Source organism: Erigeron canadensis, chromosome 6, assembly GCF_010389155.1.
Source record: "Erigeron canadensis isolate Cc75 chromosome 6, C_canadensis_v1, whole genome shotgun sequence".
Lineage (NCBI taxonomy): Eukaryota > Viridiplantae > Streptophyta > Magnoliopsida > Asterales > Asteraceae > Erigeron > Erigeron canadensis.
The window spans coordinates 31325432-31395961 of record NC_057766.1 but is presented as its reverse complement, the minus strand read 5'-3'; the positions used below and the strand labels follow the sequence as shown (position 1 = coordinate 31395961).

General features: G+C 33.7%; 9 protein-coding genes and 1 pseudogene across 14 annotated transcripts; 5 read left to right on the top strand and 5 right to left on the bottom strand.

Annotated features, from left to right (window-relative positions):
• Positions 1-13679: 13679 nt before the first annotated feature.
• Positions 13680-16158, bottom strand: LOC122605573 (SUMO-conjugating enzyme SCE1-like). Of its 5 annotated transcripts, XR_006324643.1 has the most exons (5): positions 15996-16158; positions 15799-15882; positions 14578-14691; positions 14359-14442; positions 13680-13912 (listed from the first exon to the last, which is right to left on the bottom strand). XR_006324643.1 is itself a non-coding variant. In XM_043778530.1 (4 exons), the coding sequence occupies exons 1-3, from the start codon at positions 15009-15011 to the stop codon at positions 14371-14373; spliced, it is 426 nt and encodes a 141-aa protein (XP_043634465.1). In that variant the 5' UTR covers positions 15012-15722; the 3' UTR covers positions 13931-14069; positions 14359-14370. The 5 variants fall into 5 exon arrangements, 4 of the variants coding, with proteins under 4 accessions (XP_043634465.1, XP_043634467.1, XP_043634464.1 ...); XM_043778530.1 differs by lacking the exons at positions 13680-13912; positions 15799-15882; positions 15996-16158 and adding exons at positions 13931-14069; positions 14772-15722; XM_043778532.1 differs by lacking the exon at positions 13680-13912 and having other exon boundaries at positions 14129-14442; positions 15996-16147.
• Positions 16159-24418: 8260 nt separating this feature from the next.
• Positions 24419-26863, top strand: LOC122604694 (beta-1,4-xylosyltransferase IRX14-like). Its single transcript, XM_043777563.1, has 3 exons — positions 24419-25116; positions 25468-26040; positions 26408-26863. The coding sequence occupies exons 1-3, from the start codon at positions 24419-24421 to the stop codon at positions 26613-26615; spliced, it is 1479 nt and encodes a 492-aa protein (XP_043633498.1). The 3' UTR covers positions 26616-26863.
• Positions 26864-28797: 1934 nt separating this feature from the next.
• Positions 28798-30625, top strand: LOC122606225 (UPF0481 protein At3g47200-like). The gene has a single exon (XM_043779187.1). The coding sequence runs from the start codon at positions 28838-28840 to the stop codon at positions 30401-30403; it is 1566 nt and encodes a 521-aa protein (XP_043635122.1). The 5' UTR covers positions 28798-28837; the 3' UTR covers positions 30404-30625.
• Positions 30626-31400: 775 nt separating this feature from the next.
• LOC122603527 (protein RER1A-like) lies at positions 31401-34083 on the bottom strand. Its single transcript, XM_043776253.1, has 3 exons — positions 33621-34083; positions 31780-31960; positions 31401-31704 (listed from the first exon to the last, which is right to left on the bottom strand). Exons 1-3 carry the CDS (start codon positions 34022-34024, stop codon positions 31645-31647), a joined length of 645 nt encoding a protein of 214 aa, XP_043632188.1. The 5' UTR covers positions 34025-34083; the 3' UTR covers positions 31401-31644.
• A 1730-nt stretch (positions 34084-35813) lies between these two features.
• On the bottom strand, positions 35814-38680 carry LOC122605382 (microtubule-associated protein RP/EB family member 1C). The gene is made up of 6 exons (XM_043778322.1): positions 38493-38680; positions 38064-38219; positions 37613-37719; positions 36541-36751; positions 36361-36474; positions 35814-36267 (listed from the first exon to the last, which is right to left on the bottom strand). The coding sequence occupies exons 1-6, from the start codon at positions 38598-38600 to the stop codon at positions 35998-36000; spliced, it is 966 nt and encodes a 321-aa protein (XP_043634257.1). The 5' UTR covers positions 38601-38680; the 3' UTR covers positions 35814-35997.
• Positions 38681-43098: 4418 nt separating this feature from the next.
• LOC122605268 (54S ribosomal protein L37, mitochondrial-like) lies at positions 43099-44988 on the top strand. Of its 2 annotated transcripts, XM_043778177.1 has the most exons (3): positions 43100-43203; positions 44259-44316; positions 44407-44988. In XM_043778177.1, exon 3 carries the CDS (start codon positions 44416-44418, stop codon positions 44800-44802), a length of 387 nt encoding a protein of 128 aa, XP_043634112.1. In that variant the 5' UTR covers positions 43100-43203; positions 44259-44316; positions 44407-44415; the 3' UTR covers positions 44803-44988. The 2 variants fall into 2 exon arrangements, with proteins under 2 accessions (XP_043634111.1, XP_043634112.1); XM_043778176.1 differs by lacking the exon at positions 44259-44316 and having other exon boundaries at positions 43099-43203.
• Positions 44989-46926: 1938 nt separating this feature from the next.
• LOC122602841 (asparagine--tRNA ligase, cytoplasmic 1-like) lies at positions 46927-51109 on the top strand. Its single transcript, XM_043775446.1, has 6 exons — positions 46927-47454; positions 48525-49115; positions 49364-49620; positions 49703-49832; positions 49950-50008; positions 50675-51109. Exons 1-6 carry the CDS (start codon positions 46975-46977, stop codon positions 50856-50858), a joined length of 1701 nt encoding a protein of 566 aa, XP_043631381.1. The 5' UTR covers positions 46927-46974; the 3' UTR covers positions 50859-51109.
• Positions 51110-51135: 26 nt separating this feature from the next.
• On the bottom strand, positions 51136-52041 carry LOC122604693 (annotated as a pseudogene).
• Positions 52042-53227: 1186 nt separating this feature from the next.
• On the bottom strand, positions 53228-54790 carry LOC122603822 (putative oxidoreductase TDA3). Its single transcript, XM_043776645.1, has 3 exons — positions 54303-54790; positions 53801-54163; positions 53228-53710 (listed from the first exon to the last, which is right to left on the bottom strand). The coding sequence occupies exons 1-3, from the start codon at positions 54688-54690 to the stop codon at positions 53334-53336; spliced, it is 1128 nt and encodes a 375-aa protein (XP_043632580.1). The 5' UTR covers positions 54691-54790; the 3' UTR covers positions 53228-53333.
• A 5515-nt stretch (positions 54791-60305) lies between these two features.
• Positions 60306-61442, top strand: LOC122604692 (F-box/kelch-repeat protein At3g06240-like). Its single transcript, XM_043777562.1, has one exon. It carries the CDS (start codon positions 60306-60308, stop codon positions 61440-61442), a length of 1137 nt encoding a protein of 378 aa, XP_043633497.1.
• Positions 61443-70530: the final 9088 nt, after the last annotated feature.

Sequence of the window (70530 nt, the reverse complement as noted above, 5' to 3'; positions counted from 1 at the left end):
ATAATATCAAGCTTTTCTAAAGACTTTTTTCATAAAAAACCTTTTCATCAACCTCTCATTGGAGACGCTCTAAGTTCTATATGTTTCGGAAAATCTATTAGTAATCTGTTTTCTTATATTTTTAACGAAATTATTTAGGTTAATTTAGAGGTAACATGTTTTTGAGAAACTTTCGTATTTATTCTTGAAACCATTTTGCTCAATCTTAAGGTCTCAAGCTCCCATAAACGAGGGCTTAAAACCCGTCCGTTGGACGGCGGGGATGAAAGGAAATTGTTTTCATGGTTGAATTTGTTGGTTTTGTTAAAGAGTTAAATTATACCGAGTATTAGATAACAATCATATATAGATATATTACATTCTCAGTCTGGAACTGGGCTTGAACCTTACTGTTTAAACATATTGCAATGGCTCGGAAAACAGTCTAGGAAATCAAATGGCCATAGGAATCCCAGCCGGGCCGCGTTGTTTTTTTAACTAAGAAAAACTTATCCGGCCTACATTTGAGTTGCCAATCTCAAGGGCGTAGAATTTTTAGTCAAAAAGATTTTAACATAACAGAGCTATGACAAAATTGAAAAAGAAGTCCACGTCAATAAGTCTTCAAACGCTCCACATGTTTAAATTACTTACCCTTGCTCTTCCACCGTTAAGCATGTCACCCCAGACCTCATGGTTGTTTATTTTATGTAGACCCTTTTCAATTTTATATCCTCTGATGGTCTCATCCATTCTACAACATTTATATGCCATCAATATATTGACTTTCAAGAAGCCAAAAAGATCGACAAAATTCTATGTACATATAAAAATTATGATATACTACTTGGTTCAAACCTAAAGACAAAGAAATAATCAGTACCTCAGAGAGTTTGACACCTCAATAATTATAATCCCCTCCGTCTAAAAGAAGTGTCATGCTTTGATCCCCTGGCAAAAGATATAAAATGAATGCGACGGGGTCGACATAGTATGTAATGATGATCCCTAATACAGGAAAAGAAAGATTATGCTATAGAAATCTAGGATGTCAAACGAAGTCTTTTTTACCTCAAATACCGCATGCACCTCACACTCTCACTTTAGTATTACAATTCTTGTGCTCAAATCCCCTAAAAAAGACCTGGGGCATGTGTACATCCATAATTCTATTTCGGTGATCTCTAATTCTTTTTTGGTGATGGATGAACTTCAAGAGATTGGGAAGGCCATTGTTTAGAATGTAAGTCTTAGAGATACATCCTATCATTTAAAAGAAAAAAAAAAGTTAAACTATGGAACGAATGTCACTAATAATAATAAGACTTACTTTGCTAGCTTGGCTTGGGAAGTAAACCAGTCGATCATTATCTGCAAGATGGAATACACAGAAGGCTCTTTAAGTACATTGACACAGCTATGTGCCAAATGTGTGTGAGTAAGCTGTTAGTTAAATGGCAGAATATGTATACTAACCTTGCGAAGAGGTATAACCGAGAACAGCCAAGGAAGGTAATGACTATACGAAAACTAATCAACCAACCCAGAGTTATAGTATTTATATTCAACAAATATAATGCAAAGGTTTCGGGCAACAAATATAATTATGTATATAAAGTGTGTTAAACAAAAAATAAGGCAAGTGTTACAGGGATTCAGGGATTGTCCCATACACGGACTCCCTTTCAAGTGTCGTTGCTTTGTGATCCCTTTCGGCCCTTGCGGTTGGTGCTGGTATAAATGAACCAGCCATTTTTCGTCCCCACATTGATGACCTCCATCTTGTTTCTAAACACATCAACCTGCAAGAGTAAAAGGAAGCCCGTAAATATTCATCAATCAAGTAATCCATCACAAAAGATGTTCACTAAGAAACCTAACACTTGCCTCTTCCATTGTGTCACGCGCCTAGGCCAACTTCATGTCTCAACCTTTGACCGGCCTCAGTAATTGGAAGACCAGTATCTTGTAAATCTACACCACTGAAATCGAAAGGTATAATCAATGAACACTATGTAGCTGAACACAGACATCAATGCTCGAATCAAATGCAAGGCACGCTGACCTGAGTGAATCCTTCAAAGATTTCAATGCGGAGACGTCAACATTGTCAATAACCGGCGTGCTTGATGTGCTCAATAGGCAGAGCTGGCCTGTAGGACATATGTGACTATCATTTTAAAAATAAAAACATCTCTTGACTTCCTCAATTAATAACATCCGAATAAGTACCAAAAACTTCGATGTCCAAATCAAACTACTTCAAAACACTATGTAAGGGCTTAAAACGTGTGCGTTGCACGCCGGGGAGGGATTGGAATTAATTGCGTCTTGTAAACACACAACAATTATCGTACAAATATGAATCCATGTGACCTTAAAAGCTCTTGCAACGTTATGTAACAAAAACATATTCTAATTCAACAATTATCGTACAAATAAGCACCTAGAACAATAAAACTTTAATGACATTTAACGTAAAAGAAAAACTATACAAAAAGAATATAATGTATAGTTACTTCACCATGTAAAGTATTCACAGCATTGCTTGCGGCTTCGGGTAAATCAGATCATGCCTAATATCTCAATATTTTTTCTTTCCTCCTGTCCTCAAATTGACACCACATAATCTGTTCTATCTCCACTTTCTTTTGAGCACCAGCAACGTACAAAACCTTTGAAATATTGAAACAAAGTTTTAAAGAGAGCTAATCAAGGCTGAAAGAGTTCATGGCTTCTACTGCCTTTTGTGCATCATTTGGGTTTTCAAAATTCACAAAACCAAAGCCCTTTGTAAAACCATTGTCGAGATGCTATTAAAGACAACACATTTATGTAGGTACATCCATGAGTTTTTCGTTGTAAAAACTATGTAATTTCAAGATAAAATCAACAATGTAATCGCAAACGGAGAGTAAACAGTTCATCTCCCTTCTGCACATACTAAAATTAAACCTTAAATCAACATATACAACTTTCCGAGTCGAAAATTCTACTGTATTAGTAACAATAAATATTAAAAATTCAAAAACTACTTTTTGAGGCATTTTAACAAAACACCTATTATGTAATCTTACCAAAATAACATTCATATCAAATATATACAACATAGATATACATAGTACTTGACCTGAATAAATCAAAAAAAAATTAACAAAAATAATGAAAATAAAACATGTAAAAAGAAAATAACCTGAATGAACCTGAAAAGAAAGTTGTTTACACAATTTATATGGAATTAAAGGATTAAAAGAACCCAAAACCTGGGGTGGATTTTCAGTTGGTATGATAAATAGAACTTTTTGAAGATTTAAGCAGAAATTCCAATTCAGTACAAAGCAATATTTTAAACTTACCTGAATAACTTGAGGCAATTGGTTGTCTAAATTGTAAAAGGATTCCTCCCAGTCGATTACAACTTGAAAGGATCCTTTATATCCCCTTAGTTAATGATATCAAACACAAACTTGTCAAACCCTTTCTCTTCATCAACCTCCAAATGAATTAAATTAAATGGGAGTTGATGAGTTATTAAATTAATTGGGAGTGTATCGGTTCATTAATCAAATACATTGTTTGTTAGGAATACAAACAATTATGGATTGAATACATATTGAGGTGAATTGACAAAGATATATAATATAATCATCTACTAAATACATCATTAATAGGAGTGATAATTTAGCTTTAGTAAAAATATATAACATTAAGTACATAGATTAAGAAGAGAGAGGAAAGTTATATTAACACACATAATCAACATACCTATAATCAACATTCAGAAGGATTAAAGCATTTCATTTATTCAATTAACTAATTAAGAAGAGAGATGTTTTAATTTCACATTTGATAACACAAACTCAGTTTTTATATAATATATAGATACTATTAATGATTAGTAAGTAATAAATGTTTCTAAAAATATGCTAATACAGTAAACCTCTATAAATTAATAATGTTGGGACTGAGATATTTTATTAAATTATCGAGATATTATTATATTGATAAATTAATAAATTATTAATTTAAAGAGGTTCATGTATCACTTTCAAAATTTTCATATCCAATGTACATTCACACATTAAATGACACAAGAGTCCAAAGCGAATTGCTTTCGACGATAAAATCCATTTCATGAATTCAATCGGCTCAAGTAATTTAAACGATGTAAACTATGAAGAAGACATTTGTGAGCTTGAGAGCATAATTACGGGTATGCATTATTAGCACAAAACAGATGTGGGTGAGCTGAGGGATTATCCTGATGAAAATAATGAATGTTATGAGGTTCAAAACATTGAAGAATTTGCGATTAATATTGTTTAAAATCTAGTGGATAATGAAGTTGGAGATGATACAGTAATTTTGAAATCAATCACTCGTAAATAAGCATTATAAGCGCTAACAACTCTTCACAACTTTTTGTTGCGACAATATCTCAACTCGTAAGTGAAATGTAGAAATTTAAGGATAAATTCAACATAGATTTAAAGTTAAAAAAAAACAACAAGTGACTATATATTCATTTTTACTAAACAATATTAAAATTTTGGAATATTTAAAGAATTATTAATTTATAGTTTTGATTGGACCTATATATTTACTTTGACGTTTCAAAAAAATTATTATCTTATTATTTTATTGATTGGTGTCTACTATCTGTTTTTATTTTCAAAAAAGTATTACTCTAACTCATATTTATTCATTTAGATGTACGAATGTAACACACGGGCGTGAATAACTATTCCATCTTTTAAATTAAAAAGTAATCTACATTTACAGTGAAAAAATGTGACTAAGCGTTATGACGTGTGGTTCCGCTGATTTTAAAAGAACTTATGATCTATAAGGTAGGAAGGAAGGAGTGGGAGTCGGGTAGGCATCGGCTAAGGCATACCCGATCGGCTACACCATGGAAGGTGTTCGGGTAGGCTTCGGCTAAGGCCCGATCGGGTAGGAAATTGGGTAAGTAAACCGATCGGCTTAAGTGTTTGGGTAAACAATTTTGAACATTGGCATCAAGTGCCCCCCCCCCCCCCCCCAAAGCGGCTAGATCTGAATTTTTTAAAAAATATATTTTTTTAACCCACTTTTCAACCTTTTCACCCCATAAAAACCCCATTCTTCTTCCAAAATTTACACCACAACTTTCATTTTCACCCAATTTCCATTTCATCCACAATTTCCTTCAACCATACTCACTACAATGGACCTCCGTGATTGTAAAATGGTTATCCAAACTCACCTAAAGCACGACTCCAAACACCTCTCAGATGTCAATAACGTCATTCAGGGCGTTTCTGAGAATAAAGCGGCTTACGAAGCCGCAATCAGCCGACTTACTGCCCCGGGTTATGCACGTAACATTATGGAGAATGAGCATCTTGTATATCTTCGACAGAAGATCGATTGGCTGAATCAAGTTATTTTTTAGTTAAACGTCGCTTCTTCAACATTGACCCGGACGCTAGACCACGGGGTATTCTCGCAAGCCAATGTGGATGGTGGTCAGGATGTACCTTACTACTCTGACCCGGGGGACGAGTACGTTTCTCCTCTACCAGGCGCGACCGCCGAGTCTCCTGAGCGCTACCCCTACATTCACCGCAATGACGGTGACAACACTACGGACTCGGATTATTCCGAGGCTTAGTTTAAGTTTTATTTAAGTGTTTTTTAGTCATATTTAATCATTTTCCATATTATGTATTGTGGTTTTTAGTTTAATGAAATTATGTTTTATATTTATATGGTTTTAATTATATGTATTAAAATTAAATGAAAAAAATGAAATTGGGTAAGAATTGGGTATGTATTGCCAGTGATTTTGGTAAAAATTAAATAAAATTGAGTAGTTGTGAATTGTAAAGTTTTGATTGGAGAATGAATTGGGTAAGAATTAGGTAACTAAATTGTATTCCTTCTTACCTAAGGTTTTTTTTACGTCCGAATGGTCAAAGTTTGTTTTGTTTAATTATGGGAAGACTAGGATACACGGAAATTTTGACTCAATGATTAATCTATAAATTTGACTATTATAATAAGTATTGTGTTGTCAACTAATTATTTAATGTTGATGAGTTGATTACTATAAACTTTGTTGTTTTCAAAGTTTGTAAAACTTTTACTCAAATATTTTATATACTGTCATAAATAATCATCAAAGTGGTAGTTAGACATTGTATTTGCTTGGATAGATCTCAATCTCATGTTCAAATTTCACAAGTTAAAAATGTTGAGATTGATTAGATATACTGTTGTAAATGTAAAAAAAAAAAACCAATTTATGATATATGATAATTTTGGAAAAAAGAACATAAAAAGAAAAGAAAAGAAACCTTTCAAATAATCATGGTTGGGAAATGAATACTTATGATAAAATCATAGTTGTTGATTCTTGCTAAATCGTACTCGTATTAATAATTATTAACTACTATATCATATTTCATATACAAGTTGTCAAATTATTTAAAACAACAAATCTTGAGAAAAAAAAAAGGTCGTTTATCATGTTTCTCTACAAACATGTAAAAGTCATTCGAAAGTAGATAAAAAAAAAAAAAGAAGAAGAAGAAGGTTTCCTCTATTTATGTACAGTCATCCTAGCTATCTATCTATAGTATAATATAACTAAAAGAAAAGGTTGGGGTACACTTAAACATCCCTTAAAACTCTTTTTAGGCTTAAATTCTCTCATAAGTACTCAGAGCTCTCTTCTTTCTTCTATATTTTTTATTTTTTATTTGTCTATTAAATAGATAATTCTATTTAAAATTTTATTATAAATCTTTTTTATCAAAACAATTTTGTTTTAATTTTAAGTAATGTAATAACTAGAGAACAATGTTCTAACACTTTGAGGTTGCCATGGTCTTTCAATGGACCCGGGAGCTATCCTATACATTGTTAATTTGTTATCGAACACACTATACAGACTCGAGTATATATGTCACCAAGTTACATTTATCAAACAAAATTTACATCCAATATTCATCATCGACTTGTATCATGTTTATAAAGCCTATGCAACCTTCTGTTGAAGTTCTAGTGTATTTACACATATTTTACCCCTTTCTTTAAGTTCCTTTTATATCAAGCAAATTGACACAAAAATAATAGATATCACCAAAGAATTGGCATTCTCTTGCTATCGTAATGAAATCAAACGTTTTCCTTAAAGAGACTCACATTTAAGTTCCTTTACTTTGCAAAGTACAACAACATTAAATTGAATATAGTCAATTTGGGTAATTGATCGGACGGGGTTAAAGAGGGGCAAGGAAACTTATTTAGTAGACACATTGGATCTTTCTAGTGTATGGACTATGTAATCTATGTTTAGTACGTTAGAGATAGGCTCTCGTGTCTCCTTTTAAAGGATATATAAGTTACCCCCCTCCCCCCAAACTTTTTACCATGTATCTTTGTGTTATTGCTAGACATAGGAATGCTATTTAAAAATAAATAAATAAATAAATAAGCACACTCTATTAATTTTTCTTTCCAAACAACAAATTCTATTAATCTATTAGCATGTAACTAGATAAAAGAGAGAAATTACATCACAACATTCAGTAAAAAGATTATTCGGCCAATCTGCTCAACTAAGTTTAATCTTGCATCTATATATACAAAGCATTCTTGTGTCTAGCAACGATACAATAATACATGGTAAAATTAATAATATAAAAAAAATGAATAAAAAAGACAAACATAGTTACTAAGATATAAAATCAGCTATTATGAATACACGGTAAAACCATTTATTAAAGTTATCTCTTATATTAATAAAACAAAATTGTTTTCAAAAACTATTTTTAAAAAAAGAATTAAATGGCAAGCCCTTATCTTTTGCTAGCACAATATTTAAATAGATATGACATCATAATTTTTGTATTTTTATTTTCTTGTTGCTTTTTTTTTACCTTAAACATGTTTACTTCCTTTAGCTATCTTAAACTGTCATCCCTTTTTCTATACTCATATAAATAATTTTTAAAACATATATACAATGATAAATGAATAGTCATCAACATTAACATTAAACCTTTTACGGATTTTTTTAAAACTTTTTTGAATTTTTGAATTTTTTTCTTCTAATATTGATTTGAACGAAAAATGTCTGGGTCAGAACTGATTTAACTTCAAAAACCCGGGTTGAACCCGGGTTTAATTAGCTAGTATTAATATAAAATTTCAGTTGTCTATTAACTACCTATGTTGCTATCGGTTTTACGGTTTGATTTTGTGGTTATTCTGCTTCACTTTTTTCCCCACCTATATCAGTTGTTAAAGACGTTTGAAATTAGTAACTAGATTTATTTATATCAGAACTAACTTAATAAAATGTTAATCATATCTCTTCCGATACTTGTGAATTATATTAGCATTAAAATGTTGGTGTGGAAGATATACCAACCAAAAACAATTAATGAAGGGGTTTGGTAAGTTGGAGATGGATGCAACTACTTGATGTTTTAGCAGTCAATCTTGTTATTGTATGTGTATATTATTATTTTGGAAAATGCTATTATTTTATACAGTTTAGTGCGCAAGAATGCAACAAATTATGCATAAAAGGTTATAGTGTACACGAACTAACGTTTTTCTTTATTGTATGCATAAACTTAATAAAAATATTTATACCATGCAACTTTTTGTGACCGACCAATAAAAACCTTACACGTGGCATGTTCAAAATTTTTTTTTACATGTGACAGCTCATACGGGCTGCCACGTATACACATTGCATGATTTGAACATTTTTACTAAGTTTATGCATACAATAGAAAAAAACTTTAGTTCGTGCACAATATAACCTTTTGGATATAGTTTGTTAAATTCCGGCGCACTAATCCCTATTTTATAAGAAGTTACATTGTAATATCTCATAAAATGAACGAACATTATTGTTATAAAGTGTTCGTATGGTAAAGAAGGAAAAATTATCAAATGTATCAGTAAGATGAGATCTTTCATTCAAATTTCAAACCTTAACTTGCAAATTTCTTTGAATTACCGCATGGATACATATTGAGGATGTGCTTTGAATTTGCCAGGATGTCGATTTTCTTCAAGTATGTAATCAATAGTGTCAGCTTTTGTTAAATTCATTCAACTGTCAACATCCATTCCTAGAGTTCAAGTAATTATTGATTGCATATTTTTCAATTTAAGTGAATGTTTTAAAGATCAACAATCAATATGTTATCAACTAGGTGATACACATACGTTGCAACGGGCTATTCTGTTTTTCTAATATAATTCATCGTAAATGCCATATAATAGAAATAATCTTAACAAAAATGAATTTCATTAATTGAAAATCTAATTATTTATATAAAAAAAAAGCATATTGTAAACACTGGTAAAATGAATATTTAATTATAATATTTTCATTGACTTTCATTGAACATTGTTATACCTCTTGACAATTACTAACACATCTTGTTGTCTTGAAACACAGTTTCAACATATTATAAAAAAAATGTAGACACACATAATTGGGAGTGATAATACTTCCAGACCTAGCGAAGATTTTCAATGTTTCTAGTATCACAGTTTGTAGTGATATGTGCAAACTATGAGTGATCAAGCAGGTAAATTATTTATGAAACTAAATCAACGAATTTCAAGTTTATAAACCTAATGATATGAGTATTCTTCGCAATAATTCTAATAACAAATATTAAAATCATAGTTAAAAAATCATAATATAATAATAGTATTGATCTCTAAATCCATTGATTCGAAAATTCTTGATAATAATATGATAACCGAGATACATTAATATGAATACTAATAAAAATAATAATAACAATACTATTACCCTAAGGTAACGATGAATCGTAAATAAGGCTGATTACCTAAAATCATCACAAAAAGCCATAAAATTAGCCTGAAATCGGACAATCGTCATCTACCTATATCTCTACTTTCAAATATTATATATTAAACAAAAGTTGTAAATAATAGTTTATTTATAAATCAAATACAAGAAATATTTGATGACATATGGTGCTAAAGTATTAAGGAAGATCAAACAAATAAAATATCTAGATAGGGGTGAAAGACGAAAAGTAATGAAAAGATTGGTGTTTAGTTGTGATCATTCGGTCTTCATTCTATTTTTTTTCCGAATCTATACCCATACGCATTTCATCATCATCATCTTCCATTTTCTATATGTAACAACCCATAAAACCATAATATTAAGGATATGAGAACACATCAACAACAGGAGAAAAGTAGTGATGTTCAAGTAATTTCGATCCCATAACAATTCAAATAACAGAGATAAAGGACGACATCATTTACTTATAGTATAGTGATATTATTGTAAAAATTTGGTGGAATATCGATCATGATTACAACAAAAAGTGAATTTCACAGATAACAATTGTATTGATGGCATTGTAAATTTAAAACAAAAGTCATTGTGGTTTAATTGGCAAATGTGATGGCATTGTAAGCTAGAGGTCATGAGTTCAATTCCTATTTCTAGCTTTTTTTATTAAAAGATGATTTAGTGGCTTATATACATGCTTAGGTGGACACTCCACATCATCAGATAAGTTGCCTACGTGGGTGATGACTTGTCACGTTCTTGTGATGCCACGTAAGAAAAAGCTGACGTGGCGGGCTCAGAGAGCGCCGCGTGAGCGCTTTCTGATAGCCTTTTATATACGTATATATATAGAGAGAGAGAGAAAGAAAGATAGAGATAGAGATTTTAACCTTCAAAAAGTATATATATATTATCAATTTTGCCAATAAATATATAAATGAAGAATTTGAATGTTGTAAATCAAAGATCTTGAATGTTTATATTCACAACAAAAATTAAAAATGTACTTTTTCAAGAACTTATTGATAACCATTTGTAGCAGTTAAAACTTCACTTCCTACTAAATTGTAAATGAATTAGAGCATTAGAAAGAGAAAAGACCACTTATGGTATGTTGATGAACAACTTATTTCATTCAAAAAAAATTATTGAAAAGTATTTTTTTTTATATAATTGAGAGCAACGACATCAGTAGGTTTTGACATTCAACCTATTAAAGCAAAAAAAATTTCTCCTAGCTCACAATGTCACCATAAAAAATAGAGAAATAAGTTTTTGACAAATATATATTATTTAAATAATGATATGACATCCAAAAAAATGAAGCTATTAATAACTAAATACCATTGTAGATACTATTAGGAAAAAAAATTAATGTCAAATCAGCATCATATCATTTTTATTATCCTACCACGAGTATATCATTTTCATCATGATTTCATATCATTTTTACTATCCTACCACGAGTGTATCATTTTTATCACGATTTTCATTCATCTCATTCCAAACAATCACGAACCACAATTGTATTATTTTTCCGTGTGGAAGGTAAAAGAAAATTGATGCCACAATTTCTTCATCTTTAAACTTTGAAAGGTTTGCCAACAAATCTCCGTCTTAAATACTCCTAGCCGCATGGTAATTCCAAAAGCAATACCAACCTCAAAGTCTCAGACAATGAGCACCGTGCCATGTGCACTTATAAACCAAACATATAACTGTAACAAAAGTATTTACGAGATTGGACATTTGGACCTATTTGGTTGAAAATATGAGAATTGGTTTAAACCAAACATATAACTGTAACAAAAGTATTTGTGAGATTGAAAAAAAAAATATATCTGAGAGATTGGACATTTGGACCTATTTGGTTGAAAAATATGAGAATTGGTGTAATTTTTGGAAAATATTATGAACTACGATCAACTTTACAATATTTTACAGTAAATTTTGTGGAGCAGTAGATATTTTTAGATTACAAGATTAGTGGAATATCAAAATCAAATTGTATTTTTCTGGTGGTGCAACTTCTAATGGGAACAAGAAAAAAGAGTCAAAAAACATGACATATGACAATTGCTATCATACTAGAAAAGAATGGCATATAGCAAACTACTTCTGGTGGTAATTGTTTAACCTAACAAGTTAATTATCATGGTTTTTCCACCATATTTGTTTCTAAATGGCCTACAAGTCATATCCATTAACCATTTATATTTAGAGGATGATGTGCATACTTGACTTTTATCTTCATCTTTTTCTTTTTTTAATTTGCAAAGATAATAATCATGTAGAATAAGTTCGAAAATGGGCTGTGTTTGCCAATGATCGAAGTCTAACAAAAAAAAAAAAAAAATCACATATCATCCTTGAAATGCATAAAATTAAAACGAACTTAAACAAAGAGAATATTATACGTGATAATTTATGATAAGTTGGGTAATGAGTCGAAACATGTTGGTTTGGTACAAGACTACAAGTTGAACTGAACCATAGACACCTTTATTGTCCTTGAGTATTTTATACATAGTTAACGCTGTATTATCACTTCAATGTGTAACTCGTTTGGCTCTTTTTTGTTTTAGCTAAAAAAAGGTTCATTCGTTCATTTTACTCACTTAACATATAACATAAGTCAAATCGATAAGTATACTCAACCTTTATAGCATAATTAACACCAGGTCAAGACTTTATAACACAATTGGTGAGTCAAGAAGTTGACAAACAGATGGATAATTGATATTTGCTTGGAAAGTCAAAGATACATGAATGAATGGATTGGAAGTCAATATATAATGTAAATGAAGTTTTACAAGGATAGTGTAATACTAATAACTAGACTTATGACTTATGAGTATATCATCTCAGTCTCATGTATATACTGCGTAGAACTTGTATAACTTTTAACAAATTTAAACAATTTTTTAAATAATCCATATGAAAGGTTAATTAGGATGGTAACATGACTGCAAAGATTTTGGACTTGGATTTTACTAAACGGCATGTATTTTGAAAATTTAAAATGATGCCTTTTTTAGTTTTATTCTTTTCAAACTGAAAAAAGACCCCAAATTTGTCTTATTTCTCTGTGCCACTTTGGTCCTGTACTCCTGTTTCATATCACACAGTTTCAGTATTTTAACTCTTACCAATAATTAATTGAAGTTCACTTGTATTTTGTTGATAATCCTATGTCAAACCCAGCCACAGAGATTAGATGCATGCAGACTTGCAGTCAATGAACATTTTTTACTGTGTCGCTCATGAAGCTCAAGGGGACACCCTTGTCGAATAATTCATTCAAGTTCAATTCAAACATAGTCTTGAATGAACTTTACATTGAGGGTTGCCTCGTTTTTCAGCACTTGCACCCCGTGCTATAAACTGAACTGCTTATAACTAGATGAACCCAAATTCCAAGAATCTATATGAGATCCAAGTTCAGCACTTTGGCCTAAAGACAGCTAAACTGCGATAACGGAGATTAATTTAGATTTTTTATAACTTGTTACACATGTTGAAGTGTTGAACACAGACTATTAAACATGACCACAATGATAAGTTGGATAATTAGGTTCAGGTCAGATCATTGACAGTTCTTTTGTCCTTTTTTTCTAATAAAGAGTCAACACTTTATTATTCAATAAAAAAAACAATATTTGTATTAGAAACAAAACAATTTGTAAGACTTTTGTGAGATATTGGTGGGCAAGGATTGGGCCTTGTGGTCGATCCCGAGTCACAAGGATCATTAGAGCATAAAACCAGATCATAACGCCATTTGTAGTAGTGAAAGAATACTTTTACTACACATATATGAGTCAAGAATTTGACAAACATATAGACACTTCACACTTGACATATTCTTGAAAGTCAAAGATACATAAATGTATGAATGAATTGAAAGTCAACATATAATGTAAATGCAGATTTATAAGAATATACTCATACTCAAGTCCCTAACCATATAAAAGAGTAAAGACTAAAGAACCATCCCTTGTAAACTATGTAGTGTTTCACGAATATGTAGTATCCTGCAACCTCAATATCGTCCGATCATCTGAGTCTCATGAATGTAACATGGACCTAAAAGTTTTAACACATATTAATAAATTAGTTGAAAAATTCCCAATCAATGTACAGGGCAGCAGAATGAAGCTAAGTCATTACAATAGCCCAACCTTTCATGCTACCCAATTTTAAGATTTTATATGCAGCCCATTTTTGACCCAGCACATCTAAACTGCAATAACGGGTAAACGGGGCTAAAATTGCATTCGGTTGGATCTATAACATATTGCATGAGTTAAGCAATCAAATACATAATACACTAATAAAAAGTATCTCCGAACCAACCAATCACCAGAACATCTTTCAATACCAAGCAAGTATTTTTCTTTCCACAAAAGCCAACAGAAATAACAAAAGGGTGCACAAAATATCGCCAGTCTACATGATTCGTCCTAAACGATAGCAAGTTACCATATCTAAATGACAGACCCCTGATATGGGGATTGTTTCATAGGCCTTACAGAAAAAGGCATCTAAACGACAGACTGATATTTCTGGGCCTGCTGCCGGACTTTTTTCTCGTACTCGACCAAATTCTGCACAAACTAGCATGAATCAGATTAACTTTTGCAACATAAATCTCAATTTACACCATTATGTTCATAGTTAATCTCTTTAAGATATTGCGAAATAATCAAACAAACAGTCAATCACACTCATAGCAAGCACATCATGATTACCTTAGTAAACAACTGACATGACTCATGTTGGGCAGGAGAAGCAGGATTAGGGGTGTCCAACAAATCTTGGAGGCCAACAAGAATTTGTTTCACTGTTATTGCTGGTCTCCAACCCTGAAAAAAGCATACAAACACTGAAAATTTACTAATGGAAACGAAAAGTTGTGTCTTAATCAGCAATGTAGAGCACTTACATCGCCAAGAATCGACAGACAAACCTTTCCACATGAATAAATATTAGGGTGAAAGAATCCTGGGGGGAATTTACAGACAGGTGGTATGCTTGGATAATTATTACTGAAAGTCATAGTAACCGGGTAATTTCCGCCTTCCCAATCAGTTTGCAACGTGACATAAGAGAAGAGCCCATTTTGAACATCAATAATCAGAAAAAAAGGTACAATCTTTAGTTGCAAAAGATCAAAATTAAACATGTTCGTGGATGTGTTATGAAAGTAATTATTGTATTTTCAGGTGACTAATAAGTCTTTGGGTAACAGGTAAAATCTTATCCAAAAACTTTGTTGACACGAATCTAGGGTAACCCGTTAAACTGAGCCAACCACAAGCCCTAAGAAGTTGCGCTTACCCACCTAGCTACTTGTTAGTTTGAATGTTTGGGTACACCCAAAGTGATTCGTATTACTCGGAGCTCAAAGAATCAGTTTGCAAGTAGTCGCAAAATCGCAAACACACTTAAGCCAAACATGATGATTAGTTATAATCATTTTAACTTTATACATTAGTAAATAGTCAGAATTTGTGAAACACTTAACTTGGCAATCACATTCACAACCTAAAAGAAAACGTAAACACCACCAAACATCATCTAATACCACTATTTAAATCTAAGAGGATACGGCATGACAATAAACCACGCCATGGTGTCACACCGCCCTCAGCATGATGGCCAGCGTTATGTCTCCCCCGTGGAGAAAACCAGTGCGGCTAGTCGCTCTATGTGTGTGTGTTTTGTTTTTCATATCCACTAATATTTTCATTTTGTGTGATACTAAGTGATATTCAATGTGGTCCATGTATGTAACCACACCGATCGCAATCCTTTTTATAAATAAGAACCAAACAAGTTACCAGGCTTAATGTTATATATAACCAACTAAACTCAAATAAGACAATAATTAAGTAGTTCATTATCTACACTTAAAATAAGAGTTAATGACAACAAAACGAAAAATAAACAAGTAAAAAATGAAAACTTACCCCAGCCCTGCCTGGGACAATACAGTTCCAAACCATCAAATTAACTGAGTTATCTGGACCTGATTCTGGCTTAGCCACAAAACCCTATTAATTAAAGGTAAAAACATTACAAGGCAATCATTTAAATGCATTATATATATACATATACATATACACATACACACACATAAATGTAGCATAGTGATAACGATACATACAAAAGGGTGATTTTTGCGCCATGTTTTTCGTTCCTCAGTAAGACGACCAAGAGCAACTCCCCCTGACATTGATTCTTTTTTGTTTTTTTTTTTTAAACTTCCGATGGGTATGTTTAGAACTATAGATTCTGTTCAATATTTATGCTTATACTGTTTGCATTTAATATTTACACCTATATTTACATTTACATCCATTAGATTAATAAATTAAATATATGTAAACCTGTATATATTCCTATATTTACTTTTTTTAATTAAATTATAGAGAAAGGTTAGCTAAAGCAGTACCTATCTTAGGTAAAGCATTGAGATTATGTAAAATTCAAGGGGATGTTATGTAAAATTCAGAAGCTATATATATTTATCAAATTCAAAGGTTTAATTTGTAACTTTTTTTAAAAGTATTTAAAAGTAAGAGTACCTGAGCTTAAGTAAAGTTTCCCTTAAATTATAACAATAATAACGGTTGTAGTTACTCGTACTATTTACTATTTCAATATACATAGGCTATATTGATTACAAAACGTTACATAAGTTTGATTTTTATCATTAAAAATAAGAGAGAGATAAAGTAAATTTCTAGTAACTACTATTATCATGATTATGATGGTAAACCAAAAGATTTTTGGATGAACGGATATAAACAATTTAAAGATACAATGCCTTCGTACAAATTAAATCACGAAAATTTATAACACTATTCGATCACTTTATCACTTATATGTTTGTAGATTATTATTACTATAGAATTGAGGTGAGCAAAAACCGAACCGGAAAACCAAAAACTGAAAAAAAAAAAAAAAACCCCGACAAAACTGAACCCAAAAAACCAAAAACCGAACAAAATCCATTGGTTTGGTTTTTGTTTTCTAAAAACCGAACGGATCGGTTGCGTTTCGGTTTCATATGCCAAAAAAAGGATAAAAAATGAACCGAACTGAACGAAATATATTTTTATTTATTGTATATATCATATTACATTTAGATTTATTACTTATAATTTGTAAAAAATTCAATATTTTTAAACTTTTGTCTTTTAATGTACAAATTTATATAAACTGTATGTTTTAGATGAGAACGTACAATAAAATCAATTTGTTTTATAAAGGTTATACCAATTTTAACATCTAAAAAATATAAATAGTTAATAAAAAACATCTCTATATTTTAGTTTCTATATCATATTTTATTTCTTAAGAATTGAAAGTTCAATTTATAACATAATAAACAAAAAAATTTAAAAAAAAAAAATTATAGAAAAAAACAAAACAAAACCAAAACCGAACCGAAAAATCGACAAACCGAACCGAACAAAACCGAATCCAATGGTTTTGGCTTTCTAAAAACCGAATAGATCAATTCGGATTTCAGTTTTAGGCAAAAACTGACCCATGTAGTATAGATTATAGATACAATGCCTTCATTTCATTGTCATTGTCCACTAATAAGAATTAACATTAAAGTTTAGTACTCGTATGTTTTTTTTTAAAGTTAGTTTTGATTTAGACGTGCTGCATGCAATTTTAACCAGCGATGTTGGACCTCCAACCCCCTCCTCATGAAAAAATAATTTGAGATGAGAAACCCAAGACTCACACTCGATACCTTGGGAAAAAACTCACCTCCGGAGCCCACATAGTGAATTTAGAAGATATCTCTGACCAACCCACCTAAGTGGAGTTGGTTTTAGTCTCATATGTAACCCAAAAGAATTCCAATGTATATATGTATTAACCGAGCAATGACTAGGCCAACATACACTTCACCAAAAGCGGTTGGCGTGTGCAAACATTATACCTGAGCGGCTGAGCATCGATCCCGGGAGTCGTGGGGTTTGGACTTTGTCTCGAGTCATGGAGAGCGTTTATCGATTCAATGGATTTCTAGAATGGACTTGTTCTAGAGACTCTTTATCGATCCAATGGATTTCTAAAATGGACTTGTTCCCGAGAGTCGGCCACATATAATCGTTCTTAGGTATACAGTAATAAAGTAAAGACGAAAAAATCAATTTAAAGGGTTTTAAGTTTCTAAGTGATATGTGAACCGGGGGTTATGACCTTGATGAAATGATTACATGATTAAATGTAGATATGTGGTATGTTAAACAATTGTTGTAAATTTTTGTAGTTCTCCTATTAAATTCATAAATAAAGAATTCACAAGTTTTTCTTAAAAATAACATAAGTTATTTACATTAGACACTCTAATACAGGTACAAATAGCTCAAAATGTCCCGTTGCTGTGGAGGTATGAGAGCGGATTGGTTCATGGCGCAAAGTAAACTGGATTTATGCTTTTCAAGTTCAAGATCTTTATAACTTTCATCACTTTTAGGGTGGAGGGAGTGATCCTTTTCAACTCTCTCATCTCCCTTCAACTATCCAATCAAATTGCTCTACCTCATTTCAACCCTCCAACCTTTTTTTCAATCTTTTTTAGTGATAACCATCACTCCCAAACTTTTCTTCACATTTTAATAATTCATCCTTAACATTTATAAACTTTAACAAAACACATTACACAATACTTAAGACACATTACATTATAAAAGTAAAAAACAATACATATTTAAACTTCATCGTACATAATAAAAACACATAATGCATAACTTAACAAAAAAAACATAACTACTGAGGACGATCCTCTAGTGACATTCTTCTGATGCCCTGGTGAGCCTTTAGGTCGAGCCACCATTGGTCATGTTTCGGCAGTCTGACATCTTCGATGGTTTTGTTTTCACCGCAATCATCATGGAACGTTTTGGCCCAAGTGCATTCTTCTCCTAACGTGTGACCGACATCAAAAACATCATTCCTAGAGAGGAACTGCAGGTAGTTATGCATAAGCTAAATGACAAAAAGAAATCGTGTCAAGAACAAATTTCTATTTTACGAGCAAGGGAATGTTCCGAACTTGAGTGGCAATATATAGATTATTTGTAATTGAAGTTCGACAATCTCCAAAATGCAATTGAACAGCTTGATAGTGCGGATTTTGCATTGAGAAACTGAAACATATCGACACAACGACAATATGAGATGGTTTAATTAGTTTGTAATGTCTTTTAATTTATAAGTAGTTTTAATTAGTTTATGATGGTTTAAGTAGTTTTAATTAGTTTAGATGCTAAGTAGTTTTAATTAGTTTATGATGGTTTTAATTAGCTTTAATTTCTAGTCGTTGTATTTTTTTTTATAAATAAAATGGTATATTAGGAATTAGTATATTATTTTAGGTATTTTAGGAATTAATATATTATTTAGGAATTCATAAACTATTTATGAATTAATAAATTAGTATATAAATATAGGAAAATAATTTTTTTTAAAAAAAGTTTTGACCGCTTTACACATTTGGTCCCTGGCGCTTCAATTGTTACACTGGCAGTCCCTTAACGGCTACATTTAGGTTTCAAGCTTTTACACTTTCAGCCCCTCCTTCCCCAACCCTCTTCGAGCTCCATTCTCGCTGCTTCATCGCGCTCGAGCTCGCGTGAGTGGCGGCCGGATCCCTCTCGACCCTCTCCTCCACTCCCTCCACCTTTAGGTGTCATTGTTTTTATTGTAATTTGGTGTAACACCCCGAGCTACGCACGAAATGTCTTCGAAAAGATATAGCGTATGCATGGAATTATCGTAGAACATGATCTATATGCATAAAAGGATCCGGTGAATTCAACATTAATAATCAAGTATAAAATGCATAACATAGGGCGAATGAATCCTGGATCCATGTAAGTCCAAGCCCAGGTCCTAGCACAAGCCTCAATCGATCATCACGTCTTAGATTCACAAGTTTACCTGAAAAGTGTACTAAACAAGGTCAACACTAGGTTGGTGAGTTCGTAGGAGCAAATGACAAGGATCTAAATCCAAATCCATTCGCATTATGAACAAAGATAATGAACAAGAAACACACTTACAATAAGTCCTTAAAAGGCACAATTATTCAATTTGGGTTGGCTCATAACGCAACCTAGACCAACACGTATCCATTACACAAATTATACCAAAGCTAGAACACATGTAATGCACGAGAACACAAAATATGGACATCAACAAGTATCCATTAAGTTCTAAAATGTCAACAAGTTCATCAATGTTCCTAAATTGTTCTCATGTCATTCAATTCTCATTAAGTACATAAAGTACCCGTTTATTGCACTTGCTCACATTGCACCTCAATTGTCCACCCTATTGTCTCAAGTACATCCTGTCCATCAAACACAACCAAACACAATACACATACATTTCATACGACTTTACATTTAAGGAATCTTAGATGTTTGTATACAGGGTCATCCGCAGCCTTCCCACCACATCTGCAACTCATTAAATGTATCATCGTCTTCCATGTATGTACAACTATCCTAATCATAAATAAAACAATCATACTCACACAATCCATAATCAATCAATGTCCATCAATGACCCTCACATAGGTACTCACATAATGAACTACGCAAGGTATTTAGAATACACATAGTAAACAAGAACAAGTAATAATGATATCCATAAGTATCTAACAAGTTCTATAATGCCAAACATGTCTATCAATGTCCCTCAATTGAACTTAATTGCACGTAATGTACCTCATTGTACTCAATTGCACGTAATGTACCTCATTGTACTCAATTGCACGTAATGTACCTCAATGTACTCAACTGCACGTAATGTACCTCATTGTACTCAATTGCACGTAATGTACCTCAATGTACTCAATTGCACCATGACCATCAATGTCTACCCGGAAACAACACTATGTGTATATACTTCGTACGATACTACTTTAGAAAGGCCTTTGATACTTATATATAGGGTCACCCGCAGCCTTCCCACCACATCTCCAACCTTTCGAAGGTAATACCGTCTTCCATATATACACAACTAACCTAATAATCAATCAAACATGCACATACAATAATCATATAACAACCACGTATTTACACGTCAACAAATCCATCAATCAAACAATATCATCACTCAAGACACTCAAACATATGCACAATCAAGTCATGTCATCATCAAGGAAATCAAACGTATGCACAATTGAACTATGTCATCAATCAAGGTAAACACATAATTGCACAAACAAACAAGTTAACACACAAAGGTTGTACACTTTTCAGCCCAAATCTCAAACGAGTAGGGAGCTACGAACTCACCTTGATTTCCAAGCAAAACGACACGTTAATATCGAGCTATAAATGTACAACAACCGTCACGTGTCCACAACCTATCAACATATATCATAGTATCATCAAAGACAACTCTATAACCCTACACAAGTTGGTTAAGTAAGTTCAAGTCAAGTCACAACTCACAAACGCTTCAACAACCTTTCCGAGTAGAAATAAAACACTTTGACTCGACATGTCTTAGAATCGAAGGAAGATTCAACCCAATTAAATGTTACCACAAGAAACTAGCCTCTCATACGATTCCAACGATAGGCCATATGACTCGATTGGACTCACGGATCAAAAGTTATAGACGTTTGAAAACTTGTCAAGAAAGCTGCACAAACTCGCGACACGAGTTTATTGGCTAGCGACACGAGCTGAACAACACCTCGCGGCACGAGTTCCCCAGGTTGTGGCACAAGAAAAAGTACTGGTCAAGAGACACCAAAACTTGCGGCACGATCCCTACTCCTCGCGGCACGAGTTTCTGCAGGTCTGCAGAAAAACATGATCCAAACTCGATTTTGACATCCCCAAACACCATTTCGACTTCCAAATCGACCAAGGAACCTTTCTAACTTGTTTTTGAACATTATCAAACATAAATAAATATATTTAGACTTGACCCACTTCACAAACTCGTTTCATTACATCAATTTCGTACCAAAATCGTTTTTGACCTAAATTGAACCACCAAGAACCCTAATTCGTGTTTTGACTCTATTTGTTACCCGAATTTACTTGAAACCAGTTAGAAACAAGTTAATAAACATAAAATGATGAAGAAGGGATGAGTTTCACTTACCAAATCTTAACCCCAGTTTGACCCAAAAGAGGATGTTCTTGCACTTTTTGATGACTCAAATCTTGATATGATGCAAAAGAGATGGAATAGATGATCTTTTCTAGCATTAATCTAACTTGAAACCATAATATTGGTGTAAGAATCTTAGAGAGAGAGAAAAACATTTGTTTGTGTATGTTTTGTTCTTGTAAGAAGAAAGAAAGAAGGATAAGAGGGGAGAATGAATGGATGGGTGGTGAGGAGGAGTTGGAAGGGGAGCCGGCCTAGATTCCAAAAGGGTAGGCTCCCGCTCCGCTAAATTTGACAAATAGCTAAACGTTAACCCTTTAAATGCCAAAACGAACTCACAAACGTATTTTAACTTAACGTTTCGCTAAAGCTCGCTTATTCGCCCAAGTTTCTACCTTGATTAACAAAAGTCATTTGATTTAGTTATTAATTTGATTGTTTTCAAATTGTAAGCATCGATTAGCATGACTAATGATCTCGACACACACACAAGTCCCAAATTGCACGACAAATTGTTCTATATGTACACATTGCACTTAAATGAACCCCAAAAGACTTAAACTATATTACTAACTAGATTGTTAGCCAAGTTGCACAAATAGTCAACGGGTCAAAAGTCACAGTTGTTACATTTGGAGTCTTTGGAAAACGATAAATGATGCGATTCATAATTCGGTATTTTCAACTTCCTCAATGATAACAAAGAGATCAAATCCATGACATTTCTCTAGATCTTAAAAAGAGTAGATAAAGTTAGATTGAAATAATTGGTGTAATAAGCTTTCTTTTTTATTATTATTATTGTCACTTTTAGTTTTAATATCTTGTACTATTTTCATGCTAGCTTTTTGCTAGTTTCGAGTTACCAACAAGTAGCCCAAAAGAGCTGCATTTCCATCAATTGCTGAAAGGGATAAGTGCCCAGAAATGCACTCAACTAATGCTCAAAAGTTATTGTGTGCACGAACTCTAGATCAGCTTTATTGTGTTCACGAAACTTGAAGTTTTGGTTATTGTGAACATAAAACGGGATTATGGCTATGTGAGACCGGTTACTTTCACGTTGACTGCTTACGTGGTATGCACACAATTACTTTTTGGGATTAGTTTATGCATACAATTAAAAAAAAACAGATTATTTTTTTTCAAATTCACCGGAAATTGCAAATACTCGCCGGAAAACTTAAAAATCCAATTAAACCTTCGTTTCTTCGAATTAGACCACGAAATTGACACCGAAATACTCAAAAATCAGCCGCGAACAAACACTCGGCAAAAGTTAAACCAATTGAGACTCGCCGGATAATTCACCAACTCACCGGAAAATTTAAAATCACCATAACTTTGTTGTTTCTTCGAGTTTCGACAAACAACAAAGTTAAAATTGTTGTCCGAAACTCGAATAAACAACAAAGTTATGGTGATTTTAATTTTTCCGGCGAGTTGGTGAATTTTCCGGCGAGTTTCAATCGGTTTAACTTTTGTTGAGGGTTTGTTCACGTCTGATTTTTGAGTATTTTGGTGTGAATTTCGTGGTCTAATTCGAAGAAACGAAGATTTAATCGGATTTTTAAGTTATCCGGCGAGTATTTGCAGTTTTCGACGAGTTTGAAAATAAATAATCTGTTTTTTTTAATTGTGTGCATAAACTAATCCCAAAAAGTTATTGTGTGCTTAAACTAATCTCAAAAAGTTATTGTGTGCATGTCACGTAAGCAGCCAACGGTCAACGTGAAAGTGGTGACCAGCTAACTTTTGACCCGGTCACTTTTGCATGCTATAGGACTATTGAATAAGTTTCCTGAATACAATAAAACTGATCTAAAGTTCGTGCATACAATACCTTTTGAGCATTAGTTGACTGCATTTCTAGATACTTATCCTATTATTTAAGTAAATCACTAACCATGTCGGAAACTCATGACCCAGCTCAATATGAGAGAAGGTCTTTTTAAAAGTTAGTGATGATGAATATTTTTACTTAAATGTAACGACTTAGATGGGTGTTTTTATTTCTTTTGTTACAGTTAGTTCCAGTAATTTTCCTAATTAAAAATTTAAAAAAGAAAAGATCACTTCGTACATGAGATTTTTTTTTGTAAATCCATATTCCATTCTTCATCCACCATGAAAACGACCCCATCAATTTCATCTGACCTGCCATTGAATTCCATATATTTTTCATATTATATGTATAAACTCACATTTATACGAGTATTTAATTAAACTGTAATTAAAAACCAATCAAATTAAAGCCATCCTTAGATTCAAAGCAACATGTTACATTCCAACAGACAGTTGTTAGCTCACCTCAACACATCACCATCTTCCTTCTTTATCAACAACAACAGCAACCATTTCATTTCAACCAAATTCTCATCAAAAATATATATCATTTTTTTGTTAATTTTTTATCAACAAAAAATGAAGTTTCAGTTACTACAACACACTCGTATTCGATCAAAAACGCTATCAGCAGATTCATCGTCTGCAGACCCAAGCACCAAACAATCTCCGACAACTATACTCTGGACAATATTCCATTGCTTATGTTGTCTGATATCTCTGATTCTCGGATTCCGATTCTCACGTTTACTTGTCTTTCTGCTTTTCACAACTTCATCAACTTACACCACACCCTTCGCTGTCGACATAGCACAGACCTTAACCTTCACAACTTCTATAAAAAACAACATTTCGTCCCAGACGACAGCAACTAGTAGTAGAGTCGTTGTGGGGCGACATGGGATCCGAATAAGGCCGTGGCCACACCCGAACCCGGATGAAGTAATGAAAGCACATAAGATCATACAAAGTGTTCAGAATGAACAAAGGGTTCAATATGGGGTCAAAAACGCTAGAAGTTTGATCGTTGTGACCCCGACTTACGTTAGAACGTTTCAAGCGTTTCATTTGACCGGGTTGATGCATACATTGATGAACTTGCAATATAATGTTGTGTGGATTGTTGTGGAAGCTGGTGGGGTTACTAACGAGACTGCTGCGTTGCTTGCGAAAATGGAGAAAGGTCGGGTTTTGCATATTGGATTTGAGAAGAAGATGCCGGATTTTTGGGGTGCTAGGCATAAGATGGAATCCGTAATGCGATTGGAGGCTTTGAGGTATACTTCATCTATCTTAGTAGTCCCTCTTTTCATATTTACATGTCCTAGTTTGACTTCTTGAGTCAATTTCTTGTAATTTTGACTGTAAATATTGTTGTTGGTGCTATATAATATTTGATGAAAATTATATCTCTGTAAAATACATTTAAAACTTAATCCATTCGTGTATTTTAAATTAAGTATTGTATAAAAAAACAAATATATCGACAGTCAAAGTTAAAAAAGATTGACCCAGAAAGTCAAATTCATACATTTAAATTGGGATGATTATTGTGCCACTTTTTTCTTTAGTTAGTAAATTTGGTTTGCATTAGATGTTAATAACTGATATGCATGTTGATGAAACAGAGTTGTACGAGAAGAGAAACTCGATGGGATCGTGATGTTTGCTGATGATAGTAATATGCATAGTTTAGAGCTGTTTGACGAGATACAAAAAGTGGAATGGATTGGTGCTGTTTCTGTTGGGATTCTTGTTCAGTCCAGTCATTCTGAAGAGGACACATTTGATAGTCCGAAGAATTTGGATAAAATAGATAAGAACTCGACAATAGTTCCTGTCCAAGGTCCGGCTTGTAACTCATCTGATAAGTTAGTCGGGTGGCACACGTTTAATTCTCTTTTGTATAGACAAAAGAGGGCGAATTACATTGGTGATATGGCAGTCGTCTTGCCTAGGAAGCTGGAATGGTGTGGGTTTGTGATGAATGCAAGGTTGGTTTGGGAAGAATCAGAGTTTAGGCCAGAGTGGATTAGGGATTTGGAAATGGTGGTGGCTGGTGGTGAGGAGGATGAAATTGAGAATCCTTTGTCATTTCTTGAAGATGCTTCCATGGTGGAGCCATTAGGTGGTTGTGGGAAGAAAGTGATGATGTGGTGGAGCCGTGCTGAGGCTCGTGCTGATAGCAAGTTTCCTGCCGGGTTAGTCTTCTTACTTGACTTACAATTCAAGATTTTAACTTTTTAATTAAGATTCCTAATTCTTGGATAATTTATTTTGGTGCTAAATAATGCATATTTAGTCATATTATTTGTTACCTGGTATTATTTTGGGCAAACTGCAAAAACATGTTGTTTTCCACTCTTCCGGGCACCTAAACTATAGGCGAATTTGTAAACATTTTATGTGTAAAATAGCAGATTTGCACACATAAATGACTTAAGAAATCTACAAGGTTCTCTGAGCACATCTTAGCAATAAGGTCAACACCTACTATATATATGCTATAAATCTTGATCTTAACAAATATCGCATTATGCCTAAGACTTGCTTCCTATTTCGATGCAGATGGACTATTGATCCTCCATTAGAGGTGACAGTGCCAGCAAAGCAAACACCATGGCCTGATGTACCCCTTGAACTTGCATCTAAGATCTCAACAAAAACTAGATTACTAGGATCAAGACACAGCTTACGAGAAAACAGAAAAGAAGAAGCAAAAAACACGGATGAGCGTGTCGTGATTAGGAGTTCAGGAGAAAGAAATGAGAAGTAAAGATTATTTAGAAGAGCTGTTGAGTTATACTTATTGATTGAATACAGATGTCCCAACAACCATATTTCAAGATCCAGTTTCTCTTATATCCTCTCCTTCCTTTTTTTTTTGTTAAAATTTCCATTCGATTCGATTCAGTTGGTTGTTGGAACTTAAAAGAGATTATGTTTATAGATCCATTTGGGAAAAGCTCAATTCATTGTAGCTAATTGCCTTACATAATACAAATGATTTTGGCATGGTTTTTGCCTTTGTGGAGTTGAAAGTGGTAAAAAATCTGAAATGTGTTGTTAGTACACAAAGACCATTAAAAATCTATTATACTTTTCTGCATATACATTGATGAGTCTCCATTAGTGTGATGGTGATTTCATAATTGGAAATTTGAAATTGATGTGTAGAAGTTGTAAAACCATACCACATAGTGACATAGTTCCCACGGCAACAAAAGTTGCAGTCCTATGATGCACAGGGACGCCTGATTGGTTAGGGTACCCGTCCCAGGGACGTTTGGGGGACGGGGACGGCTAGGATTCGGCATGGGGACGTTTCAGATTTGGGGGACGGCTGGGGAAGGGTTCTGGGGACGTTTGGGGGGAATTTGGGGACGTTTCCTAGCCTATTTAGGGTTTAGTGTTTCTATACCCTTCAAATTAGAACCGGCCCATAAAAAACCTCTAACCGACCTGTGGATTGGGACGTATATATGTATATAGACAGCTAAAAAATCTCAATTAATATCATACATTTTACATCAATGTCTATCTATTTTGAGTTTTCTTTAATATATTTTTTATTGCTTTATCCTTGCCGTCCCCGTATCTTTCTTTTTTTTTTGCCGTTTCTCTTACCCGTATCGTCCCCGTACCCCTTCGCCGTACCCGTCTCGGTGCAACCTTGAGTTGCACAACAGTCATACTACTGGAAAACACAGTTTCAATATTTCCCATACGCAATCCTTTTTATAGACGTTCATATATGGTTGCGACTTGCTAATATGTTCGTTGATTAATGAGAAATGTGCTAATGAAGGACTTTACAGATGAGCAAATCTTCTTTCTGTTCCTTCATGTTAGAATTTTGAAAGATATTCATTCACTACTGATAGAAAACATAACAAAATGCAATATAAAATGTGACATTACTATTACTATTTACTACAAGTAGGTTGAACAGATATGTTAATCCAGAATTTAATACTTAATATACTCGTAATACAATAGGATGTCATATAAAACTCAAAAGTCAACTCTAATAAGTACTATCTTCCTTTAAAAATGACCCATACTTTGTGAAATTGCACATGGTTTAATCATGCAAGAAAATGTGACAAATGAAAGCATATCATTTTCATAGGTGGGAATGGGATTTTAGTTGAGAGGATGAAAGTAGGGTCATGATGTAAGATCATCCATCGATTAGATTGACCCATTAGAATGGAATTGGATAGTAGTTTGATGAAAAGCCTCTTTTGAAAAAAAAAAAAAAGTCTTTTGAATAACTTTATACCATTGGAGATAATAGCTTTTTTTTTCTTTAAAAGCTTGATATTTTTCAAGCTATTTGATCAAAGACTTTTTTCTACACACTCACATTCACTTCTAAATTCCTATTAATAAAATACTTGTTTATAATTTCAGCTAATATTTTTAATTAAATATCATATATTGATAGTAGGGACATTGAAAAAAAATCTTTAATAGCTTGATGTCATTGGAGATGCTTAAGTGTCCTAGCAACAAACTAATATTAAGTTTATTTCTTCTTCCGTCCGAAAATAAGTATCAATTTTTTTGTTTTGTATTGTCTCAAAATAACTGTCCACTTCCGAATTTACTAATTTACCTTTAATGCAGCTTTCCAAAATACCAACTTTTAGCAGTCCATGCAATTATCATCATATTATTAAAAACTTATAGTTTTAAAATGGACATTTATTTTGAGACGAAAGAGAGTATTAGAGTATGAAAAGCATAATGTCTTTGGGGTTAAATGTTTGTTAAGGGTCTAACTTGAGACCATTATCTGTTTTAATTATAAAAGTCAATAGAGGTTGCTTCTATGCATTCTATTGGATTAGATCAGATCTAAATATTAATAATTTATGCAGTTGTAATGTCACTTTCTTGCCACCATTCTATTCTTTTCAAAGACTTGACTAAAAAATCTTATTAAAGTTTCATTTTTTTGCTTGTAAGCATACCTTTACTTGAACACAGAAAATGGTTGCTGTGTTCAACAAGGAACTTTTAAGCTGGTACCTTATTACTCTTAAACTCAAAGAAACTGTAGATGCCAGAATACCGAGTTGTAGCCGTTCAGTCGAATCTCTAGGCGTAGAAACTCGACAGCCATCCAATGAACTTCAGATAGAGATCAATGGAGATTTTGACAACTCAAAAGAAGGTCCGAAATCACCAGAATCTGAATGGATGATCACAGTAAGAGAAAAGCTCGATCTTGCCCAAAAAGACGATGTGGGGGGAACATGGGGTAAAATATGCATCTATAGAGTTCCTCAGTATTTACGCGATGGCGAAGATAAAGCTTATATCCCAAATATCGTTTCTTTAGGTCCTTACCATCATGGGAAAAAACGCCTTCGACCCATGGAGCGTCATAAATGGCGTGCATTTTATCAAATTCTTAAACGTGGTAATCAAGATGCTAAATTATATCTTGATTCTATTAAAGAACTTGAAGAAAGGGCAAGGGATTGCTATGAAGGGCAGATTACTATTAGCAGTAACGACTTTGTAGAAATGATGGTTCTTGATGGGTGTTTTGTTCTTGAGCTTTTTCGTGGGGCGGCTGAGGGGTTTATAAAGCTCGGTTATGCTCGATGTGATCCTGTGTTTGCAATGAGGGGATCAATGCACTCAATTCAAAGAGATATGATAATGCTGGAGAATCAGATTCCTATGTTCATACTTGACACGTTATTAGGCCTGCAGTTTGGTCAGCCTGACCAAACTGGAGGCCTAGTTGCAAGACTTGCTTTGCATTTCTTTGACCCATTAATGCCAACAGATGAACCGTTGACAAAAAGTGACCGGAACAAAATGGTATCATCACTTGGGTTCACAAACACGTTTGACCCGTTGTCTGACCAATCTTATCTTCACTGCCTTCATGTTTTTAGGCAGAGCCTATTAAGGAGAGGGCCACAGATGGAACCAAGAAAATGGATCAAGAGATGGTCACACAGTAGTCGGGTTGCTGATAAACGTAGGACACAGCTTATACACTGTGTAACCGAGCTCAAAGAAGCAGGAATCAAATTCAAGAAAAGAAAAACAGATCGTTTTTGGGATATCAAGTTCAAAGACGGAGTTCTAAAGATACCCCGGTTGTTAATCCATGATGGAACCAAATCTCTTTTTCTTAACCTAATAGCTTTTGAGCAGTCACATTTAGATTGTGGGAACGAAATTACATCGTATGTGATCTTCATGGACAATTTGATAAACTCACAGGAGGATGTAGGGTACCTCCATTACTGTGGGATCATCGAGCACTGGTTAGGGAGTGATGCTGATGTGGCTGATCTGTTTAATCGGTTGTGTCAAGAAGTCGTTTTTGACATCAACAACAGTTATCTTTCAGAGTTGTCAGAAAAGGTAAATCGGTTTTATAACCACAAGTGGAACTCATGGCGGGCGAGCTTAATGCATAACTATTTTAGCAATCCTTGGGCCATTATTTCGTTTTTCGCAGCTGTCATTCTGCTAATCCTCACCGCTGGACAGACGTTTTATGGTATTTATGGGTATTACAATCCACCTTGATGATGTTCTTGGGTGTAATATAGAAACTTCTATTATTTGTTGTTTGGAGTTGATACATAATTGGGAGATAATCTCCATTGGATTTACACAAGGGTGTCAAGTTTCTGTGTGTTTGGGACCACAATAAAATTGTAATGTTTAAAGAATAGCATACTTGAAATACAATTCTTGCATAACAGTATGACTTGGGAGTATATAATGAAATATTTGTTGTTTGGAAAACCCAGTTGTCAACTAAAAACATGTTGCAACTTGTTTAATTTCTTATATTTCTGAGTTACAAGTTATTTACATTCTTGAGTTAACAAACATAAAAACTATACTGAAGAGATAAGTTCATGGAAGAAAGTATGTTAAGATCCAGTTATGGACTTGAAGAAGTTTATATATAGACGAGAAGAGATAAGTTCCTGTAAAATGGTTGTTTATAAAAAACCTCATATGACATAACAATATTATAAACTTGAAGAAGTTTATACATTGGAGTCGGCTTATATTACAATTGGGATAATCCAAATTTTCTAATCATATCTGGCACTCTACGAACATACAGAGTATTTCAAGTAAATGAGCTCAACCAACCCCAAACCTTTTATCAGTTACCCAACCCACTTGTCCCGCCCATTTCGCCATTTCCCCATGTCTCACCCATATTACCACCTCTAGTACAAAACATTCATTCAAAGGAGGCAAGCTGGATATCAGGTAAAACATAACCGTTTTAAAACAGGTCACACAGGTCAAAGTTGCCTGGCAAAATACTTTAGGTTATATCTTTGAAAAAGATGTAATCTATATGTTAATTATTCTAACAAAAACAAATAGTGTTACAATAAAACTCTATAAATCTTGACACCAAAACAGTTTATAATACTTATACGCATTAACCATGAACTTTTGACATCCTGTAACCTGTTTCATCCATTTAAGATACAACAGAGCCAAATCTATGACTATATATCCATTTTGCCTCCCTCTACATGCAGCACATGTGAAATGATGAAAAAAGTTAATGCAGTAAGATTTCCACATGTTCATGATATTAAAATGTGCAGCTCTTACAAAAAACGAAGCTTCATTTGTCTATGTTGATACCGTCAATAAAAAAAAACCTGTACGAGATGATACTTTCTGAAAGACCAAAATATTTAAAAGTTATGGCTAACTGCAATCCCTACTAAGGTGTGTGTTGGGAGGGTAGCACAGGAGATGAAAGTTGAAAACTATGAAATCTTTCACACTCAGTCTCTAGGAAGAAGACTTGCACCCTCAGTTGAAGTTGCCTTCTTTCCATCGTACCTCTGCAGAAGAAAATACTAGATCAATAACTGAATAATAAAGTAGTTGCAACATTGAAAAACGTGTATTCAGGGTACCTGTTTTCCAATTGAAAATGGGACATATTTGTATTTGACCATATGCAGTATCTGCTTCTTCATGGTGAGAGTAAATAAGATAACCCAGTAAAAAAGGAGTATAGGCCAAAAAACAGGCACATCAAATGCCCAGAAGAATGTCAGCACGAAAGCAATGCAGAAGGCTTTTGTTATTGAGTACCTATTATGACGAACAAGATTATCAAAAAGTCGAAGAAAAAAAGTTTGTGACTGCAAATAAATATTTGACTTGAAATCATGAATCTTTGTATTAGAGCCAACTTACAACAATCATAAGGTCCCTGTCCCAAGACAGCTGACCTCAAAATGGTTACCGCAAATAATAATGTTTACATGACAGTTGATAAGAGTATAATGGTGAAACATCATGCCTAACTATTTCTCAAGACCATATACGCATGACCTTCAACTCTTCAAACTAACCGATCAACAACTTAAAACCCCATCAGTGACTATTGAGTGAAGCCCACTCATAATAACAGTATGAGAAATATGAATCACACTAAAAGAACAAATTTGCTCTTGGTTTAAGCATACGTTCCAATCAAATATACTTTCACCCCTCATACAATCAATCCAAAACCCTATTAAATTAAAAGGGTGATGCGACTGCTGAAAATACATCAAGTTGGTCCTGGGTTCAAAGATATTAATGGAACACATGCGTATGTATACAATACAACTTTCATGAAACTAGTAACTCATGAGAAGCTTATTCAGTCAAAATACACAGATCTCTCCTTCAAAAGGGCATTCCCAATTTCATCAATATGAAAGAAAAGACATGAAAACTTGAACAGGCAAAGGCACTCCCCTTTGACATGCTGGGCTTTTCGTAACAGAAAATGCAACTGAATCAGCCAAGTAAATGATATTTTCTAGCACTATATATATCTAGTGATTCCATTATTCAGGATACACAAAAAGGACTAGCATAATCAATAACAAGTTAGTTTTTTATGGTCGAAATTCACTTGTATAAGCATATCAACATGATCCTGGTCTATTGTACAATTTCAAAAACTTTGAGAAACTTCAATATTAAAACTTACTTTCTAGCCATCAATTGCTTAAGACCCTAACCCGTCTTCAGGCTAATTATCATCAGCAAGTAGATCAAGTAATTACATCACTATAATGATAATCATTAGCAACACAACAGTTTGGTCGGTAACCTTCAAAATCATCAACATCAATTACAACAAAATCCAGATTTATAACCTTCGATTATGCTACAAGCAAAACATTCTAAACTAATTCTCATTATCATCACTAATTTTCATATATATTTTCCGGCACCTAGGTTTAGAACATGGACTTGCCCTATCAAAAGCTAAATAAAACTAACTTATGCAGTTAATTATCACCAACTAAATTCTATCAAAACCGTAGTTACCAAATAAACGTAAACTCGGTGAGACAACAACAAGTACAGTCATTTTACCCAATATGGCCAGACACTCTCCTAAAGTCCTATGAGTAAAAAGTATATTGTTTGATATCACACACCTCTCACCAAAAACCCCACTAAAGTTCCACAGTATGGTCACGACGAAAACAAATTAAATATACATTAGGCCGTGCGTCCAGGTCATCTCATGCCGCTCTCACAAGCTCCATACCGACCCCTCTACGCTAAGAATTCCCTTCTACATAGCATTGCCGGTCCACACGCAATACAACTATTGATCCTAAAAATTTCTAAAATTTAACTAAATTTTCGATAACTTGTAATTAAGTTGATCACATAGTAACTAGTCCAATCAAATTTACAGTAACTAAACAACATAATCACAAATATATATTAAAAAAAAATTTACCAAAATTTAAACTCAGGAAGACGGCGAACAAAGGGGCGAAACTCATCGGAGTTTGTAGAAGGCAAAACAGGGCCATCATCCTGAAATTCAGGATCAACCTGAGGAGATAAAAAGCCAATCAAAAGATTCAAAATATAAATCCCTAAAGCATAAGACACCACATAAAACCCATGAACTACTAAAACCCGAATAGTGTATATAACGGCGATCACAAAGAAACCGATCCACCGGTAAAGTAAAAAAGGCGTTGACTTGTCAAGGAGGTGTTGATAACGCTGTGATATAACTAAACCCCACCGTTGTATGGCTGCTGCTGGTGTGTCTGTTGAATGTAAGGCGCCGGATGACGGTGGGGTTGTGGTGGTTGGTGGTGGTGGTGTGGGGACGGTTCCTGGATCCATCATGTTTGTTTGTTTTTTTTTTTTATGTTAATTAACGGTTTTGTTTGGTTTGGGTAGGAATTTGATAGATGGATGTGTAGATATAGCCTATAGATGGTTAGATATAGCCTATGGAATATGCTTTTGTGATCTTGGAAGGGTAAGTAGTGAAAAATATCTGATTTTACCACTATATGGAAGGGTAAGTAAGTAAAATCGGATTTTTACCACTAAAAAGAAGTCATGTACAAGTTTCTTTTATATGTGTCACTCGAGGAATAAAAAGCTAACCCACTCTCGTCGGTTTTGAGTTCCAATATTTTAAAAGTGTATAGAAAAGTTAAAATGTTGACAAATCTTATATCTATCTAAATAGAGAGACTCCTTTCGGGATTCACATAAATGATAGAAAATGGTCTCAGGCTTTTACATGTGATGAGGATCAAACATCTTACCTCTGTCTCCAAAGAAAAGATATTTATCACTGATTCAAACCACGCTACTCATATGTATCATTTAAGGGGTGCCTGAAATTATGTTTTGAAAAGATTATTTGATAATTAAAGGTGTTTGATTAAAAAAATAATTAGTTACGAGTATATTTGTAGAGGGTGTGTATAGTAAAACAAGTATTAAAGTAAAACAAATATGATAAGATCTTGACCCTTAGATCATGGTTAAATTGATGCACGAAATTCGCGAAACAATTGGTGCACGATGATTTTCATGATGCACGATGATTTTCATTGAAGAAAAACTTATTGTTTTATTTGTTTTACTTTAATACTTGTTTTATTTTACCAAAAACTTATATTTGTATGCAGTGAAAACTAAAAAAAAAAAAATTAAAACATATTTCATGGTGGTAAAAGATTTAAAAATTTGTAATAGGAATAATCCGTGAAAAAAATTTACTACTTTTTTAAGCTTATTTCGATATGATGATTTTTAGACTCAACCTTATACTTTTATAGTGGATATTTCTCGATTTGGAAAAAGTCTTAAGACAATACGTAGGTGTGTGTGTGTGTCAACCTCCATCCAAAAACTCAGAACCAATTAAAACCACAATGGCACAATACAACACTTTTAATGAGTTTTATATCCATATACCAACTATTAGCTATGTTGGTTGTTTATATACTAAATCTTGTCATTTCCCTGACCAACGTAACTAACTTTCTTTACCGACCATTGAAATGTTACAATGAAGTCGTTTTGAGGACTGTTTTATTACAGTATAAGAAAATTTTAGTGTAGATTGAAAAGAATATAAAGAGTTGTGAGTTGTGACCATACCCAGGTCGCCTTCATCGATCAATATCTGAACTCAACGTTTAAGAAGACAAGCATGCAATGAATTAGTTGAGTGGCTGAGTAATGAAACATCCGAATCTTAAACCTTATGATAACCTTTAATGCTTATATGTTATACATTCTTTAATATAAATAAGCCACTAGTTTTTGTTTGTATTTCTACCGATGCCTCTATATGATCTTTTTATTTAGTTGGATGATAAAAGTTCTGCTATGAAACATTCTTGTTTAAGTCCATACATAAAAGGAACCCACTTAACGAGTTAATGGCATATGCCGCTAAAAATTTAGGAACATGGAAGCCAAAATGCAAACTGAATTTGCATATTTACCTTAAAAACAGCAGTCAGCTTGATGGTGATTGTTTACTGAGATATATTAGGCCAATGTACATCTGAGGTGGTTGAACTTCTGATCACAAACTATTTGGCAATTGAGTTTGGGGTTAATAAGAGAACTTCTGGTGTCCAACTTCTAAAAAAATAACAACAAAAGAGGCTGCAAACATTGTATATTAAACAGCAGAAAAGAAATCCCCTTCAATTTTACATAATGAAAGGCAAAGGTTGCCACTTAACATGAGATGTAAGAAACTAATAAAAAAAACTGGAAGATAGTTCGGATTATTATAAAAAGAGTTATGGTAAACTAGGTGGAAATCATAAAGGATCTGGTCACCATCAGTTTGTCATAAGAGGTGACCCGCTGCAGTGTACATCAGAAGCATCAGAGAGCCGTTGCCGCGGAGACAATGTAGCACTTGCCGCAACATCAACATCAAAATTAATGAAACTTTTCCTCTTTTGAGACTTGTATTCTTCTACATCCTCAGATACTGGATTTGAAGGCACTTCTTGTTTCTCTTGGTTAATAAGCATGCCTTGAGCTTCTTCCAGTATTGATGGATCCTCTTCGGCAGCATACAAAATCCTTTTTATGGCATCGATTACCTGCACAAGAGAATATCATACAGTTGTTAGAGAAAAACTTTAAGTTTAAATTTTTTTTAAAAATTGAAATGGACTTTAGGTGAGAAACAATACAGTCAAGTTTGAGATACTGGGAGACTGGCACAGGAGTTCGATATCCCTCAACTTTGCAAAGTAAAAATCTCTTTCTTTCTCAAGACTGTCCATAGTTAGCTTAAGCTCAGTGATCTGCATAGCAATAAAGGTTTATGAATTTTAGCCTCTTGTATAACCTGGACCACTTTTATCATGTACCTGTTGATCGTATACAGCCACATTTGTTGTTGATGAAGGCTTAGCAGTCCTGACTGGTGGGCCTGTTGAGTGAGCAGGAGGGGCATCACCTCTTCGGGAAGTGTGAGCTTTAGTTGCTGCGGTGGATCCCCTCGTAGATTGTGTTGGTGCAGATTTTTTGCCCACATCTTTCCCACCTCTGCAAGCCTCTCTTCTTTCCATAGCATTGTAACTATAACATGAAATGAAAGAAGCTAGTTAATTTTTAAGTGATGATATTAGATGTTGAATTTATATTGTAATTCAAAACTACTAAAAAAGACTGCATCTTTGTCCTATCATTGTCCATTTAAGAGGTGTTCGGATATGCATAAATAAACAACAGCGTATGATATTTATTTAATTAGGCTTAAGAATAAATAGGTTTGGAGATCAAACAATAAAGTAAATTAAAAAACTACTTAATCTGATTCAAAAAAAGTAAATTAAAAAACTACTTAATCTGATTCAAAATAAGTAAATTAAAAAACTACTTAATCTGTTTCAAAAACAAACAAGCAAATATAAGTGAAACAAAAACAACAATAAAGAGGCAACCAAAGACTTGGAAAAGCCACGTTGGTTCTTGCACTATCCAGCCATAAAAATAAGTGATTTAACCGATACCATTGTCACACATAACTCTTACTGAATAAACTATTAAACAAAAGCAAAATAGTGAAATACAGGACACTAACACTGTATTAAGTACTAACTCCAACCCCATTTCTATAAACCATCAACTTTTGGTGTCAAATGAAAAAATTCATATGGATTTCATTTCAAACTTATTAGACCAATATCATATTCAATAGTGCCCGATGATAAACCTTATTGTAACTTGCACTTTCACTTAAAGCTCCAAAGTTTTCCAAAACTTAACATACAATGTGTCACTTTGAAATGATACATGACCCAAGTGGATGGGAGTCGTTCAGCAGATAATCGGAAGAGGAAATGAATATAATTTGAACAAGCAGTGGCACAAGCTATTCATATATGCTACATGAATTGGAAGGAAAGCAGGCAATCATAAAAGACAGTAGCAACTTACTTGTGATGACCAGCCCCGCTAACAGAATCGCAATATCTCTTCATCCATTGCATGAATTCAAGATTATCTAATGGTCTTCCTTTCACTAGCTTGCTCACCTCAATATGCTGTAACATAAATTAGTTACAAACTACTCAGTTTCCAACACAAATACCTATATAAATCTATATAAACAAGTAGATTCTGTTTAAACAGTTGCTTATTTAAGGGGTGTTTGGATTAGTTTTATTTGTAGGTTTATTGGTTAACAGAAACTTTCAAAAACCAATAAGCTCCATTTTTCGAGATCAATTTAAGATCAAACATGTTGATTCGATAAGCTCATAAGCTTGGAAAATGAGGTATTCTAAATTCAGTAAGCAAATAAGCTAGTAAGCTAATATAACACCCTAATTAAATTCATACATCCCTTAAACATAATTAGTAAATTTCGTTTAAAAAATGAACTAACCTTGTCGATTTTGAGCTTGTTGAAAACATCCTGAAGAACCTTATAATTCTGGATCATATCATACTCAGTCTTAGCGTCGAAATTGACCTTATGCATCGGCACCATTCCAGGATGTGCCGCGTCCATCAGCTGACATTGAACTGCCCCTGAACACGCCTAATTCACATCCAATTATATACATTCAAACCCTCAATTTTATCATTTCAGATTTTGAATAATCACATAAGTAATGGATACTAATAAATTAATAAATTGAAAAAAATAAAAATTTCTAGGGTTTGAAATTGGGGGAAAATACATACATTTTCAAACCCTCAATTTTATCATTTCAGATTTTGAATAAACAGATAAATAATGGATACTAATAAAGTAATAAATTGAAATAAAATAATAATTTCTAGGGTTTGAAATTGGGGAAAAAATATATACCTCTTCAACTTTGGAGAGACTGAGTTGGAGAGTAGAGTTGATCCATGATAAGATTTCCGATCGGCCGACGAAGTACGCAGCGTCCATCATTCCGATATGGGTCGCCATCTCAGGTGTCTCTCTTTCAGGCTGTTCTAGAGAGATTTGGTGTGTGGCGACGCTCCTTGAGAGAGAAAGAGAGTGAAAGGTTTGTGTGGATTTGAAATGAGTGATGTTGAGGCGGGATTTGTATTGATTTTATAGAATTTTAAATGTGTGGAATTATTAATGGGCCCAACGGCTAGAAGGAAAAAAAGCGACCAGCAAAGCCCAAGTTAGGCTCCTCAAATCTCAATATGATTTGATTTTTGTTCAATTGAAGCAACTTATTTTTGGTACAATTTCATATCTTCCGCATTTAAACCATTAATTAAATCTGAAATATATCCAAATCATGTTTTAAAAGAGATTGCATATGATACATTAAAGTTGCTATTTTGAAAATATATATAGTAGTTTTTGGGTTTAGGTTTGGGGTTGTGAGAATTCCCGACCGATTATACAATTACAAAACTAGAATGTAGCGAAACTATTCATGTTAGACTCTCTTTGAGACATTAATGAAATCTTGACCAATCACTTTTAATTTTAAAACCTTTTTAGTTAATAGAATCTAACACTAGGCTTCTTTGACTTATTTTTAGTTAATTATTGTTATTGAATTTGTTACTTGATAACTTTATCAAATGAAAACCGTAATATATTATTTTGCTTTGGGTCCTTTTAATGAATGAATCGAAATGGAGAAAATCATTCATTTGACAAAGCTATGAAGTGACCAAAAAAAAAAAGGGGGTCAAAAAAAACTTTGGTTATAAGCTATTAATCAAAAAGGTTTTACAGTTAAGAGAGATTGGTCAAAGTTTCGTTAATTCTTCATGGAGGGTCTAAAATAAATAGTTTCATTATATTTCTAATGTAGTAGTGTTAGGCATGAGTTTTTGGCCTGGAAACCTGAAGCCCGACATTAGCCAGCCCAAAACCAAACCGGATCGACGCGATCGACGACCCAACAGGTCGGGCTTCGGTCCTGTGAATATGGGTATTCTCGAAAAATACCGGGTTGGCCCGATAAAACCAAAAATACATACATAACCAAGTTTTTATGGCTTTTGATGTATATATTAGCATGAGAATGATGATGAACTACAAGTTTTTGATGGTTATTCTCGTATTTGATTAACATTCAAAAAAAAAAGAAGGATTTATTGCAATGTTTGCGAGAACAAAGAAAAAAAGGAAGAAAATATAAAGGGAAGGGAAGGGAGCACCCATGTGCTTGACTATTGACTGACTTTTTTTAAACTAACCATTCATAGATAATACTAATGAAATAAAAAATGCATGGTAGCTAGAGGAATATGGAAACGTGGAGGAATAATGAACCATGTGTGTATGGGTATACGTGGAAGACTAGAAGCTCATCTTTAAACCAAATATATACTCCTCTTATACTTACTTGTATATTTATTCACTCATTTATATCCTAAAAATAACCAACCAAAATAAACATGAAGTAGAGACTTTCACTTTTTCTTTTACAAGCTTTTTGAGTTTTCTAATATCATCCCCTCCTCTTTTCTATCAAGTTGATTTGTGTGGGTGTTTTTTATATATATAAAAAGAGCACCACCCATTGTTAATTCTTCTTTGTTTCTTAGTTTTTTTACAGCTAGAACTGCAGAATTCGATCTTACCCTAACAAAAACCGATCCGACCCGGTCTAACCCGGGACCGAACCGGATCACCCGACCATGTTTCGGGTCAGGCTTCGGTTTACGTTTTTGTGCCAACTCGGTCTTCGGGCTGAGGCGGGCCGGTTCGGCCCGGTATGCCTAAGTAGTGTGGTAAGTGTATAATTGGTTATAAAATAAGAGGGATCGGTCTAAAATAAAGTCAAACGATAGAAATAGTTTATTTGTCCATACATATAAATATACATAAATAGCTAAATAAAACTATTAAAATAAAACAAATCTTTTTTTTAATTAAAAATCATTGCGCATCATGTTCGGTAATCTTGATTAATTGGTTTTATCTTTATACATCAATTTATAATATAACGATTCATAAAAGTCAACTTTCTGAGACAAAATATTGTGAGTAATTTATTGTAGCTAAGCCGAGTTAATCATACGCTTACACTTGGTATATTTCTTTTTCTTATTTATAAATTTTATCACATTAATAAATAAACCAAGACACGTGCTTTGCACATTCTTTTAAGATTTCAAACCTGACCTTTTCTTCTCATCTTCATGCTATCTTTTCCTCAATTAAATATAATTTACATGGTTTTTTATTAGGGTTTGTAAATTGTGAAATTGATGATTACAATTTGATGGTTTTGACCTAATAGATGATGATTGATCCAGTCATGATTTATGACTGAAATAAGGGATGCAAATGGAAATGGGTGTGTGATTAATCTTATTTTGAAATCGTCACACCACACTTGATCGACCCGCAAATTCATATCACATATAAGTCTTCTCATTCCCTGATCTTCATCTTATATTTCTTCTTTTAGTATAAATTTTTTGTTGTGGCGGGTTCTATCGATATCATATATTTCAACTTAGCAGCTGTATACAACATTTTCCATAATCGTTGGATACAACTGCTAAGTTGAAATATATGATATCGATAGAACCCACAACAACAAAAAAAATTATACAAAGAGAAGAAATATAAGATAAAGATAAGGGAATGAGAAAACTTACGTGTGATATGAATTTGCGGGTCGATCAAATGTGGCGTGACAATTTCAAAGTAAAATTCATCACATACTCATTTCCGTTTGCATCCCTATTTGAGTCATAAATCATGACTGAATCAATAATCATCTATTGGGTCAAAACCATCAATTTGTAATCATCAATTTCACAATTTACAAAACCTAAAAAAAAGGTTGTAAATTATATTTAATTGGGAAAAAATAGAGCATAAAGATGGGAAGAAAAGGCCAGGGTTTCTGATATCGTAAAAGAAAGTGCAAAGCACGTGTCTAAGTTTATATATTATCGTGATAAAAGTTTATAAAAAAGAAAAAGAAATACCAAGTGTAAGCCTATGTATGACTGGGCTTAGCTACAGTAAATTATTTACAACTAACTAAAATATTTTGTCTCACAAAGGTGACATTATGAATTGTTATATTATAAATGATATAACAATAATCTATACTATATTAATAAACAAACTTTTTTTTTTGAACATTATTATTAAACAAACTACATTCACCCTTTTCAACTTTCTACCTTTAAAATACTCAAAATACCCTTAATTTTCAACACATTCATAACTCACACACTAAATCTATTCAATATATCCCTAAAATATTTTACATCCATATTTATCCAAACTATCTATCTCATTAATTAATTATTTTACCACCAAATATCCCTATAATATTTTTAATAAGTTATTCACAAAAAATATATCTCTTAACCATAAAATAACTACACTACCATTTACGTCAGTTACTTTTAGATTAATAACCACATCTTTACCACCACCGCCATTAGCACAACCCGTTGCCGCCACTACCGCCGCATTGTGTGGGTGTCCATCTCGTAAATAAATATTGGTTTGGGGTGTCGTAATTATTGTATTTTAGTTGTTGATATATATGTAGAGTTGGTTATTGTTAACAAAATGTGTGGGCCGTGTTATCGCACCCTTAGTATCTATGGGTGTTTTCGGGTTCCAACTTTTAGCATACTGCCTGATGTCATTATTAGGGTTCGAGCCACTAATCATATAACACGTTGTCCAAAAAAAACTTAAGTTAAAACAAACAGTAATCTTGCACAAAATGTAGAGTTGGTTATTGTTAACAAAATGTGTGGGCCGTGTTATTGCACCATTAGTATCTATGGGTGTTTTCGGGTTCCAACCTTTAGCATACTGCCTGATGTCACTATTAGGGTTCAAGCCACTAATCATATAACACGCCGTTCTAAAAAAAATTAAATTAAAACAAACAGTAATCTTGCGCATATCTACTACATTATAAAACATTTGTTTCCGTCAAATTTTTTCAACTTTTCAACCACTTATTTTTTTTCTAACTCCTTCATAAATTATTTTATTCCTTTAGTTCATTCAAAATCTTTTATCTCAAAAACCGTACGTTGATAAATTATAAAATTATATGGATGTTCTTAAAATTGTATGATTTATCATTAGAAAGGTCATTCGATATCCTTTTGGTGAACTTTTAAATTAGAGGGTGGTGCCCATACAGCTAAGACATTTGACTATCATACTCTATGACTTATCACACTTTATGACATATCACCTCATCATCTTATCGCTGCAACGCGCGAATACTTTCTCTCATTAGACTATAATAAGACTGATCAAATATTAATAGAGAGTAAACATGCATAAACTTTTAATTATTCACAATGATTTTGTGTTAAAATTGTTGAATATTTTATCTGTTTTATTTTGATAATTATTTTCCATCTTTAATTATTAATTTTTAATTTGTTCTATACATTTATCTAAGCCAAAATAAGTCACTTGTAAATTTGTAATACTCAGTAGTTACGAGTATTAAGGAAAAATAAAAAGAAAAAAAGAAATAAAAGAAACAAAGAGCCCTAGCTTTCTCCTCATTTGAGTTTTGGGTGTCGCCTGACTGCTGTTTCTCTCGATCTCGCTGGTAAGTATTACTGTGATTTTAGGTCTGCTTACATACTCACAATATACATTGAATATATATATCTTGATGATGATATAAGATAGAACGTGTATCTTTTGCCTCTCCTTTTCAAGTTTCATTTTCGATTTCAAGGATTGCAGATTTCCCTGGCAATCTTGATTTTATTCAAATGATATTGGATTGTTGAATTAGAAAGTATGAATTTCGGTTTATTAGATGTTTTTATTACTTTCTGTATATTGTTCATCATTTTTATTTTTGTTTCAACTAATGAGGTCTTTGGATTTCCTTACTTTTGGAGCTTAATGAAGATTAATAAGCTCAGTTTTCCGGGCTTATGAGCTTATTGCTTATATTTAAGCTCATAAGCCGGAAAAATCGAGCCTATTGGCCTTCAAACACTTCAAAATGGATTTTTGGCTTTCAAACAACATAAGCTATACCCACTTGAAATAAGTACTTCGATATACTTTGTAAGCACTCTGGCATCAGTATATGCGGCAGCATGGGTGGGTTGGGTAACGAGCCAAAATTATGCTCATGTTTGAAAAGGGTTATTGTTGCACAGCTTGAAAAAAGAAGTCATCCGTGAACACTTTTTTTCTTTTCAGTTCTTTAAGTTTCGCAAAATTTCAAATTTTACCATGAGAATATGACCAGTAAACATATTTATTACAATAATAGTCTACTATTTCAAGTAAAGTGATTTTTGGGGATTTATCATTTATGTGTTAATTACACATCAGATAATATTCAACTGCTTTGACCTGTTCGATTCTGGTATTAGAATATTATGTTCCCATTTGACCTGTTTGAGATAAGATGACACAACAGAAATGACCCATTATAATAACTAAATGGGTCAAAAACGCTACTGCTTGGCACTAGTAATGATTTTTCCGAGCTCCGTATCCTTTTTCTTTGTATTATTAATAGTTGTTTTCACGTCAATACCAAATAACCATGTAATACAACTACGTTGCTTTGATCTATGAAATGAGACTCATTATCTGAAGCATGTCCTTATAATAAGTTCTACTCCAACTTGTCGATAGGTTTTGCTTCTTGTAATTTGTCATAAACCATCATCAAGATATGTTGCTAATTTAACAGGTAACTGGCAGGGCAATGAGCTGCATACCCTTATGATAACTTCTACTTCAACTTGTCGCTTATAATCAGAATTTGTTACTGATTTAACAGGTAACTGGCATGGCAATGAACTGCATCAAGTCACTGAGAAATCTACCTGCCAAAAGCAGCTTAGGAAGTTGTAGAACATTTGCTGCTGCGGCTAAAGCCAAGAAGGGCAAAGGTGGAGGAGCTTCTGATGCTCCAAAACAATCAACTTTAAGCAAAGAAGTCAAATCCACCACAGTTGTGGGGGCAAATATCCTTAAAGATGGAACAGACCCTAAAATATTGCCCGATTCTGAGTACCCTGATTGGCTCTGGCACCTCCTGGACAAAAAGCCGGCCCTGAGTGAACTCAGAAGGAAAAATATAGAATCTCTCCCTTATGAAGACTTGAAGCGCTTTGTCAAGCTAGACAACCGATCAAGGATTAAAGAAAACAACTCCATCAAGGCCAAGAACTGATTGAAGTTTAGACTCTTGAAGGTTTCTTTTTTAGCTGTTGCCTATTTTAGCTATATAATAGATGATCATTGCATATCATAATATGAACATGGCACTGTATCTCTTTGCTTGGTTCACGAATTCATTAAAATGTGAGAGAAACTTGACATTTATTTTGTTATTTAGCAATCAACATGTTGTTTGTCATCTTATCTTTGATTGATGGCTATCTCATATTTTCACGGTACCAATGTAGTAATGAAAAGCAGTGGTGTCACGAAAAGAATAGTAAAAGATGTGGCTTTCTAAATTTCTGACTATGCTAGTACAGAGGGCTCCCGTGTGAGACAAAGAGCTAGTATCTTGTTTGTCTAACTAGTATTGATTTTTGTATTGAAGTATCTCAATCCATTTCCAGAAAACTTAATCTTTTAGCTCACGTTCTATGTATATGTTTCAAATGTGCATCATTAGTTAATCTGAAGTACAGGATATATGTGTGTTGCGTATTAACAAATATGAGACCTGAGTTTAGAAGTTCATTTCTTCATGCATAACTGCAGATTGAGCCTGCGAGTGTTGTTAATTCTGATGTAAAGTATAGCCATTTTAACTGTGTCTTGTCAGTTCTTATATGAGTTTACAATTACAAATATAGTACTTGATATGTGTGTAGCTTTGTGCTCATAACAGTTATAGCTGTTTGATGATGTCAAGGACATCGTGTGATAGGTTCGTTACTGCTGTTTGCCATATCAGGGACGGTGAATCGGTGATCATCGTAGGTGTTAACACTTAACGTAGGGGCTGTTTGATATGTGTGTAGCTTTGTGCTCATAACAGTTTTAGCTGTTTGATGATGTTAAGGACATCATGTGATAGGTTAGTTACTGCTGTTTGCCATATCAGGGACAATGATCATCGCAGGTGTTAACACTTAACATAGAGGAATTTGGCAGGGGCTTTTTGCCTAATCAAGGTGGGCAAAGGCTTCTCTGATTTAATATCCATGTGTTGTAGTTGATTTTCAATGATTGCATCTACTGTATCTTTATCCTAATCGGTGACAACCGTTGGCTTAACAGAAATAGGTCATCTTGGCAAACTTTCTCCGCCTCCTGATCCAGTATATGATTCCACCACTCCCATGCTGCCCACAATATAGTAGTACACACGCGAAAGCTTTAGGCACCCACTTGTTTTCACCAACTCCACACTTTGAGCCATACAACCTGAATCTTTTGGCAAAGAAGTAAGCCATCCAAGTGAGTTCATTTGATTCCCACATATAATAAAATTGACGTGGTCGAAGCTAGTTGAAAAAGATTTGCCAGAAATGCAAGTTTACTTTTTATTGGAAACAAGGAGTTCCAAGATAATTTAGGGCCAGTTTTGTTTCCTTCAGCAACTTTCTTTGGACTAGTTTTAAAAATGACTAACTGAAAACCTACCTTTTAGGTCTAAAAAGTGCCAATAATCTTTGTGTGATGAGTGTATGGCCATTTCAAATGGTATCGTTGCCCTTGATATCCAAACCAAGGCAAGCTGAACCCCCGTTTGCCACCGATAGGGTTTCAGCGTGCTAGAAAAATTATTGGCACATATCAATTAGTAATTAAAAGCCTAGCTAATACACCCATTATTTCATTCAATTGGAAAATAAAATGAGTTTTGTATATTTTCAAACACTAGTTCTAACCACAAACTAATTACTCGTATTATTCTTTTTGAAGGCAAAAAATTAATTCTAGAAAATAAGATTATATGTACTTTTTATCATAACTCAGTGGTTGAGCACCAACTTTATATGCTGGAGGTCTCGAGTTTGAGACATGAGAAGAACATTTAAAAGGAATTTCACATAAAGTCCTTCAGTGAAGCAAGTTTGAGTCTTGCATAGGGGACAAAATTTTATCTTAATTAAATGTCGTGCCTTCGGGCTATTATAAGCAATTGATCCACACCTTTAAAAAAAAAAAAAAAGAAAAAAAAGAAAATAAGACTATATAAGAATAGTCCAAGGGTCAAAAAGTAACAACGAATTTCACGAGTGTCAACCACGCAAAATTCTTGATTCCCAAGTTTTAAAACCCTGAATACACCAAGGACTAGATATATAAACATCTGTTTCACCCCCATTTTAGGGTTCACAGACAATCCCCCTCTCATTCACTGCACCCACACACACACACAATGGCCGATATCCCCGTCGAAAGGCTCGCCATCGCCGACCCACCAATCCCACAACACGATTTCTCAAACCGTGTCTTAATCCGATCAATCTTAACCCGACCCGACGGCGGCGCAGGTTTATCGGGCCAAATCATAAAAGTGGGCGGGTGGGTCAAAAAAGGCAGAGAACAAGGAAAAGGTTCATTTGCTTTCTTGGAACTTAACGATGGATCTTGTCCAGCAAACTTACAGTTAATTATTCACTTAACTGATGATGTTAAACCCTTGAGCCAGTTTACTTCAACCGGCACGTGCTTGCACGTGGAAGGTGAGTTACAAATGCCACCTCCAGATAAACAAGGTAAACAGATGATTGAACTTAGGGTTTTGAGAGTTATTGATATTGGACTTGTTGATTCTGCTAAGTATCCTTTGCCGAAAACCGCTTTGACTCTCGAATTTCTTCGCGATTACGTTCATCTTCGTCCGAGGACCAACACTGTAAGTTTTCTTTCTTTTGTGTATATGATTGATATATACATACATTGTTGCTATATATATATATATATATGGAATTGTTGATGTTTATGATATTGAATTGTGTTTGCGATTGCCTTATAAAGAGATTATCTGAATATTGTGAATTATTAGAAAAAAGAGTTTGACGGAAAAGTGATAATCGACGAAATGTAGGTTAGGGAAAGTAATTTGGGACATGATTTTACAAAAAAAAATTTTGGTAATGAAAAAATGGAGGTTATACATATAGATTTAGATATATAGTTTCACTAATGATAATATATGTTGATATCTTGATTACAAGGTGAAATGGTACTTTTTTTTTGTTTTTGTTTTGCAATGCTTCATACTATACATGTCTCTATATATGTATATATCAGTTTAGGGAAAATTGTATTTTTGGGTAAGTTTATTATTGTTTTCTTAATTTATGAAATTAACTACATTGATATATTAAATCTGTGTATAAAGTTGGTAACTTGTGGGTGTTAAATAAGGTCAGATCATGGACAGTGTGAGATGGTAGTTGACTAGATTTGAATGAGAAAAAACAAATGTAGAAGAAAGTTACTCTAAGAAAGGAAATTTGTATGCTGTGACAAATGTGTGTATTATCTTTCTGAAATTGAGGACCTAGTTACGATGATGTGACTCATGACTAACTGGTTACTGGATGACGTTACCAATTAAAACGAGCATAGTATGGTATGTTACTTAAGTTAGGATCTAGTTATTTGATAGGGATCAGCTGGTCAAATTTTACCCTGTTTGAAGAAATGAAGGTAGTATATTACCCAAATTGGGGAAATTGAAAAAAAGGTTCCAAGATCGAGAAACTTATGATTTTCTGCCTCAAAATATCTTTTATTTATTTATATATAAATGTCAAGTTCTCTAATAATGATGTTATTGGCATTTGGTATAACACAGTATAGAAAAGCTATATTCATGTTATATTTGATGCTTTTTGAGTTCAGAGTATATGAATGTTATGAGGTTAATATGGCAGAATGGAAATATGTATGTTTTAATATGTATCGTTTCTGTTTCAGATTGCTGCAGTTGCACGTATTCGCAATGCACTGGCTTATGCCACTCACACCTTCTTTCAAAAGCATGGATTTTTGTATGTCCATACTCCGATTATCACAACTAGTGATTGTGAAGGTGCTGGAGAGATGTTTCAGGTGACAACTTTGATAAATGAAGCGGAAAGAATTGAAAAGGAATTGATTACACATCCTCCCCCGTCTCAAGAAGAGGTGGATATGGCCAAGGGTGTTGTGAAGGAAAAAGGAGAGATAGTTGCGAAATTGAAAGCTGACAAAGCTGGAAAGCCTGCGATAACAGCTGCAGTTGCAGAACTCACTAAGGCTAAAGAGGATCTTGCAAAGGTTGAAGAGAGGTTTAACATGAAACCTGGCATTCCAAAGAAGGATGGGAAGGTTGACTATGGTCAAGATTTCTTTGCACGCCAGGCGTTTTTGACCGTTTCGGGTCAACTTCAAGTTGAGACCTATGCTTGTGCACTTAGCAATGTTTACACTTTTGGGCCAACTTTTAGAGCTGAAAATTCTCATACGTCACGCCATCTTGCAGAGTTTTGGATGGTTGAGCCTGAAATAGCATTTGCTGACATTGAGGTAATAACGCTTGTAGTAAGCATTCATTTGTTGAAATTTGAAGAAGTGGGTTTGATATTGATAAATGATACAACAGGAGTTGAACTATTCGTAAAGGCACCTTTAATTTAAATACTCAGTTTTATAGTAGTAGCAAAATCCATTGGAATGATCGCAAGGCATTTCATGTGAATCTATTATCATTTAGAGTACACTGATGTTTATCTTGGTCTCAATTTACAAAATACATGTTCATTACAATTATGTAGGATGATATGAAGTGTGCGGAAGCATATGTTAGGTTTATGTGCAAATGGTTACTTGACAACTGTCTTGATGATATGGAATTTATGGTTGAGAAATTCGATAGAAATGCTATTAGGCGGCTAGAAATGGTTGCTTCAACCAACTTTGTACGCCTTTCATACACCGAAGCAGTGGCAATCCTCGAGGAGGCTGTTTCAAATGGCCACAAGTTTGAGAACAAAGTAGAATGGGGAATAGACTTGGCATCTGAACATGAAAAGTATTGTTTTTGCTCTAATTAGACATCACTTTGTCTGTATCACTTAATGGCTTTCACTAATTTCACAATTTGCATTTTGCAGATACTTGACAGAGACAAAGTTTGAGTCTCCTGTGATTGTATACAACTATCCTAAAGGAATTAAAGCATTTTACATGAAACTCAACTCTGACAAGAAAACGGTAGCCGCTATGGATGTACTTGTGCCAAAGGTATTGTATTTATACTTAACGAAAAAGAATTCATTGTTCTTTTTGCATGTTTGTTTTTGAGGTTGTCATATCGGAGAATATCGTGCATTATGCATTTATTATAATGTGTATTTATAGGTGGGTGAACTAATAGGAGGAAGCCAGAGGGAAGAGAACTACGAGGTTATCAAAGAAAGGTATGTAGAAGTAGACAACACCTATTGTTTTCCCCCTAAAATTTGGGAGAATTGCATATCTCCCCAACCAAATTTGGATAGTTACGTATATCCCGAAATCAAAAGTTTTAAATATAAATACAATACCCTTAAAGCATGCTTTGGCGATATATGTAGTTATGCAAGTTTAGGTGGGGATATATACAAATGCTTCTTAGACTTTAGTATTTGTAGGTATGATGTCCTGAATCCTCTAGCAGGTGGAGGTATTATGAAATTGTAGGACCAATACTGGTGGTTTTTGGAACATTGTGGGATGTCTCGCAACACTTTTGTCTGCATCTTTTTTACCGACTAATTAGCGGGTCAAATATGAATACGTAATTACATTACTGCTTTTATGTCATTTTTTAAAAAATAAAATAAATAGTGTATTAACTATGAATACAAAATTAGATTATTTCATCTTATATGACCCGTTCATTTTAAAGCTAACTTCTTCTGTTAAAAGCTTATAAACTGTTAGTTAAAACATAACCTGGGTTGAAATTGTTATCCATAGTAGTTTAGCTGTTAGAGTCAAAATGATATTACAAGCTTTGTGCTTGGTGGAGGAGTAATGGAAATCTGACTTGGGAAAGATGTGTTGTGTACTTAAAACATAATTTCTATTTCCATGGAATGCAGGATTCTTGAAATGGGATTGCCACTGGAGCCATACGAGTGGTACCTTGATCTGCGCCGCTTTGGGACCGTGAAGCACAGTGGCTTCGGTCTAGGGTTCGAAAGGATGATTCTTTTTGCTACAGGGATTGACAATATAAGGGATGTGATCCCTTTCCCTAGGTTTCCAGGAAGGGCAGATCTTTAAGGTACATGGGATAATACAGATACATTAGATTGCATCAAATCATTCCTTTTGCTTTTAGTATTAATCAGCAACATAGTATTTTCATTGCTATTTGGATACACATGTAAGAATTTGTCGCTACTTGCTTCTTTATTGTCCTGTTTGGTGTTGTTAAAGACTTATTTACTTTCACTGTAACAATTTGTAATCTGGCCAAACCAACTGGAACAAAATTATCTGAAATCTTAATGACTACATTATATTAGAGTTCACTAGTTCAGTGAGTGAAAATTAGAAGTCATTTTTGAGTTCCAGCATGACTGAAGCAACTAAGATCAACAATGCGAGCTTGACAATCCAACACAAGCTCAGCCATGGCTACACCTGTTGCTGGACCAAATAAGATACCCCAACACCAATGTCCACTAGCAACATAGCATTGTTTCATCCCTGGAATTTCACCCATAATTGGTAACTCGTCATGGGCTCAAGGCATGTAGCAAGCTTGCTCTGTTTTCACCTTTACACCTGCTTTGAGATGGCTTGACACAATACCTGCTACTTTCTTAAGAACCTTTGTGGCTTCTGGATTGGGAAACACCAGCTCTGGTCCTCCGGGGATCTCGGATTTTCCTGACGGCCCGCATATATAAACCTCTCCTGCAGTTATGGAACCAGAGTTTTTCTATTAAGTCTCTCATATACGTTGAAGATGAGGATGTAACTCTGATTATATGGTCTGTTATTAGATACCTGTAGGACGTGGATAGACCTCGGGATCTATTGGATCCGCTCCTGGGACTCGATAGTAAGTACTAAAGAGTGCATGAGCAGTGATTGCATCCCCATCTTTAGGCTCAAGCACAACGCTGTGCACTTTCTTACCATAAACACCAAACTCAGAAACCAACTGTGGCAACTTACTAGTCCATGGCCCAAGAGTTAAAACCACCGCATCTCCACAAACAGATCCATCGCCATTGACCTTCACTGCCACACCCTCTTCTTCCACTGCCACACACTCCACTTTTGCAATCACAACCTTTACGTCGAACTCCTTCACTGCTTTTGCTAGCAGTGCATGTGTGAATAACTGTGGGTGAATTTGAGCTGTGGTCTCCATGGTACCTGAGTTTTGGTGTGTAAACCTCTCAACTATAAACGAGATACAAATAGAAATAGGTGTAACTGAATCAACTGTCATGTCGTTTTGTTATTTACCGTATGTTTTGATCAAGTAATTCATTGGTTGAACTTTTTCTGATAACACAAACCTAATAACTCAGGTGGAATTCTAACTATCGAATAAATGGTCAATGTCTGGTTTGGAAACTTGATAATCTGGATCAATAAAAATAAAATTTGAATCTTGTTTATTCGGTCATGAGCAGTTATATTGGCTCCTTTTTTCGCTACATAATAAGCCATACATACTCCCATAATTCCTCCACCGCAAACCACCACTCTTTTGGGTGGCTGATTGTTATTCTCCATTGAATTTAATAAAATGGTGGATGATACGAATAACCAACTTTGTCTATATATGGAGATTGGGATATCGTGTTATTATTAGAAATTTAGATAGTATTTGAATAACCGGTAACGGATGTTTTTTCTATTCAGGTTAGTTTTTTACTTAGAGTGAAGTTAGAGGTATACTGGCCTAATTGGGGTATCCTATGAACACCGAATCATGTGCCCGGACACAACCAAAATGCTATCCAGCAAGGTTCAAGTCGCCTAACCAATGGACCACATTTGAGGTGGTGGTATTTGAATAAGCATTTTAATTTAAATCAAAATGAAATGATAAAGATGTATGGATGAAGTTGTGCCTATTGGTAAGGTTTTTGACCTTTGCAGGGATCCACCTGGGTTCGAGTCCCTCTTTTCATGTTTTTGGGGTGGATTAATAAGGGTTTTTCGAGATTTTTAGTTTTCAGGTATACTCCTAATTTAGGAGTAGGAGTAGGATAAAATGTTCTAAAAAAAAAAAAAACCTTATCAAGCAAATTTAATCGAAGGTGAACTGGTTATTTGGGTTTAAGGTCAATTGTATCATGTATTTTTCAAAATTTTAATTATCTAACTATGTCTGTTGTATAGTACTTTTATAAAAATTCAATATGTATATAGATCAATAAAAAATAAATAGATTACATAATACAATTGTGTATGAACCAAAAAGTACATTCTCATTTTATGCTTTAAATCCATGTTGTTTAGCAAGTTCTATGGGTAGATTACGTAACAAGAGAGTAACAAACTTTCAAAGGTTATAATATTTTTTTTTAATGTGAAAGTGAGCTAAAATATCTAGATAAAACTTTTTAAAATCAAGAGTGAAAACAATCATTATTGGGTTTAATAACTTCTTACAACACAATTGCTATGTGAAATGGTCAATGTCACTTTGCCTTTTGATAAAATTTTAAAACAACATTGCATTCAAGAAATCAAAACAGACACGATGTGTGCGAATAAGATTTAAGCTGATCATTTATCTTTACCAGCAAATCTATTAGGACTGAAGCAACTAAGATCAACAATGCTAGCTTGACCATCTATCACAAGCTCTGCCATGGCAACACCGCTAACCGGTGCAAATAAAATGCCCCAGTAACAATGTCCCGTAGACACGTAGCAATTTTTCATCCCTGGAATTTCGCCCATGATTGGTAACTCATCATCTGTGGCAGGCAGCAAGCCAGCTTGTTCATTTTTCACCGTCACACTATTTTCAGCAAGATGGCTCGAGACTATACCTGCAGCTCTCTTGAGCATCTGCATTACTTCTGGGTCAGGAAAAACCAACTCTGGGCTATCAGGGACCTCGGCGTCCACAGGGAACGGTCCACAGATATACACCTCTCCTGTGTCAATGAATCAACTTTACTCAATATATAAAAACTTTTTATGCACACTAAGTCATTTGAGTAAAACCAAAAAAATGGGCTAGCTACCTGTAGGACGCAGAAAGAAATTTGGAAATCCAATTTCTGGATAGTAAGTAGAAACTGGCACATCAGTAGTTATTATATCACTATCTTTAGATTCCAGTACTATGCTATTCGCCTTCTTACCATACACCCTAAATTTAGACGATATCCCTGGAAGCTTACTAGTCCACGGCCCAAGAGCCAAAACCACCGCATCACCACCAATAACTCCACCTCTGTCCAGCTTCACCGCCACTTTCTGGTCCTCCACTGCTACACTTTCCACTTTGGCAATCACAACCTCCACCCCATACTCCTTCACCGCCTTGGCTAATAAAGCACATGTGAATAACCGCGGATGGATCTGGGCTGTGGTCTCTGTAGTACCTAATAGAACAAGTCCGAATTGAATCCATAAGAGACAGATGATGTAAATTAATGGATAAGGTTTTTGAGTCTTTTGACTTAAATGTACGAGGCCTAAAACCGTTAAAAGTAAAAATGTAATTCTGTAATTAAGCAGTACCCGTGATTTCTCCTTGCTTAAATGGGCCGTCTATCCATGAAGGTAAGCTAGAACCTTTGGATGGCTGGTCTGATTCATTTGAAACGAGAGTGAAGGTTGTAAAGGGCTGGTAACCATAGGATCGAGCTCCATCAAGTTCTTTAGCTAGTGAACCGTGAAGATCAAAGCTGGTACGGGCCAAAGATGAAAGTGGCCCGCCGTCACACATATAACGTGCAAGGAAGGCCCCGGCTTTCCCTGATGCCGCGCCAGCTATGGCTGATCGTTCAATGAGAATTACCTTAGCTCCTTTCTTTGCTAAATAGTAAGCTGTGCAAACTCCGATAATTCCTCCCCCACAAACCACCACTCGCTTCGGTGGCTCATGTTGTGACCCATTATCACCCATTGAATCAAACAGTTAAACAAAATACCAAAATTTTCTTGAATAAAAAGTTGTGCAATGAAAGTCCTTATGTTCCAAAAATTTGTATATAATGGCTGAAGGCTTTTTGGTCGTATTATAAAAGATTAATATTTGTATATATTTCTCGTGAATCTCATGTTTACAATGATTGACGCAATCATTCATACTTGATATAGTAAATTACTAAGTTAGTAATACTGTCACTATAAAAAATTATATCTTCATTTTTGTGAATAAGTATATAATAAAGAAAGCACGTTTTATTTACTTGTAGAAATGAGATTCTATCTTGTGGATATATACAAGATTAACTATTTTGTTTGTTAACATATCGTGAATTTCATGCTTACATTAGATCCTTATCTAGATGGTTTTTATGACAGGCGGGGTACCACCCAGGAGCGTTGTGGTTTCCAGTATTTGAGTATCTTCGATGGTTGTTTTTTTAAAAAAGCATTTTTGTCAAAAATTATGTAAGAGTGTATAAGAGGTTTTTTTTATAAAAAGTTTTCCACTCCAATGAAAAAAAGCTTTTAAAAGCTTAAAATTGAATAAAATGCATTAATTTAGTGTAGAGATAGATTAAAACAAGAGCAATATATTGACAAACATCAAGTCTTTCATTTCCTCTCTCATCTAAAAAATCATATTATATTAAACTTTAAGCTTTTGAAATCTTTTTACCATTGGGGTATAAAAGTTTTTATAAAAAAAAACCTCTTACACACTCTTACATATTTTTGTTTAAAAAAGCTTTGAAAAGTTACCGTTGAGGATGCTCTTATTTAGTTGGTCCATTATTTTTTTACTATTAAAACAAGTTATGCATCTCGTGGCAATAAGTTATATGGCTGCACATTTTGAGTTAAATGCAAGAATGGTCCCCGTAGTTTGTTACTTTTTGCAACGGCAGTCCCATTCTTAAATTTTTAGCAACCGTGGTCCCTGAAGATATGTTTCAGTTGCAATGGTGGTCCCTCACTAACAGAACCGTTAGTTAGTGTCGTTAAGTTTCCCATGTGAGTAGCACATGAGAGGTATTAATGTCTTTCCTCCTACATAAACAGAGGGATGTTCAAAAGTATACGTATCTGAACAATGATTCGAAAATTCAATCATATTTTCTATGAATAGTTGGATACAATAAATTTTTGATTCAAATTCGGATAGTGATTTTTAAAAAGTTTCGGATATTTTGATATATAAAAATATCTAGAATTTATTTTTTGGTTAGATTTCAATATCATTTTTTTAAAATTCAAAAATATTCGAAAATATCAAAAGATATCGAAAAATTCTAGTTTCAATATCCGAGAGTATCCAAAACGTTAGTCTCAATATCTAATAATACAACAAAATCTATGCTATTTATTTATTTTTCTAAAATTCAGATACTTGAGATATTTTTTTTCTTGGATACTTATTTTTTTCCTTAAAATTCGGCCATCCGAATTACGGATATTCAAAATTTCGGATAGTGGATTTGAATATCCGAACACATATCCAAAGGTTTTGGATATACGAAATATCTAAAACTTTCAAGATATGATGGCATAATATCCCTTTTGGATATCCAAAATTTGATTTAGAAATTTAGGATATCCAAAAGTCGAATATCCGACTTTTGGATATTCGAATATCGGAAGTTTTCAAAAATCTTTACCTAAATCTAAATCCAAATCCAAATCGAAAATTGAATATCCGACATTTCAAATAATATCAGATTAAATTTTTAAATAACGTGTTTGTATACAAATACTTTTGAACACCCCTATGTTTGTGTAGGTGGAAGGACATTAATACCCCTCATATGCTACTCACATGGGAAACTTAACGACACTAATTGATGTGTAAAATCTAGTCTTAAATTTATAAACAAGAAAATACTAATAGTTAGACTTCTACACACAGGCAGTGTACCTTATCATGTATAGTAAAGCTATCAGTAAGTCCAGGATCGAACACAGGGACTGATTTAGAGCAAGCGAGTTTAATGCAGTTTTAAAAAGAGTTTGGTTTTTAAAGACACCACGTCATCTTGATTTTGGAAGCGGTTAGTTAATTTGAAAAAGTTAGTAATTCCGTAGAATTAATTGAAAAGAGAAATTTTAATATCAATATTAATTAAAAGATCATCTACTTCGACTCCATGACACAACTTATTTAGGTTGCACTTAAGTTAAAAACCAATTCAAATATGTTAATTAATAACTGAGAACTAAACAAAGACTCGCCCCGTACCCGTCAAGTTCGTTACTTTATTCAATCCTCTTAATTAACTAGTTCCATTATTAAGACCGGTACCCCAAGACGCCTTTCATAACTTTCCTAGATAACTAATTGTTTTGGTTATTTAGATAACAATTGTGTCTATTGATTCTACCCAACCATTAACTCGTTAACTCTTATTAACTATTAGTTACTTTCTACCGTACCCGTCATAGAAACAATCGCTTCTAACCAAGCAATCAAAATAACTTCTACACAACCTAAGTTACCATTAAGATCATGCAAAATTACTCCCTTGCTTGCTATCTCTCGTATGCACCGATTCACGAACCACCTCAATATTAATTGAGCACTCCCAAATTTCGTTCCTTCTTACTAGCCGTCCAGTTCCCTTCCGAATTCAAAAACACCCTTTTTTTATTGTTATATTGGACGATAGATTATGATATGCTCCTAAAAACTCCTCTCGTCCTAAATTGTCGAGATATATATAGATGATGCCTGCCGACCTATTTTTACAAAACAAAAGGCTGTGGCCTCTTTTTTCTTGGCTGGGCTCTACGACTAATCTAGCCCAAGTGGGCTGCTGCTCCATTGAGACACAAGGAAAGGAATGGGCTTCGGCCCATGTGGCTTCTTTTCTTTAGTCCAGCCCAACTAACAATATTCAAATTACCAAAGAAGTCTAGCTTGTAAATGTTTGTTACTCTAAGGGCACGTTTGGTTCATAGAATGTTTTTGGAAGGAATAGAATCTTTTAAAGGAATTGGAATTTGAAGGAATGGAATTTGACAGAATGTTTTTGATTTTTTGAGAATTCAAGTGATGGAAGGAATGAAATTCCTTTCTCCATACCCAAGGAATGGAAATTCCATCAAATGATGGAATGTTTACGTTCCTACGGAATGAGATTCTTTTTTCTTTGAATAACCAAAAGCACTAAAGAATGGAATTCAATTCCAATTCCATCAGATTCCATCAAATTCTGTGAAACAAACGTGACATAAGTCTTCTAATTAATCCTCCAATCTTGATCTTTTCATAAATAACCTTCAATTAGCTCATTTTTATCATCTTTCGTCTTATAGACCTATAATCCAATAAAAACACATATTAAGTATAAAAGTCTATAAAATTTACAATAATACAAACATAAAATAAATAAAAGAAATGATGTCGCGTAAAATAAATATGTTTAAAATAGGCGATATCACTAATTAACAATTCTATTAGTGAGGGACCACCGTTGCAACTGAAACATATCTTCAGGGACCATGGTTGTTAAAAATCAAAAGATGGACTACCGTTGCAAAAAGTGATAAACCACAGGGACCATTCTCGTATTTAACTATTTTATTTTAAAGAGTTAATTGCAGGATTTGTCCCTGTGGTTTACCCACTTTCGTAGATTACATCCCTGCTCAAATATTTTAGCCAAATACATCCAAACTATCAAAATTAGTTGCACGTTTCATCCCTGTAGCTGATGGCGTCAAATTTCCTCCATTAAGTTAGATCATGTGCCTAACACTTTGGTCTTTTCCCTCTTTGTTCTTCTTCCCCATTATTCAGCTTTAAAACCCAATCGATCTATCAACAAAACACACACAAATATATACAATCATCAATTCATGACCATCATTAAAATCAAAAAATAAATCTAGCTATAACAAATTTATTTACTAGATCTCTCTATATAAATTTCCTGAAAATTGATACCAAAGAAAAACTTTTCTCCAAGATATATATATATATATCATCACCATCTCTTTCACATCCAGAAAATAGATTCATCATCAAAAGTTACATATATATTGTGTAAAACTAGTAGTGTAGTATTACAAACAAAACAATCATATAAAAAGATCAAAAAATGCAAAATGTCACCTCGAATCTTCTTCATATTTGTTGGTTTATTAATTGGTGTTATTGCTACTTAATTCCTGCCGCCATCACCATAAAACTCTACAAATCTATCTGAAAGATGACGTACCACTTTGAGGATCTCATTTTCTAAGGAAAAGCTTGCAAGATAGTAAGATCCAACAAGAGGACTACCATATGGGTAGTATTCGGGTACAACCACTTGTGTTTATGATCTTACTCCTTTAATTATAGTTTTACCTTCAATTTATTAAAATGGTGGACTTTATATTCTAACCAAGTTTTATTTGGGGTTTTTAATTTATAGTTTGGACATTATCCTTAATTTAAGCAACTTTTATTTTTGGGACTTTAATGTTAGGAAATTGTATAATTATGGAATATGAATGACGATGAGTTTAAATCCAGGATTATCGAAAAATATTTAATTTATGGAGATTAAAGTATAGGTTTTGATCTGCCCGTCAGTATGATTTTTACAATTGATATAAAATGTTTTTGTTTTGCTCTAAATTGTTCGATTTCTTTTATTTACTTTAGATCCGGATGTCATTTTGGGATTTTTGAAGATAAACATTGGATTTAGATGGATAGTTATTTTCTGGTGTTTGAAAATATTGATTTTGGTGTTTGCAAATTAGAGTGGTGGAATTGAGTTGAAAATGTGTTTGTTTTTCTTGATGGATTAGATCAGGTTATGAAGCTGAAGAATGGGGAAAAAGAACAAAGAGGGAAAAGACCAAAGTGCCCTCATGTGAGGGGCACGTGATCTAACTTAACGGAGAAAATTTGACGCCGTCAACCATAGGGATGGAACATGCAACTAATTTTGATAGTTTGGATGTATTTGGCTAAAATATTTGAGTAGGGATGTAATCCACGAAAGCGGGTAAACCACAGGGACGAATCCTGCAATTAACTCTATTTTAAACTAAAAGTTCCTAAATGTTAAAAGCTTTGTTTGAATAGCTTTAGCTTTTTATTCTTCAAAATGAAACGGTAGCATTTCAAAAGCTTTAACTTTTAGACGAAGCTTTTAAACTTTAAAAGTTACACAAATACCTCTTCAAATAGTAGGGATTTGTGTCTTGTAGAGCAGGCACACAACGAGAACAGGGATTTCTGTCTTGTGTAGTTATATACTAATAGAAGAGTTACGTATATACGTTTTAAACCGCATTGGACTTTGAATTAATACGTTATAAAATACGTGGGTATTGTCTAATAATAATAAAAGAGTTACGTATCTATGTGTTAGTTTAAAAACATATGGTAGTACATACGTGGGAATGAATGAATATAGTAGTGTCATAGTGTGTTCGGAAGATGGGCCGGCCTGTTGTATTTGGGCTGTGGGCTTTTAGTTTAAGAACACGCATTATTATACAACTAGGATTGGTTCTTGAGTGCAGATTTAAATAAATCGGGTCGTCATATATGTTTCCGAACCCACAGACTAATTAAGGTTCGTATCCAATTAATTAATGACGGCTAATCATATTAGTGATTATATCATTCAGCAAATCCTCATACGATCGGATGTAAAAGACCTGATGAGATGCAGGGGCGTTTGTAAGTCATGGCATTCTTTAATCTCGTCTCCTTATTTTGCTGAATCTTATTTAAAACACATAAAAGATCCTGAGCAGCTTACTCAAAGGATCACCGGGGAAGGTTCTCTTAGAGAAAATAGGTTGTTTGTGGTTGGTTCTGCCAATGGTCTGGTATGCGTCTCTCCCGAAGGTTTTCAACTTTTAGTTGTCAATCCTTGCACCAGACAGGCCATCAAAATACTTGAACCCCCACCCGAACCTTATTTGGACGGAGCCCGAAGGTTGGATCGGTTGGTTTGGGGTTTCGGTTATGATTCATTCAACAATGACTACAACATTGTAGTAGGCAATGTGACGGCGATCAGTACACGTTTTTATGTTCTTTCTTTAAGAACATGTCTTTGGAAATTCTTTATAGAATATGAGTCTGTCTGTACTAACTGTGATTCTGTTTCCGGCATCTTATGTAATGGGAAACTTCACTGGGTTATGAAGGATCCTCAAAATCAAGAGCTAGCCATTTTTTCTTTTAATTTATCTCGTGAGGAATTTATAAGTATTCGACTACCAGACGGCCATTCTGTATTTCAACGTGGTACTCGCTACACCCTGGGGGTCATGGAAGGATCTCTATGCCTTTATGTTGTTAGATCACCGTACACCGAGATATGGGTATTGAAAAGCGACACTGAACATCATTGGGAAATGTTGCCGGATGATTATGTGATCAAGTACGAGGCTGTATACCTCATGAACGAAGACGATTACTCTATTCCTGATACACCGGAATTGTTAAACCCTGGGAAATATATCGGTGCCCATATGTATGTGAGGAGTCTTGTATCCCCTTATCATGTTAAGCACATGGAATCCAGCTCGAAATCTCTAGTTATTCCTATGGCAAAGAAGAATGTTATAGTAAGGCGAGTTCGTAGGACCTTGATACGTCATTGTCATCCTCTTTTAGTAATTACAAATTTGCTTGGCATCCTTGTTGCTGCTAGCTTATTAGATACTCCATCAGTTAATCAAAGGAAATTAATTCGCAGAAGAATAAAGCAGTGGTAAAAGATAACATGAATGACCTTTTTGATTCTTCTTTAACACTACAAATCCAGCCATCTTCAAATAGTTTAATTCTAGTATGTTTGTACGTAATTGGATTTCAGTAAACCGATGGTTTGATGGTTCTTTCAACTAATTATGGCTCTAAACTCTTACTTGGTTATTATGTTTGATGATGAGATTGTAGTACAACACTTTTTCGTTGTTTCAATATTTTCTAGTTCAATTTCAGTAGCTGTTGAGTTCTTGACATATTATATTATTATATATTATACATATATCAACCTAGGATAGTTTGGAAAGTTACACCCTCGAATAATCGCTGATTATCTTCTTCCAGTTTAATTAACCCATAGATATATAGTCGTGTCCCAGGTAATTACGAATTATAATAGCCAGTGTAATGAAAATACCAAGGGTTGGGTATTAGTGTTTTGGTTGACACGTCTAGATTTTTCAAAACGGGCCTATGTACGAAAGAGTGTGTAATAAGTTTCCTAAGCTCCAAGTGTAAAAAGGCCAATATATTGTGCTGATCCAATGAGGGAATTGTATCTATTCGATCCCCGTTTTGATATTTTTTTTTAGAACGGCAAAATATGATATATTAATATAAAGGCAACATAGCAAGGTACTAGTTGCCCAAAAATACAATTACATAAACAATCTAGAGATAAACGATCAAAGTAACAAAAATCTAGACTCTTCCCGGGACATTACCTGCGAGGACCACAAAAAGGAGTGAAAAAAACCTCGTGCCGATTAGGCTGATCCAAGAAACGAGAAAAACTCCCAACCAACGAAGGCCGAGCCACCGATTTTCACTTCGTGGTGTTTTTGAATTTGCATACTCATTAAAGACTACGTTGTAGAATTGAACTAGGTCGAAATACCCTGGTCACTCAAATATTGGGATTGATCAGATTTCAGAATCCCCCTTCCATCAAAATCAAGTTTTGGAAGTAGTAATAAGTATGTTTCAAATAGGTAAGTCGAGTTCCAGCTAGTCCAGAGGTGCTGTCGGACTAGCATCTCTGTTTAGTGGACATAGATCCTGAAGGCCGGATACCATGCATGTCGGGGGTCCAATAACATACTATATATCATGAGCGAGATGTAAATAATTAATCTGTTTCTAAATGTTGCACAACTTGCTAATCCAATTGTATGCGCACCACCTGCATTTTCACGACCAACTGACCAAGTAAATGAGATATCGTATCCAACTCGTGATATATAGTTAGAGTTGACAAAACTAAAGGGTTGATTTGGGTAGTGTTACATCTCACAAGTAATGGGTTAAACGGATAGACAAGAAACATCTCAAATGGGTCAAAGTGATCCAAAGTGTGACCAAATGCTATAAATCTTTTTTTTTTATATATAAAAAAAAATGCATAAAACCTCCTAAATTACTCTACTATGTCAAATATATTGATCATCCTTATTATCGTTGATTAAAACTTAGCTTTTGTACATTACCCCTTTTAATCATGTACTTTTACATTAATATCAACACCGCTACCACCGCCCGTCGTCACCAACACCACCACCATCGCCCGTTGATTAAAACTTAGATTGGTAGTGTGTTTTGGGATGATGCATGGGGCCTGTTGTTATTGGGCTTTTAATTTGTTTTGTAAACCTACATTATTATTATACTAGGATTGGTTGAGCGCAGCAATTAAATTAATTAAATCCTGCCGTCATGTGTTTCCAAACCAGAAGACTAAATTTAGGTTTGTACGTGTCTAATGGCGGCTGATGATATTGATAATGATATGATGGAGCAAATCCTCATACGATCGGATGCTGAAGAGATGGAAGGGCGTTTGTAAGTAATGGTATTCTTTAATCTCCTCTCCTTATTTTATTGAATCTCATTTAAAACACATCAACGATCCTAAAAGGATCACCGGAAAAGGTTGTTTTATATATTGAAAACAGCTTGGTTCTGCCAATGGTCTTGTATGCGTCTCTCCCGAAGAAGGTTTTCAACTTTTAGTTGTCAATCCATGTACTAGACAGACCATCAAAATACTTGAACCCCTGGCCACCCGAACCTTATTTGAAGAATTACCGAAGGTGGGAGCGGTTGGTTTGGGGCTTCGGTTATGATTCATTCAACAATGACTACAAGATTGTAGTAGGCAGTGTGACGGAAACCAGCACACGTTTTTGTGTTCTTTCTTTAAAAACATGTGTTTGGAAATTCATTATAAAATTAATATGGCTATGTATGTACTAATTCTGATACTGTTTCCGGCATCTTATGTGACGGGGCACTTCACTGGGTTATGTCGAATCCTAAAACTAAAGAGCTAGCCATTTTTTCTTTTGATTTATCTCGTGAGGAATTTTTAAGTATTCGACTACCAGAAGGCCATTCTGTATATCAATGTGGTACTCGCTACACCCTGGGGGTCATGGAAGGATCTCTGTGCCTTTATGTTAGATCACCGTCCACCGAGATATGGGTATTAAAAAGCGACATTGAATCTTATTGGGAATTGTTGCCGGATAATTATAAGTACGAGGTTGTATACCGCATGAACGAAGACGATTACTCTATTCCCGATTCACCGAAATTGTCAAACCCTGGGAAGTATATTGGTGCCCCTATGTATGTGCGGAGTCTTGTATCTCCTTATCGTGTTAACCACATGGATTAAATCTAGCTCTAAAACTATAATTATTTCTATGGCAAAGAAGAATTAATGTCATCATAAGGCGGGTTCCAAGGATCTTGAAACGTGATGGTCTTTTTCTTTTATTCTATACATACGTGCTTTGCGTCTTTGTTGCTGCTATCTTTTAATTAATCATGGCTCTCTGAACTCTTACTTGGTTATTATGTTTCATGAGATTGTAGTACAACACTTTTGTTTTATCATCGTATGGCTTTTTCGTTGTTTGGAAAGTTAAATTGCCGGGTAATTGCTGATTATCTTCTTCCAGTTTAATTAACCCATAAATATATAGTCGTGCCCAGGTTACGAATCATAATAACCAGTGTGATGAAAATACCAAGGGTTAATTGGGTATTACTGTTGGCTACGGTTTGGTTTTCACGTCTACATTTTATAAAACGGGCCGATGTATGAATGAGTGTGTTAGGTCCGTCCATGTTTGCGTAGTTGTGGGAAAACAGTTATGATTTTCTGAAGTTTCTGCAGTTCTTGAATCTTGTTCCCAGTGTTCAAGAAAAGATTTCTCGGGGTGAAAAGTCTGAGATTGATGGCGTTAATGATATGATTCCGTTTGATCCCGGTGGTTTCAAGTCAAAATTCAAGGACGAGTTTTTGTTAAAGAAGGGGAAAATGATGAGGAACATTCTAGAATTATGTTGTTTTTTTTTAATTTTAATTTTGGCCTTTTGTTTTCCAATGTAATTAATTTATTTTATTTATGGTTTCATGATCTCCCATGTATAAATTGGGATGTAAGTTATGTTAGTAGTTAGTTTTTTTATTAAATGCAAGAATGGTCCCCGTGGTTTATCACTTTTTGCAACGGCAGTCTCTCTCTTAATTTTTTTGTAACCGTGGTCCCTGAAGATATGTTTCAGTTGCAACGGCGGTCCCTCACTAACGGAATCGTTAATTAGTGTCGTTAAGTTTTCATGTGAGTAGCACATGAGGGGTATTAATGTCCTTTCAGCTACACAAACATAAGGGTGTTCAAAAGTATTTGTATCTGAACACGTTATTTAAAAATCTAATACGGTATTATGTGAAATAGCAGATATTAGTTTCGGTTCAGATTTGGATTTTGATTTAGGTAAAAATTTTTGAAAACTTCGGATATTCAAATGTCCAAAAGTCGGATATTCGACTAATTTCGGATATCTAAAAAGGATATTATTCCTATCTTATCTTGAAAATTTTAGATATTTCGGATATTCAAATCCACTATCCGAAATTTTGAATATATGAAATTTTGAATATCCAAAATTCGGATAACCGAATTTAAAGAAAAAAAATGAGTATCCTAGAAAAAAAATATCTTAAGTATCTGAATTTTAGAAAAAAAAAATATCATAGATATTTTCATATTATTAGATATTGAGACTAACGTTTTGGATACTTTCGGATATTGAAACTAGGATTTTTCAAAATCTTTTGATATTTTCGAATTTTAAAAAAATGATATTGAAATTTAACAAAAAAAAAAAAAATCTAGATTTTTTCAGATATTTAACTTTTCAAAAATCACTATCCGAGTTTGAATCCAAAATTTATTGTATCCAACTTTTCAAAGAAAATCAGATCAAATTTTGGATCATGGTTCAGATACGGATACTTTTGAACACCCGTCTGTTTATGTTGGAGGAAGGACATTAATATCTCTCATGTGCTACTCACATGAGAAACTTAACGACATTAACTAACGGTTTCGTTAGTGAGGGACTACCATTGCAACTGAAACATATCTTCAAGGACCAAGGTTGCAAAAAAATCAAAAGAGGGACTGCGGTTGCAAAAAGTAACAAACCACAGGGACCATTCTTGCATTTAACTCCTTAATTTATTCTTAGTGATATATTTCCCCAATATTAAGACAGATTATTTTTGTCTTCAGGAAAAATACCACGGAGTACTTTTAAAATGATACTATATAGACTAAAGTAGTTACATAAAATATGACCCTTATTTTAATAGATGGATATGTTTAAAAACTCTAAAACATCTGGCATGCAATATCAAGTTAGGACAAAATGACATATAAAAGATATTTGCATATTGGTCCATATATGCACATAATAATGGAAATTGGCACTTCCTACCCTTAACTATAAAAATGACAGAAGTATTAAACAACTAATTGTATCGACGCGAAGTTTTAGATGAATACATCATACATGTAGAGGTAACTTGCATTTTGATACAGATACATGGCAATAAAATTGGTTGTTGAACCTATTTTGGGTTTTTTTACACGTCGAGTCGCTGACGATTTGATTTAATTTGTTGCCGATGCATTATGTCATGTTCTTTATTACTCTAGCAATCTTGTTACTATTGTCTGATGCATCCTAATTTCTAGTGAAATTTCATGATTCATAACATCTACTTTCTCTCTGTTTATACAGATTTTGTGACTATGCATACATATCTCTAAACAAATCCTATTTCACATGAAGAGAGAAAAAGAAGACAAAAGGATAATCTATGACAACTTGATAAACTATGAGAGGGTAGTAAGTGATAATGAGAAATAACTAGTTAATTGGTATAAGCGTGTGAGAATAATATCCGATCTCATGGTATCAAATTATTCTATTAAAAAATATAATAATCACTCTACAAAAACTACCGACTAGAAAGGACGTAGGAAGTGAACATAATATGAACACACAAAAAAAGCTAAAGTTTAAACATTTATTACTATTAAGTATTAACAACTAATTTGTCATGTTTTGTTAAAAAAGAAGATGGACAAAAATTTTATATAGAGTTTGTTGTATCACACGACTAAACACATATGTGAGTACGTGACCCATCAGTTAGTCTTTTCAAGTGATAACGCAATTAAAAAATAGAAGAAAAAGAAACAAGTAGTCTCGGTCTATTATCTATTAATTGATTTAAAATTACATTATACACATGAGTATTGATAAGAGTTAATCAGTTCTTTGTAGAAGAGTTGGTCACCGGTTATTACTTTTTAAGAGGAACTTGGGTTTAAATTTTATCAGGGACATAATTAAATTTAAGTGAATGACTTACTTTGACACTATCCCTGTTAGAGTTATGTGAGTACCAATTCAATGCATGGGATCAAACGGTTCTTATCAATCTATTTTTTTTTATTAAGGGTGGACGGAGTGGGTAGGGGAGGGGACCGGTACCGGCCTGAACACCAATCCGTCGTATCGGTACCGGGAGGGTGGGGAGGGATTTGGGGAGTGTGGTGCCGGTTTTGCTGTCGCTTTTGATGACCGTTGGATTCTTTTCTTTTCTTTTTTTTTTTTATTTTTTTTTTATACCTGGAAGCAGATCTATGTATATACTATATGTATATATGTGCTGGAGAAGATGAAGTGAAAAAGACAAAAGATATTATTATTATTATTATTATTATTATTATTATTATTGGTGTATAAAAATTTTGTAGTCATAAAATTAATTACTGAAAAAAAATAGTTTTTACATTAGAGTAATTTTTATTTTTTTAAAAAATAAAAAATTAGTTTTTATTTGAATAAAATAAATAAAATAGTTTTAGTTATTATTTGAAATAAAATAAATAAAAATGAAATTAAATAGAAAAGAGTGGAGAGGAGAGAGGTGGCAAGATGCTCCTAGCATTAGGGGAAGGAAGGGGGGAGAAGAAAAATTGGGGAGGGAAGGGGAGGAGTGGGCAAGCCCTCCCCCACCCTAAAGAGTTCCTACATGATAGATTTGATCTACATATATAAAATTAAAAAAGCAGAGCCTTTCGCTAATTAAACAATCAGATCATAATGGCAACGTTAGTTGGTAGTTGGTACTACAAATGTACAATGCATTCGAGTATTAGGAATCGGATTGGCATCTTGCCCACCTCCCTAGCTAGCTTCTTTGGTGTTTATTTTCTGTTTCTATTCCTCCTCAACCATTATTCATCTACTAGTGAATTTGAGTGTGACTTTTACTATGCTATTCCATGTATTGTTAACTACTAAATGAGTTCATTAAAGGTGGTAAATTCTAATAATTGTGACAGTTTTGACGACAACACACACAAATACACACAGAAAACAAAAAAAAAGTTATTATCTGACCCAGTTTTGTATGTCACCTTTCTTTCTTCCCTTAATAGTTACAGAGTAATAATACATTATTTTTACACACTAACATTTTACCAAAACACAACTATATAATACATACATCTTTATATAATAGGAAAAAAAATATCACAGAAATAAAGCTCTTAGTTCATATGATAAAAAAAAAATACTACACTAACCGATCACAATTTTGATACTAACAATTACAATCGGTTACAATTCTTTTACCAATCCTGTTAGGTTATGCCGATCTCAATACACGTATAATAATAATAATAATAATAATAATAATAATAATAATAATAATAATAATAATAATAATAATAATAATAATGGGTAATGATATACGTACGACAAATTTTAATAAATCTATTACACGGTTCAACTTTATTAATATACTATACATACTAAAATACATGTGTGGTAGATTTTTGTGGTACGAATATCTCTTCTGATAACAAACAAGTATAGATATAACATATGGTAAAAGTAAAAATTACCTTTAAAAGAAAGTTAGGAAAGTAAAATAAGGGTAGGGGGTGTGAGGAAAGTGTATGGCACGGTCTGACGTTTGGGGAGGTGAGTGGGTCGGTTGGCATGAGTTTTAATGACTCTCCGTACGCTTAAGAAAGCCGGGCGGATATTTAAAGGTCTTTCTAGGTAACCGGTTCGATGTGTGAAATCGGCAAACCACCCTCGCATCACATGAACAAAGTTCAAGATGGGAAAAATAAAAAAAAATTATTATATTTTTTATACTTGCCTCTTTTTTAGTTTTTTATTAGCTTAAACTTTGGGTCATTGAAATCACGTGAAAGTTTTATTGCTCTGATTAGAATATGAAGATAAAGTAGTTATCATGAATGTCACCTATACATGTTGAACAATTCTAATCATTAATTTGTGAAATTGAAGCTTAGATTTTAGGACCTTCATTAAATTTAAACAAAAATTCATGAGTTTTATAGTCATATGCCCACGTGATGAAGCGGTGTTGTAATGATAACGACGACGACGGATTGTAGTAGTGGTGGCGACGGTTGTGACGTGGTTATTAAATATATGTTGTAAATAATTGTATTAAGAATATTATAGTTATATTAAGTGAAAATATTTAAATTAATGAATAAATGAAATGAGTATTTGGATAGATCAAATTTCTTTTTGAAGAAAATAGGAGGGCTAAATATTTTATAAGGTAGTTAAGATAAGTTTAGGATTGTAATACAAAATTTCTTTTAAAATTTTATTTTCAGCTCTCAAAAATTGAAAATATTAGTGTCTTTATCTTTGAAAAATCTTTACTAGCTAATATTGTTTTTATTATTTCTTTTGTTATCTTTCTCTACTCTTATTGTAATCAGACGATACTCGAATGACAAGTATGGTTTTTAAACTCTATACACTCTTTAACCTTTGTCTCTTTTTGGCCGGAGGTCTTTCTGAAAGTAGCCCCTTTATCTTCGTATATGGGCAAGACTGTCTACATCTTACCTCCCTTAAATCCGGTTTTTATCGGATTGGATATTGCTGTTGTTGTTATTGTATTGTCTTTATCATTACTTTTATCAGAAACCATAAAAAAATTTTTGAAAAGTCACGCTGACTATTTAGTCCTGGATTGTATAGGTATATGCTAGTTATTAAAAAGGAAAATGATTAATGACATCAATTCAAATTACTATCAGAGGTTAATTGCCTTTGCCATATCGTATAAAATGAACTAATGAAGCTAAAGTAACATTTCTCAACATGTGGCATTAGTTAATTCATTTTAGAAAAAGTTGAGTGAATAAGGACAAATTTGGTCGCTGAATCGGAGAGCGAATCAATATTTACGAGTACTATAGTCAGCCAGCCAGCCTGTATTCCACCCGTTCCTCTTTCTATTTTTAACTCTTCTTCTTTTAACGACGTCATCATAACAGTCTCTTTTTCATCTTTCTTCATATTTCGAATTTCCAGAAACATAATAAATTATAAAATAATCACTTTTTTTTTCTTCTAATATTGAAGTAAATTACTCCGTACTATGTAATTGAAAGTAGTATTAAGAAACTGAAAATGGTTTATACAAGATACTTAAAAAGTATTTTAAAAAATTTCAAAACTCGGATTACACTAATTTTCTTATTTAATTTGTCTTTTAATTTTATCACATGTCACGATTTTATAGTTTGAAAGATTTTTAAAATGATTAGTTAGAAAGATATTATCATTTCTCAAAAAAAAACAACTGAAATTAGTTCCATTTATAACCTAACACGATGTTTATCTATATCTATCAATATTACAATTTTATTGGATGTTCCTGAAATG

What these genes read in the sequence shown, in the direction of transcription:
- LOC122602841 (XM_043775446.1), top strand. Translation starts at nt 46,975, where the DNA reads ATGGCCGATATCCCCGTCGAAAGGCTCGCCATCGCCGACCCACCAATC. An exon ending in TGGATGTACTTGTGCCAAAG is followed by an intron (nt 49,833 to 49,949) that starts GTATTGTATTTA and finishes GTGTATTTATAG; the next exon opens with GTGGGTGAACTAATAGGAGG. An exon ending in TACGAGGTTATCAAAGAAAG is followed by an intron (nt 50,009 to 50,674) that starts GTATGTAGAAGT and finishes CATGGAATGCAG; the next exon opens with GATTCTTGAAATGGGATTGC.
- LOC122605573 (XM_043778530.1), bottom strand. Translation starts at nt 15,011, where the DNA reads ATGTTTAATTTTGATCTTTTGCAACTAAAGATTGTACCTTTTTTTCTG. An exon ending in GTCTGTCGATTCTTGGCGAT is followed by an intron (nt 14,692 to 14,771) that starts GTAAGTGCTCTA and finishes TGCTTTTTTCAG; the next exon opens with GGTTGGAGACCAGCAATAAC. An exon ending in CATGTCAGTTGTTTACTAAG is followed by an intron (nt 14,443 to 14,577) that starts GTAATCATGATG and finishes GATTCATGCTAG; the next exon opens with TTTGTGCAGAATTTGGTCGA.
- LOC122605382 (XM_043778322.1), bottom strand. Translation starts at nt 38,600, where the DNA reads ATGGCGACCCATATCGGAATGATGGACGCTGCGTACTTCGTCGGCCGA. An exon ending in ACAAGCTCAAAATCGACAAG is followed by an intron (nt 37,720 to 38,063) that starts GTTAGTTCATTT and finishes TTTATGTTACAG; the next exon opens with CATATTGAGGTGAGCAAGCT. An exon ending in TGGCTGTATACGATCAACAG is followed by an intron (nt 36,475 to 36,540) that starts GTACATGATAAA and finishes ATTGCTATGCAG; the next exon opens with ATCACTGAGCTTAAGCTAAC.
- LOC122603527 (XM_043776253.1), bottom strand. Translation starts at nt 34,024, where the DNA reads ATGATGGATCCAGGAACCGTCCCCACACCACCACCACCAACCACCACA. An exon ending in CTTCCTGAGTTTAAATTTTG is followed by an intron (nt 31,961 to 33,620) that starts GTAAATTTTTTT and finishes TCGTCATAATAG; the next exon opens with GTACTCAATAACAAAAGCCT. An exon ending in CATTTTCAATTGGAAAACAG is followed by an intron (nt 31,705 to 31,779) that starts GTACCCTGAATA and finishes TTTCTTCTGCAG; the next exon opens with AGGTACGATGGAAAGAAGGC.
- LOC122605268 (XM_043778176.1), top strand. Translation starts at nt 44,416, where the DNA reads ATGGCAATGAACTGCATCAAGTCACTGAGAAATCTACCTGCCAAAAGC.
- LOC122604692 (XM_043777562.1), top strand. Translation starts at nt 60,306, where the DNA reads ATGACGGCTAATCATATTAGTGATTATATCATTCAGCAAATCCTCATA.
- LOC122604694 (XM_043777563.1), top strand. Translation starts at nt 24,419, where the DNA reads ATGAAGTTTCAGTTACTACAACACACTCGTATTCGATCAAAAACGCTA. An exon ending in ATGCGATTGGAGGCTTTGAG is followed by an intron (nt 25,117 to 25,467) that starts GTATACTTCATC and finishes TTGATGAAACAG; the next exon opens with AGTTGTACGAGAAGAGAAAC. An exon ending in GATAGCAAGTTTCCTGCCGG is followed by an intron (nt 26,041 to 26,407) that starts GTTAGTCTTCTT and finishes ATTTCGATGCAG; the next exon opens with ATGGACTATTGATCCTCCAT.
- LOC122606225 (XM_043779187.1), top strand. Translation starts at nt 28,838, where the DNA reads ATGGTTGCTGTGTTCAACAAGGAACTTTTAAGCTGGTACCTTATTACT.
- LOC122603822 (XM_043776645.1), bottom strand. Translation starts at nt 54,690, where the DNA reads ATGGGTGATAATGGGTCACAACATGAGCCACCGAAGCGAGTGGTGGTT. An exon ending in TAAGCAAGGAGAAATCACGG is followed by an intron (nt 54,164 to 54,302) that starts GTACTGCTTAAT and finishes TTGTTCTATTAG; the next exon opens with GTACTACAGAGACCACAGCC. An exon ending in TTTCTTTCTGCGTCCTACAG is followed by an intron (nt 53,711 to 53,800) that starts GTAGCTAGCCCA and finishes TCATTGACACAG; the next exon opens with GAGAGGTGTATATCTGTGGA.